Source organism: Tamandua tetradactyla, chromosome 11 (genome assembly GCF_023851605.1).
Source record: "Tamandua tetradactyla isolate mTamTet1 chromosome 11, mTamTet1.pri, whole genome shotgun sequence".
NCBI lineage: Eukaryota > Metazoa > Chordata > Mammalia > Pilosa > Myrmecophagidae > Tamandua > Tamandua tetradactyla.
In genome coordinates, this window is record NC_135337.1 from 97,277,051 (window position 1) to 97,349,139 (window position 72,089).

The 72,089-nt window shown below is 36.0% G+C and overlaps 1 protein-coding gene, 1 long non-coding RNA gene and 1 pseudogene across 2 annotated transcripts; 2 read left to right on the forward strand and 1 right to left on the reverse strand.

Moving 5' to 3' along the window:
- Positions 1-8,891: 8,891 nt before the first annotated feature.
- LOC143649289 (olfactory receptor 2B8-like) lies at positions 8,892-9,841 on the reverse strand (annotated as a pseudogene).
- A 7,698-nt stretch (positions 9,842-17,539) lies between these two features.
- Positions 17,540-46,781, forward strand: LOC143649724 (uncharacterized). Its single transcript, XR_013159149.1, has 3 exons — positions 17,540-17,791; positions 18,957-19,032; positions 46,442-46,781. It is a non-coding gene; the product is annotated as an uncharacterized LOC143649724 (long non-coding RNA).
- LOC143650985 (olfactory receptor 9G19-like) lies at positions 27,259-28,176 on the forward strand. The gene has a single exon (XM_077122214.1). It carries the CDS (start codon positions 27,259-27,261, stop codon positions 28,174-28,176), a length of 918 nt encoding a protein of 305 aa, XP_076978329.1.
- Positions 46,782-72,089: the final 25,308 nt, after the last annotated feature.

The window sequence follows — 72,089 nt, forward strand, 5'->3', positions numbered from 1 at the left end:
AAATCACAGAAGACCTAAATAGATGGAAGGGCATACCATGTTCATGGATTGGAAGACTAAATATAGTTAAGATGTCAATTCTACCTAAATTGTTGGGAATTCAAAATCCCAACAACTTATTTTTCAGAAATAGAAAAACCAATAAGCAAATTTATCTAGAAGGGCAGGGTGCCCCAAATTGCTAAAAGTATCTTGAGGAAAAAAAACGAAGCTGGAGGTCTCACGCTGCCTGACTTTAAGGCATATTATGAAGCCACAGTGGTCAAAACAGCATGGTACTGGCATAAAGATAGATATATTGACCAATGGAATCGAATGGAGTGCTCAGATATAGACCCTCTCATCTATGGACATTTGATCTTTGATAAGGCAGTCAAGTCAACTCACCTGGGACAGAACAGTCTCTTCAATAAATGGTGCCTAGAGAACTGGATATCCATATGCAAAAGAATGAAAGAGGACCCATATCTCACACCCTATACAAAAGTTAACTCAAAATGGATCAAAGATCTAAACATTAGGTCTAAGACCATGAAACAGAGGAAAATGTAGGGAGATATCTTATGAATCTTATAATTGGAGGTGGTTTTATGGACCTTACACCTAAAGCAAGAGCACTGAAGAAAGAAAGAAATAAATGGGAGCTCCTCAGAATTAAACACTTTTGTGCATCAAAGAACTTCATCAAGAAAGTAAAAAGACAGAATACACAATGGGAGACAATATTTGGAAACGACATATCAGATAAAGGTCTGGTATCCAGAATTTATAAAGAAATTGTTCACCTCAACAACAAAAAGACAGCCAATCCAATTACAAAATGGGAAAAAGACTTGAACAGACACCTCTAAGAAGAGGAAATACAAATGGCCAAAAGGCACATGAAGAGATGCTCAATGTCCCTGGCCATTAGAGAAATGCAAATCTAAACCACAATGAGATATCATCTCACACCCACCAGAATGGCCATTATCAACAAAACAGAAAATGACAAGTGCTGGAGAGGATGTGGAGAAAGCGGCACACTTATCCACTGTTGGTGGGAATGTCAAATGGTGCAACCACTGTGGAAGGCAGTTTGGCGATTCCTCAAAAAGCTGAATATAGAATTGCCATATGACCCAGCAATACCATTGCTAGGTATCTACTCAGAGGACTTAAGGGCAAAGACACTAATGGACATTTGCACACCAATGTTTATAGCAGCATTATTTACAATTGCAAAGAGATGGAAACAGCCAAAATGTCCATCAACAGACGAGTGGCTAAACAAGCTGTGGTATATACATACGATGGAATATTATGCAGCTCTAAGACAGAATAAACTTATGAAGTATGTAACAACATGGATGGACCTAGAGAACATTATGGTGAGTGAGACTAGCCAAAAACTAAAGGACAAATACTGTATGGTCTCACTGATATGAACTGACATTAGTGAAGAAACTTGGAATATGTCATTGGTAACAGAGACCATCAGGAGATAGAAATAGGGTAAGATAGTGGGTAATTAGAGCTGAAGGGATACGGACTGTGCAACAGGACTGGATTAAAAAACTCAGAAATGGACAGCACAATACTACCTAATTGTAATGTAATTATGTTAAAACATTGAATAAAGCTGCATGTGAGAATGATAGAAGGAGGGGGGCTGGGGACATAAATGAAATCAGAAAGAAAGATAGATGTTAAAGACCGAGATGGTATAATCTAGGAATGCCTAGAGTGTATAATAATAGTGAAATGTACAATATACAAATTTTTTAAATGTTTTTGCATGAGAAAGAACGAAGGATTGTAATTATTGCAGGGTGCTGAAAATAGATGATATATAATACTTTAAAATGTCACATTATGTGTGAGACTAAAGCAAGAAATGTTTATTTGTTACAAAATTTATATTTTGACTAGAGCATTTCCTAATATAACTCATGTAGATAGTTTGATTGAATGTCGTAAGAACTTGGAATCTGAGGTAGGACATGAGATTTTGTTGGTTTGTCCAGAGTGATCCCACAATGAATCCCAGAATGATTTGATCAGTGACTGGAAAAGTATTTGCAAGCTCCCTTCGGGGAATGGTGAGAGTGGGGAGAAATTCAACCTCCCCAATTTGAATTCTTGATATTCTCACAAGCAGTGTGGACAACCAAAGCTATAGGCTGAGTCCCCAGTCTTGGGGTTTGTTCATATGAAATTAACCCCACAAAAGATAGGTCAAGTCTACTTAAAATTTAGGCCTAAGAGTCACCCCCAAGAGAGCCTCTTTTGTTGCTCAGATGTGGCCCCTCTCTCCAGAAAACACAACGAGCAGTCTCACCACCCTACCCCTCTCTGCGTGGGACATGACTCCCAGGGGTGTGGACCTTCCTGGCAATGTGGGACAAAGATCTTGGAATGAGCTGAGACTCAGGACCAAAGGACTGAGAAAGACCCTAGAATGAGCTGAGAGTTAACATCAAGAGACTGAGAGAAACTTCTCGACCAAAAAGGGGAAGAGTAAAATGAGGCAAAGTGTCAATGGCTGAGAGATTCCAAACAGAGTCGAGAGGTTATCCTGGAGGTTATTCTTATGCATTAAGTAGATATCACCTTGTTGTTCAAGATGTAGTGGAGAAGCTGGAGGGAATTGCCTGAAAATGTAGTGCTGTGTTCCAGTAGCCATGTTTCCTGATGATGATTGAACAATGATATAGCTTTCACAATGAGACTCTGTGAATGTGAAAACCTTATGTCTGATGCTCCTTTTAGCTACTATATCAACAGAAGAGTAGAACATATGGAATAAAAATAAATAACAGGGGGAACAGCTGTTAAAATAAATTCAGTTTGAAATAGTGGTACGTGAAGGCGAGGGGTAAGGGGTACAGTACATATAGTTTTTTTTCCTCTCTATTATCGTTTTATTTCTTTTTCCATTGTCTTTTTATTTCTTTTTCTAAATCGATGCAAATGTACTAAGAAATGATGAATATGTAACTATGTGATGATATTAAGAATTACTGATTGTATATGTAGAATGGAATGATTTCTAAATGTTTTGTGAGTTATTTTTTTTAATTAATAAAAAAAGTCAAAAAAATCAAGAGGTAATATATCCCTGTTGCTTAAGCCAACTTATTATATGTTATTTGTTCTCACAGCCAAGAAAGTAAACCAATTTTTGGTACCAAGAGAAGGGTAAAGCTTTTACAAATTTCTAAAACCATGGAAAGTGCTTTAGAATTGAGTAATGGGTAGAGGCTAGGAGAATTATTAAAGGTGTGAAGGAAAACGCTTAGTTTGCTTTGAAGAGACTGTTGGTAAAAATATGGACAGTAATGCTGCTTACAAGGTGGACACAGAAGAAAATGATGAATGAGTGATCAAAAATTGGAAAAAAGGAGATTGTTTTTATAAGGTGGCAGAAAACTTGGCAAAATTGAGCTCTGATGTCAGATTGAAAGTGGAAATGTTAAACATTAAACTTGGAAATTTAGTTGAGGAGATTTCTAAACTAAGTGCAGAAGTTGCAGCCTGGCTTCTCCTGGAAGCTTACAGTAAAATGCAAGAGGAAAGGGATAAGCTGAGAAGTGAACTCCTAAGCACAAAGAAACCAGAGATTGATGGTTTGAAAAATTCTGAGCGTAACCAGATAGCATGCACTGAGTCTAGGACAGAAGTAGCTCTGTCAGAGAACTCCCTAAATTTTTAGGAAGTGGGTCCCCAGAGGACAAGGTTCCATTTAGCATTTAACTGAACAATATTTTGCTAAAGAAAGCATGGCTGAACACAGGTCCAGTCAGCCATTTCAGTGTGAGTCAAGATTGGAAATACAGTTATTCCAATAATTTTAACAATCTGTATTGTTTATTTTAACATCTTTGTACTTCAGTATCTTCATCCATAAAATTCATTTATACTGAATTTATCCTATTAGTTTGCTCAAATAATAAATCAATAGATGTCTGTTGTTTGAAAAGTCCAGATTTTTCTTTCATACATTAAAAATTTAGCCTAGTACTAAAATTATAGCAAAGATAAACACATCAATCATGTTTAGTATTATATTCTGCAAAAATCATGTGCGTTAGTGTTTTCTTTAATCAACAAGTAATTGGGGCTTGTTGATTAAAAAAACTAGGGGCTGTGGGAGGTAAAAATAGATGCAGAATGTTTAAAAGAGGAGCTGTGAGGTTAAACTGAAGTTCCAGTTTTCTTCCTCCACTCTCAAGCTATGTGGTCTCAGGTGAGAATTTTAAAGCAATCTTTGCTTAAACCTCATGAAGTTTACTTTTGTAGGGAGATACGATGAAGTCAAAATTTGTGTCATAGTAAGTAAGAATTCTAAAACAGAAAACCATAAAAAACACTGTGAGAGCTCACAGTAGAAAGACAGTGCTTCTTCTTAGGAGGGCATTCAGGACCTGAAACCAGGGAGGTCTTTATGAAAGAGAAGACATCTGATTTGTTTTTGAAGCATGAATCAGAAATTATAGTGGGAAGGAGATGAGGTAGGTATTGTCATATAAAGATGGGCAAGGTATTGTTACCATTACCAGTAGCCCCTCTTTTCAGGGAAGTTCTGTTTTTTTTGCCCATTTTTATGGAGTAATTATGAATAGTGCTATCTTTCATTCTCAAAAGTGCCCTGACTCATATGATAAAATCCTTGAACAACTTAAGTGATGTACTGAAGTACCTTGGGGGTTTGATAAATAGAAGTTCTCATCTGTACTGGAGAAGTACTATACACATAATTCTGCTCTAACATTATTATGGACTGAATCATAACACCCCTACCCCCCAAAATTGTTAAAGTCCTAACCCCAAGTCCTGTTGATGTGAACCCATTTGTAAATAGGATCTTCAAAGATGTTTTTACTTAAGGTGAGGTCAAACTGAATCACCATGGGCCTTTATCTAATATGACTGGAGTCCTTACAAACAAAAGAAATTTGGACAAAGTAGGAGAAGGGAAGACAGACAACCATATGACAGAGGCAGAAATTGAGTTATGGATTGCTGGTCAGCCACCATAAGAATGCTACAAATAGACTTTAGAGAAAGCATGATCCTATGGATGACTTAATGTTTGATTTCTAGCCTCCAAAGACTGAGACTGTAAATTCCTGTTGTTTAAGCCAATTAGTGTGTGGTATTTTTGTACAGCAATCATGGCAAACTAAGACAAATGCTAAATCATATAAACCTTAATGTCATCACTACCTCAGTAGACTATGAGACTTTGAGATAAATTCAATTTTTATGACCAAGTCCTGGGTTATAATAAGGGATCAACATATATTCATTGAACAAATGAATGACCATGCTGTGTTCTATTAGAGAACTACCAAAAACTAGTCTCAATTCTGGATTTCAGGGACCCTATTGAGCATAGGTGTGCCTTACCTGAGATTAATAGGGAAGTATTGTGAGTTCAGTGTTCTTACGATGATAAAACTGGAGATATGTATGACTAAAGGGGATGCCTGTGTTCTCTTAGTTGATAACTATTAGCAGAAGGATTAAAATTAATTGCTATTTCATAGTACAGTACTTCACAGAATAGTGAAATGTGCAGCATTTTAGAAAGTGAGATCAGAATTAAGGAAGAGATTTGGGGATCTTTTTTTTTTAAGGGAATTTATTAAGTTACAGTTTATAGTTCTAAGGCCATAAAAATGTCCAAACTAAGGCATCCAGATAAAGAATCTTGGCTCAAAAAGAGCAGATGTCAATCACATGGGAAGGCATGTGGCTAATGTCTGCTGGTCCTTGTTCCCATGTCCATTGCTTCCAGCTTCTGATGCCAGCAGTTTCCTCTCTAAGTGTCTGTGGGCCTTCACTTAGCTCCTCTGGAACATAGCTCTGGGTTCTGGCTTGCTTAGCATCTCATGAAAAGGCATATGGTGATGTCTGCTGGGCTCTGCATCTCCAGATGTCTGTTTCTAGGCGTCTTGCTCTCTCTGTCAGCATTCCAAGCATCTTCAACTATCTGCATCTCTGAAGCAACTGTTCTCCAAGCATCTGGGCTTCTTCCAAAATACTTCCCCTCTTAAAGGACTCCAGTAAACTAATCAAGACCCACCTTGAATGGGCAGAGTCACATTTCCATCTAATCAAAAAGTCACACTCACAATTGAATGAATTATATATCCTTGGAAATCTAATCAAAGAGTCTCACTCTACAATGTTGAATCAGGATTAAAAGATCAAGGCTTTTCTTTGGTAAATAACAATTTAAAACCAGCACACTTGTCCACCAGTGCTAATAACAGCATTATTCACAGTTGTCACAAAGTAGAAGTAACCCAAATGTCAATTAACATATGAATGGATAAACAGAGTGGTATATGCATTCAATGGAATATTACTCAGCTTTAAAGATAAATGAAGGGCAGGCTCTGGTGGCTCAGCAGGCAGAGCTCTCGCCTGCCATGTCAGAGACCCAGGCTCGACTCCTGGTGCCCGCCCATGCAGAAAAAAAAATTTTTTTGATAATTAAATGAAGTTCTTCACCTATTGCATGAGACCAAAAGAGAGGAGGTTTATATTGTCCAAAACCTAAATTTTCTGTAGCACACAATTTATCTTAACCTGTCTGGTCAGTTCAGTTAAACAATCTAAACATAGGGAACCTAGAATTGGGAGCGAGGTCTTGTAATTCTAAATAGCTTAATGTAATACCCAGATACATTCCAGAGTATGTCAGGCATAAAATAATTTTAAAGTACTGGCAAAGTCTCTTGAGGAACTGGAGATAAAATAGGGAACTATTAAACTTTCCCATCTGAGAAACCCCTGATACTCTCTCAAACTAGGGACTCCCAAGTCAATAGGCCAAACCCTTGACCTTGAGACTTGTTCCTTTTTTTTTCACATGGGCAGGCACCAGGAATCGAACCCGGGGCTCTAGCACGGGAGGTGAGAACCCTGCCCGCCGAGCCACCGTGGCCCACCTGAGACTTGTTTTTATGAAACTTATTTCTGTAACAGAGAAGCTAAGCCTACCTATAATTATTCATAAGAATTACTCCAAGAGACTTTATGTGCCCAGATGTGGCTTCTCTCTCTCTCTCAGCCCATTTCTACAAACAAATACAATTACCCTCCCTCCTACATGGGACATGATGTCCAGGGGTGTAAGTCTACCTTGCACTGAGGGACATGACTCCCATGGATGATCCTAGTCCTGGCACCATGGGATCAACAAAGCCTACCTGACCAAAAGGGAGAAAATAAATTTAAAAAAATATGATACCAGTGGCTAAGAGATTTCAAATACAGTCAAGAGGCTATTCTGGAGGTTACTCTTACACAAGCTTCAGCTAGATTTTGCTAACTGACATGGTATGCCAAGCTCCAACCAACAGTATACCTGCAAACCCTAAAAAAATATCCAGGGTTCTATCTGAGTCTCCATAAAAGTTTCACCAAGTTTATATCTTAGAAACCTAAAACCTCCAGATGGTTCCTAGACCAGATAAACCCTGAAACCCAGAGTTACAAGTCTTTCCATGAGCATCAACCAGTTGCATCCCCCACCCCATAACATCGACACCCCTTTTCAACATGAAGAAGTCAGAATGGTCATTGCCCAAATATCCCTAAAGACTGAGAGAAGGATGAAAGGAGAAGGAGGAGTTGTAACAGAGAAGATGGGATCCAACAACCGAGTAGGACCACTGGATTATTATATTGGCGTTTCTTTTTAGTTTCCTCTGTCTTGGAGCAGCCAGAAGGAAATACCTGAAATTGTGGAACTGCAACCCATACCAAACCCTGAAATCCTTCTAAAAGTACTTGCTAAAATGTACCTTGAAATTTTTTGTTTTATATATATGTTATACTTCACGAGATTTGGGGATCTTTTATAATGAACTGGATTTATGACTACCTTCAGTCTGGTGATTGGATTAGATTCATTAGTCAGGATTTAAACAGAATTATCCATAAAGCACGTGTTGAAAAATACACACACTTGCTGGTGAGTGCTGTGAGCTGAATTTCTGCAAGTTCAAGTGGGCTAGAAGAATCATCATAAAGTCAATGAATACAGGAGGAGAGGGTACTTAGGATATGATATCAAAGAAGCAGTTCCAATTTCAGATGTTGCTGAAATGGTGGAACCAATAACGTGTAATTATTTTCACTATGAGTTTCTTCCCCTTGAACACTTTATAATCTTTATAATTACTAACTGAGATACTAGATATGTTGTTTTCACTTCAAGGGAAAAGATAACCATTAGGAAAGCTGGCAGTATGATGTATAATGGTGACATCTAATAGACCTTTTATTGAGTTTTTTATTTTGTTTGGTTTCTCCTATCTTGTACCCCTACAGTGATGATATTAAAACCGTTCAACATTGTATTATTGCGCTTACAATTAACTAACCAAATCCAAACTGAAAATAAAGAGTAATTCCAGAAGACACATTCCATGGCATTTGCAGGAGCAGCCTTGGAAAGTAAAACACTTAAAAACTACAAAATTAAGATGGAGAATGTTGAGTTCTACAACCTTTCATTTGAAGCACTGCACCTGGGTTGGAAATTGATCTTGTTTCTTTGTATCAGAGTGAATTAGACCCCCTATGCAGGAGTGAAATGTTTTCTCTTTATTGATACAATTTTGTGCGACTAATTTAAGATGGTCTATGATTTTAGAGAACCGCATTTTCTCACTGAGCAAAAATATTGTAACTACTTAATGAAGGGGGTTGTTTTGTCACTTTATGGCTGCTGTGTGTCCACAACAGGAACATTTTCCTTGATGAATTTTCAGGTGGAATTTTCTCTTTTATTGCAGTATAACTAATATGGCACAGATTTCGACAGTCTAGAATTTTTTTTCTTTTCTCCATTCATACACAGAATAGAATTATCTTATATTGTCACTTAGCCTTCATGTCCAGTTTACAGTTCTCATGTCCTGTTTTGCAGTAGCTCTCCTTATAGCTCCTTTCACATCTTATTCCTCAGGCTGTAGATCAAGGGATTGAGTATGGATGTGATCACAGTGTAAAAAACTGCAATTATCTTGCTCCCAGCTGGGGAAGACTTTGACTGTGGTCTCATGTACGTGATGATGGCAGTTTCATAGAATAAAACCACCACAGTCAGATGGGAGACACAGGTGGACAGTGCCTTGTGTCTCCCAGAGACTGACCATATCCTGAGGATAGACAGAAGGATTCGGGCATAAGAAGCAGGAATGAGGAGGAAGGGAGTGAAGACAATGATGATACTGAAGGCAAAAACAACCATCTCAGTAAATGAAGTTTCTGTGCAAGCCAGTCTCAGGACAGAAGGTACCTCACAGAAAAAGTGATTCAGGACACTGGGTCCACAGTACAGCAAACTTAGAGGGCATTGATCTCTATGGAACCAAGGAAGCTGATGAACCAAGAAATAGCATCCAGTTGGACACAAGTGCTTTGGTCCATAAATGACAGTGTGCTGAAGAGGATGACAAATGGCTACATATCAGTCATAAACCATAACACCAAGGAGGACACATTCGATCATTCCAAAGGAGAGGGAGAAGTACATCTGAGTAGCACAGTCAGAGAATGAAACAGCCTTCTGTTTCCCTACCATGTTGGACAGCATTTGTGGGACGTTGGTGGATGTGTAGCAGATGTCTGTAAAGGATAAATTAGTGAGAAAGAAGTACATTGGGATATGAAGATGAGGCTCTATCTCGATAGTAGTAATGATGATAATATTTACTAGCTACAGTCAATAAATAAAATAACAAGAACATAATAAAAAGAGTGACCTGGATTTTGGTTGGGGGGAGAGGCTGAGGAACACAAATTCAGTCACAGAGAAATTAGTTTTTATCACATCCATTTTTCAAGCCACTTTGCTCTCAAAGGACCATCCTCTTGGAAACAAAATTAAATGTCCTATAGATCACAGTGTTGGAAACACAGAGCACAAGATAATATATGATATATATATATATATGTGTATATATATATATATATATATATATAACATGAATTTTTATTATATGAGAAGTTTTTACTAGTTATTTTACCACAAACAAATTGCATTCTCAGGATTACTAAATATATTTATATAATTTTAAATAGGAGGAAATTGAAGATCAGAGAAACTATACAAATTTCTTAAAGTCAGAGTATTTTTGAGAGTCACAATTGCCTAACTACAGGCAAGAATTATAAAAAGAAGAACAAATTAAAACTAAACAAGCAGAAGAAAGGAAATAAAGACTTAAGTGGTGATAAATGAAATAAAAAAGAAAAAAAACAGTAGTGATAAAAAATGCAAACATTAATTCTTTGAAAGGATCAATAAGATTGATCAACATTTGTGAAACTGACAAAAAAGTGAGAGGATATAAGTAAAGAATCAGAAATGGAAAAGGAGGCATTACTACTAACCATACTGAGATAAAAAGTATTCTCAGAGGATACCATGAACAACTGTATAGCAATAAATTAGATATCCTAAACTAAATGGATAAATTCTTAGAATCACACAAACTACCCACGCTGAGCAAGAATAAATAGAAAATCTTAGCAAACTAATTACTAGTGAAGATATTGAATCAGTAGTCAAAGACCTCTCAACAAACAAAAGCCTAGGACAAGATGAATTGCAAGGGAATTCTGTCAAATGTTCCAAGAAGACTTAACTCCAATTCTGCTCAAACTCTTCCAAAAATTGAATAGTGTAGAACAATCCTAACTCATTCCATTAGGGCAAAATTACTCTCAACCAAAGCCAGATAAAGATACCACAAGAAAATAAAACTGCAGACTAATATCTCTTATGAGTATAGATGCAGGAATCTTCAAGAAAATATTAGAAATCTGAGTCCAACAGCATGTTAAAGCATTTATACACCACAATCAAGTGGAATTTGTTCCTTGCATGCCAGGTTGATTTAATATAAGAGAATCAATTAATATAATATATCACATTGCCAGAATGAATAGAAAAAATAACGTGAATAGCTCAATTGATGTAGAAAAAGGCATTTGACAAATTACAGCATCCTTTCCTGATAAAAACACTTAGAACACTGGAAATAAAAGGACATTTCATCAACATGATAAAGGACATATATGAAAAGTCTATAGCTAACATCCTACTTAGTGGTGATAGACTGGAATATTTCCCTCTGGACCAAGAACAAAAGAAGGATGTCCTCTGTCACCACTGATTTTCAACATTATAGTGAAAGTACCTTCCAGAACAATTAGGCAAGAAAAAAAATTAAAATCCAAATTAGAAAAGAAGAAGTAAAATCTCCCTTATTTAGAGATGATATGATCTTATACACAGAAAATCCTAAAAAGTCCATAAGAAAACTACTAGAACTAATAAATAAATTCAGCAAAGTGAGAAGGTACAAAATCAATAACCCCCAATTAGTAGTGTTTCTATACACAAGTAATGACCAATCAGAAAAATAAATCAAGAAAAAAATTCATTCACAATAGCAACTAAAGAATCAAGTATCTAGGACTAAATCTAACCAAGCATGTATTGGACTTATACATAGCAAACAACAAAACATTGCTAAAATAAATTAATGAAGACATAACTAAATGGAAGGATATTCCATGTTCCTGCTGTGAAAGACTAAATATATTTAGGTTCTCAATACTACCCAAAGCAGTTTATATATTCAAAAAATCCAAATAAAAATTCTAACAACCTTCTTCGCATAAATGGGAAATCCAATCGTCAAATTTATATGGAAAGGCAAGGGGCTCAAAATAGCTCATTATACTAAAAGGAAAAGTGAAGTTGAAGGACTCGTTTTCTGATCTTAGAACTTATTACAAAGCCACAGTAATAAAAAACAGCATGGTACTGACACAAGGAAGACACAGACCAATACAATAAAATTGAGAGATCAGAAATTGACCCTTATATTTAAGGCCAACTGACATTTGAGAGAGTGGCAAAGGACACTGAATTGAGAAATAATAATCTCTTCAACAAATGGTGCTCAGAAAGCTGGATTTCCATTTGGAATAAAAAGGAAGGAGGATGCCTACCTCATGACATTTACAAAAATCAATACAAAATGAACAAAACACTCTAATATAAGAGTGAAAATGCTCAAACTTTTAGAAGAAAACATAGGAAGGCACCTTCAGAACCTTGTCTTAGGCAATGATTTCTAACACTTTATACCCAAATTATAAACATCAGAGGAAGAAATAGTAAATGAGACTTCATCAAAATTGAAAACTTTTGTTCCTTGTAGGAATTTATCATGAAAGTTAAATTACAACCTATACAATAGGAGAAAATATTTGGGAACAATTTATTCAATAAAGGTTTAATGTCCAGAATATATAAAGAAATCTTTCAACTTCACAATAAAAAGACAAACAATTCAATCAAGAAATGGGCAAAAGACTTGAACAGATATATCTCCAAAGGAGACATACAAGTAGCCAGAAGGCACATGAGAAGATTCTAATTATCATTAGCCATCAGGAAAATGTAAACGAAAACCACGATGAGATATCACTGCACACAAATTAGAATTTTAGAATGTTTGTTGATAGAAAAAAATGGAAAATGAGAATTTTTGAGAGGATGTGGAGAAATAGGAACACTCATTCAGTGCTGGTGGAAATGTAAACTGGTGCAAACTCTCTGAAAGTCTGGCAGTTCCTCAAGAAGCTAAGCATAGAATTACCACATGTTCTGGTAATCTCAATACAGGTATTTCCATTTGGAATAAAAAGGAAGGAGGATGCCTACCTCATGACATTTACAAAAATCAATACAAAATGAACAAAAGACTCTAATAAAAGAGTGAAAATGCTCAAACTTTTAGAAGAAAACATAGGAAGGCACCTTCAGAACCTTGTCTTAGGCAATGATTTCTAACACTTTATACCCAAATTATAAGCATCAGAGGAAGAAATAGTAAATGTGATAGTAAGTATACCTAGAATTCCAATTCTAGGTATATACCCAGAAGAGCTGAAAGCAAGGACTCAAGCAGATATTTGCACACCAATACTCACAGTGATATTATTCACTGTTGCCAAAAAGTGGAAGCAACCCATGTGTTCATCAACCAATGAACAGATAACCAAAATGTGATAAATACATATGATGGAATATTACTCAGCATTAAAAAAGAATCAAGTTCTGAAAAATGGGACAACATGGATGAACCTTGAATATGTCATGTTGAGTGAAATAAGACAGGAGCAAAAGGACAAATATTCTGTGATTTCACTGACATGAAATAATTAGAATAAGCAAAGTCATAAAGCCAGGGTCTATAATATGGTTTACTAGGGCCTGGGTTGGGGGTAGGGAATGGGAGTTAATGCTTGAATTGTACAGAATTTCTATTTGGATGATGGAAAAGTATTGGTAATGGATGCTGGTGATGGTAGCAAGATTGTGAATGTAATGAACAATTCTGAGTTATGTGTGTGAATGCAGTTAAAACGGAAAATTTTAGTTTGTATGTATAATTACTAGAATAAAAATTAAAAGTTAAAACATAAGACTGTGCAACACAATGAACCCTGTTGTAAATAATGGACTATAGTTAATAGTACAATTATAAAGATGTTCTTTCATAAATTATAGCAAATGCACCTCACTATGCAAGGGGTTAATAATGTGGTTGTATATGAGAGTTCTGTGATTTTTATATTTATGCATGACTATAGTATGCATGATAATGGAAGGTGGTAATGATAGTGCTACAGTTTGAAGTTAGTTAAAAGTAATCATATATATATATATATATATATATGAATGTTATAAATGGAGAAATGTTAGATTGTATATGTTGCAACAGAATAAAAATTTAAAAGAAACTCTATGGAACTCCATTACACAATGAACCCTGAGTTAAACTACAGACTTTAATTAATGGTATAATTATAAGAATGTGCTATCATCAGTTATAACAAATGTTCCACACCAATGCAAAGTTTTGGTGTGGAATGATATTCTGTACTTTATGCATGGTTGCTTTGTACACCCACAACTTTCATTAAAGAAAGCAAGAAATAGTACATGTGATATGATTTTCTTTATATAAATTTTTAAAACATAAAATTAACCTTTGGTATTAAAAGTCAAGATAGTGATTACCTTAGGTGAGGAGTGGGAAGTGACTGGAAGAGGGAATGAAAATGGTGTCTGGCATGCTTGTATTTTTTAAAAATCTATTTGTAGTTTACAAGAATATGTTAACTTTCAAAATTCATAGAAATATGAACTTTGCATTGTATACTTTTATGCATGTAATATGTGAGATATGTGGGGATAATAAAAAAAGAAAAATTGTTCATGACTAAGTTACATAGAGTATTCTAGATCATTGCCTCCAAAACTTTAATATGCAAAGGAATCACATAGGTTTCCTGTTTAAATGTCACACTATTTTGTAGATAATGGACCAGATCTTAAGAGTGTTCATTTGGAAAAAGATATACAAGGCATTCATTTTACTGGCTTTTGAACTGCATACTTTATAACAAGGTTTTAAGTGATGGTAGGGAGTTAGGATTTTACTCTGATTATAATATTGGAATATTTTAGACAGAAATGTGCTATGATCTGATAAATTATTTAAAATCACTTTGGATGCCAGAAGGAATGGGGCACCAGAAAACAAAAGACAGATGGTATAACAGTTAAGTGAAAAGAGATGGCAGTAACTCTGGTTAGTGTTGTCAGAATGAAGAGGTTTAAAAAGAAAGAAAGAAATTGAAATTAATCAAGGTAGAACAGAGAGGACTTACTGCTGATTTCATTGTGAAATATGATGAAAAGTATAAAATGGCATAATTTTTTTGGTTGTTTGCCTTAAGTGTAAAAGTTTATTCTAGTTCCATTTAGGGAGAAAGGAAAGACTTTTTTTTTTTTTTTTAAACAGAGAGAAGGAAGGAAGGATAGAAGGAAGGAAGAAAGGGAAACATCTTTAAACATTTTCTTGTTTTATTGTATTCTGTTTCTCCGTTTTTGTTACATGGGCTGGGGCCGGGAATCGAACCGAGGTCCTCCGGCATAGCAGGCAAGCACTTTGCCCGCTGAGCCACCGCGGCCCGCCGAAAGGAAAGACTTTGAAGCAGCCATAGCCCGAGGTGTGTGGGAGTCAATAATTCTGCTTAGCTCTGTAAAATTCTAGCATATCTGGAACAAATATAAATGTTAATTAGGCCATTTGATATAAGTAACCCAAGGAAGTAGGCCTGAATTGAGATAGACACTGATGATTCTCAAATTTATTGGTTTCTGGAATATCTACCAGGTCTATGATTAAGGCATTCTGGAAATCCATGCATGTAAGTCTCAAATGGATGGGGTGCTGGCAAAATCCTTACATGTAAAGAAGGAAACAACCTATCTTGAAGTGAAGAAAAGTGTGATTGACCTGACCACATGTGGCTCTTTCATCTTATTAGGAAATAGTGTCATTTCCGTAGCTCATTTATGGCCTCTGTTGTTAGGAACTTAGACACACTAAAGTGACAACAGCCATTTTATCTTTAGTGGGAGAAGATTCAATAATCGAATCCAAATATACCCTCCATTCTTGCTACCACGGCTAATTTTTAAGGAGTCCACTATGAATATAGGGGTCTTAGGAGAAAGTCTTACCAATATCCTCAGCATGGGTCATCTTGTCCTCTTGATTATTCTCTTTGCAATTCATACCTGATAGTGGGCGTTTAAAATGAACATGAATAACTTATACCCGGTTCTTTCCCAAAGATATACCTTTTATCTCTTCCAGACCTGCTTGCCACTTATTTTCCAATCTTATTCTTTCCAATGCATGATCACCCAGTCAACACAATAGTCATTGAATTAGTAGAGAAATACTTGAGACCACCATTCCTCCTATGCTAAAAGAAGACAATTTGATATCAACTCTGATATGCATGCGCACAGTATGGATCTAAAATTTTAGCCCCAGTACAGTTGCTCATTTAAAAGAATGAGGAATTCTTAGGTGGTAGCTGGAACTATGTCTTAGAGTAAGAGAATAAATACTACATGCCTGAAACATCCTGTTGTATCTAAAAAGCATGGGTGATTCTGTCAGTGATGGGGCAGGAACAAAAGAAAGGAGCCAACCTAAAGAATCTCTTGCTGAAAAGTTTGTGAGATTCTGAGCATGAAAAAAGTAAAAAATACCTATTTTTAATGAAAATATATTGAAACAATAAAAACTAAAAAAACCATGATCCTCAAAATATGTATATGGTGAGTATAAGAAACAAGTAAAAAAAAGAAGGGTAAGTATAGTAGATTATTTCATATTTATTGGGTTTTAAAACTAAGGTACTTTATTTAATATGGCTAAAAACATATATAGTGTATATAAATATATAGAAATGCAAATACATATACATGCACCCATGCTTTATTGATATAAGCAACAAATGAAAATGTAAAGTATGGAATTTTCTGCATAGTCTCAGCAGAATTATAAACTCACAAGCAACAGAAAGGAATAATCAGCACTGATGCAGACACATAATAATTACCATCAATGAAAAATAACCAAGTAGAAAGAGGATAATTCCAATATTCTAAATTAGATATCAGTTCGTACATTTAAAATTAATTATGCTGGCTCAATTTCTGATCTTATAGATGGAGGTTCAAGATAACCGCATGAATTAGAATATACTTATTACAGAATTAAATTAGTCTCGGGTAATTCTCATGTATTAAGTAATAATAATAATAACAACGTTAAGATATTTTGCTTTATCTGGCTAAGTGAGAATTGATAGTGCATTTTTTTAGAGGAAGATAGGTGGCAAAAAGACAAAAATTATGTTTAAAATATCAGATGTTAAAGTCACATTGACATTTAAAGCTTAACTATGAAAAGGGGAAGCAATCCTTTGACACATTGTTCCTATTTTATTTACTTCAAGAGAAGAACTATTCCATTCTTCTTTGAGAGTGTAGATCTTGTAACTTGGCTAGAATGAGAAAGCATTCTTATTTATTCTTCCCTTGAAAGGTTACTTTACTTCCAGGAAAGTGACTAAAATATAGGAAGATTATAAATATGTATGACAATAATAAGAAAAAATTACAATGCAAAAATAGACATAATGAGGAAATTAATTATACCTAAATATTTGATGTTTTTATTTAGGCTTTAGTGAACATTTGCAATATGAACTGTCATCATTATATTGAGAATACTTTGATTTGAATAAGTATATGAACCCCTTAAAAGACTTATCTGTATTTAATGTTTAATTAAAGGATAAATATCTAAGGAAATTTAATTAATCACTAGAAAATATATGTAGGATTTAAGAGGATTTAAGTTTTGGTTAAACATTTAATAACTGGAGCATTAAAAATACTAGAATTAAATCCATCCCTTTCCATGTAATGATGCCTCCTAGACATTAATCAATCGAAAACATAGATATCTTTGATTGGTTTGTCAGTTTATAATAGGGATGGCCTTTAGAAGACCACAGAACCCTCTTAACATTCCATGAGTCATACTGTAAAAGTTCTTGTCCTCCCAATGGTCATGATGTCTGTAAACATAGAACATACATTCCCTTAGTGCAGGTTGGATTACTTCACCTTGTCTGGTGAGATATTTGACTTCCACTGCACAGGCAGTGTGCACATTGATATTAGGAATAGCCTTAGAATGAAACCCTCAAATGGAATTTCTGGATTAATTTGATCACATATTTAATTAGTTGTTTGGCACTAGAAATTTTAGTTCCCCACCTTCACCCAGATCAAAGAAGGATAACGACAAGTTTTTAATGCACCTTCGTGGTAAGCAGACATAAGATTTATATGAAAATATTTTGCTAATGTAACTAAACAAATATAAGGTAAAATATGTTAGGTTTTAACTTATTAGATTTTTTTGGTAAAATTTGGATTTTATGATTTAACCAAAATAAAGATTACATACTTTTAGGACTATAAAATTCAGGAGTTATACATGGTGAATTCAAATAGCAAAGCTAGTTATAATAATAAATTCATCTCATTTAATTACATTAAGAAATGATAAATATAAAAATAGGTGAAATTTCATGGACATATTCCTATTTATTCTAGTTTATGAATTCTTATCCATATTACTGGACTGTGGCACAGGCCACTGTGTCCGGTACTTGAACAGTGCTGTTGTCCATAGACTTTGTTGAACAGAATTGTCAGCCCACGTGATGAGCCTGTTAGTCCGAAGGCCGGATGAAGCATGCCATCAGTTAAAGTGACTGTGTGCAACTTTTCAAATATGTGCCTTCAATGGTGAGAGGACAGGTAGGGCAAGCTAAGATTCCCTCACATGCACCATCAATACCTACATTATTTTCAACCACAACATCTAGTGTAGAGTCACCATCTTTTACTTTGTTAATATGTGAACACCGTGGTTTGCAGAGTGGGCCATTGTCTTATCTTCTGAGCTGCTGTGCGCCAGCATCTACATGCTCAGTGGTTGGCTCAGCCCCCGCCCTCCTGTCCCACCCTGGGTCCACAGGAGCCCAAAGTCTCCCTTGCGAGCTCCATGGAAGAAGAAGCTACAAGAGAAGCTACAAGCAGTGGAGGTGACATGCAGGAGCCAGGCACCTCCAGTGGTGGCTGTGCCCACGTATTTTACACACACACATATACATATATATACACACTTACATAAACATATATGTACATACACATATATTCATAGTTTTTTCAATGCTTAAGGCAAAAATAAATTATCCAGAGTAGAACTGGTTCCCTCAGGCAAGGGGAGAATAGGGACTGCCTCTTCAGGAGGGATGTTTGTTATTAGACTTATCCTTGACTGCCCAATAACCCTATTGCATATTTTATGGTCCTCGCTCTTCCTTCCACAAATTTGATCAGTCTGCCATACAGCCCCTGGTAACATTTAGCATTCAATTGGTATTACAATTTGAAAAATTTGAAAAATTTTCTATCTTTACAGTCAGGTCCTGCCTTGGGAGTCAAATACATTTTTCTTAATGGACTGCAAGCAAACAGAAATGTCTTCAAAGTTTCAGGTAAAGTATTCCAATTGCCCTTTGAACCTTACAATTGTATATTAATATTTCAATTCAAAAGATCCCTCATTTTTATAATCAGAATTATCATGGTAGTCATTGTGTACCATAATCAATAGATTTTTCACTGCCCTACTTTCTGCCTACATCCCATAAAATGATATCACTGATAATAAATTATCATGATGACCCCTCATGGCAAAGATTACCAGCATCCCATTTCCCCAGCTGGAAATTTATCTGAAAATTCTTAAATATGTGATCAAATTAATCCAGAAAGCCCATTTCAGAGTTTGATTCTAGGGCTATTCTTAATATCAATTACTGTAAAGTTCAGGGTCTATCTTTTAACACTGGCCATATAAATGGGACAATTTAAGAATTAGTAAAGGGACCATCTTTACAAAGAAATACGGTACACAAAACCTGCAGAAGATACAGTAGTCCTGTGCTACAGATGCTGCTATAGCTGGGCCTGAAGGGGCAGGAGGAAAGAGCAGTTACCAGAATCTTGAGAGAAAGAGGTTTTGTGCTGCCAGCACAGGACAAGCACTGTGGCTTTGCTCAAGGCAGGAGTGTGGTCCTCACTGATATCACAGGGAAAGAAGTTAGGTTAAGAACTTACTCTGATTTGATCTTTTCTTACCTTTCAATTCAATTCCTCCCTACCTTGCCCAAGAGTCATCAATATAGCCCCAACGAGTTGGTCTCCTGGGTCAGAAAGTAGGATGGAAAAATGGAAGATATCAGCACATTAAAGAAATATTAGTGTCTGTATGTTTATTAATATTAAGATGTATATATTGAATACATGTGTGTAATATCCATGTGCATTTATTTTATTTTCATTTGGATTCATTAAAACAATATATAATGTGAAGGACAGTTATGACCGAATGCATCTATCGGGGGGGATTGCAGTCTCTAAACAAAACCTTTTGAGTCTTATTAAATAAGATTGATCTGACTTTCTCAATGAATGGTTTCATTTAATTGCCTTGTTAGACATTTCCCCAAGCCATAAATCTATGAGGTATTCCATGAATCTAATACACTTGGGACCCATTAATTGTTATAAATGTTTCTGGAACTAGCTGATTTGACTATGAGAATGTTAGAATGATGGTTTTGCTGTGAATTCTAGGTAAGTTTATGTGATTCAGATATTACTGCTGGCATACAAATTTTGTTTTATTCCCATAATGATTCTATAGCCATTTGGTATGGTTATATGAGAGGAGGTACAAAACCTCCTTCATTCTATTGCAGTCTCCAAAACTACTGAGAGTAAAAACAGTGTCATAATTCTCTATTCTAAGTGGTTAGGAAATCTACCTTGCATTTTAAAGAAAGCTGAAGAACTGCATAATTGACACAGAAATTAAAAGACTAGCCATTGAAAAATGTTTACCAAAGGAGTAAGCTTTTATGAATATCTAAAAAACCCAAGAGGATGGAGATTATAGAAAGAGAAATTTCTATACTCATGCCCAAAATAAATAATGAAAGTTTATGTTTCTTTCAGTTTGCTTTTTTCTTTCAAAAATCAGGAAGGCATACAGTACATTTAAAGTTAAAGCAAGGCAAAAACTTACTGTGACTTTCAGGTTGGGAAGGGCTCTGGGTCCTCCTCAGTAAAGCACTCCTCATTTAAAGCAAAATTTTAACTTGTGACCTGGGGCCTCTGTTTGAACCTCAAGACAAACTGAAAACCAGTGAACTATTTCATTGTTTGCTGTGGATTTGAGTATTTTCTTGTAAGACAAATCATAGAATTAAGTTCCCAAATTTATATGCGACCTTATAAAAGTCCAAAAATATTTTTAAAGTAATGGGGTATAAGTCAGAGTAGTAAAGTAATCAAGAGGAGATAGGGTGGGGCTCCATGCTGGATAATTTGAGGGTCATCAAGAAAGCTCTGCACCCTGAGGGGTTAGGTTTGACTATCTCAGAAGAATACCAGAGGGAAAAAAGGGGCAATATCTGCCACTAATTTTACAATATGCACTCTTTTGCACAATAATATCAAAATCCAATGTATTATAATTATGTAACATTAACACCCAATGTAAAATAAAATGGCCAATGCGTAATATCTGTGATTATATGTCAGACAGTCTATTAAGGCCTTTAAATAAACTATCTCTTTTAAATCCTACCCCAATTTTATAAGGGATATTATAGATACAGAAATGCCTAACTTACATAGGAGTAACATGAGTCTCTGGAAGATCAAATAAATTATCGATGGTGATCAAACTAGGAAAGATTAGAATCTGAATTGAGGCCAAGTCTACCTTACTCCACATCTCATGTTGACAAGCTCATATTGCCTACCAAAATTGCACACTCTTCTGCAAAAACCTTTTTTATGTAATAATTCTCTTCATCTTCCCACCCCTGTAAAGTAGAGCTGCTGTCATTCTAATATTGGCAAATATTTCAGAAAAGAGATTCCTTGGACCAAATATAATCTGCAAATTTACTATTAGTTTTGATGCTCATGTAACTCAAACTTTAGCAATTTTTCAACAGTACTTAATATATCGGAATTAGGGAGCCCCTGATATCTGGAACAATTTCCATGGGCCAAGCCCCCCACTAATTATTTTTAAAACACCATCATTCTTAATATTTACAACTGTCCCATCTAGTAATTACCATTATATTCCTTGTTTTTCATGGAGGCAACTGGGGCTTACAAGCTTAAATCATTTCTATAAGATCTCATGGTGGATAAGCAGTGAGACAGACCTTGAATCTATGCCATCTGCCTCACACATACACTTACAGCAGAACTATCTCTGGTTTGACTCCCCTCAAATCATGCACACCTCATATTTGTAAGACATGGTTTCCTTTTGTTCTTCAGCATGAAAGACAATCTGCTGCTCAGATGGAAACCTCACCCCTCACGAGCACATTCTATCATGAAACAAATTTGCCTGTGTATTTCACTAGTCAGACTGTGTATTGTGTGCTTAGTTACCCTTGCTTTATTCTTGTACTTGCCTGTGAAGAGTACAGGATGGCTAGAGATTTCTAGCTCCAGCAGCTATGTGGGATAATAAACAAATCCTCTAAAAGTTAAACATCATCACTAGAACACAGCAGAATGGGGATTTTATGGTATGCTTCTCTAGAATTAAGGAAGTCTCTCCATTCATCCATTCATCAAATATCATCTGTACTAATTCTTATTCTGTGCTAGATGATGTTTTAACCATTGGCAACAAATTCTGGTCTCTTGAGTTCTCCTCCTAGTAGATGGAAATGCAGAACAAATAAAATAAGCCCATTGTATGGTGAGCTATATTGTAAATGTTCCGTAAAAGTGTAAAGCAGGGAAAGAGGATAAGGAGTGTTAGCGGAAAAGGAGAAAGGATATTTTGAACTGTGTGATTAGGGAACACCAAGCTAAGAAGGGGAGAAATTTTGATCAAAACACTGAACGGAGAGAATGAATAGCAAGCACAAAGCTGCTGAATATGACAGTCCTTTGGGTTACAAATGATGACAAGGGAAGAAATCAGAATGGTGGCTATGACCAAATCAAATTTTTGTGCACGTATATGTGTGTGGAGTTCATTCAGAGAAATCAGACGTTTCCATCCAAAAGGCTCCCTGAGATATAAATATTCACTTTACTGCAAAGCTGTGTCATTTTTACTTATGCTGTCCTCACAGTAGATTATCAAACATTGTTCTGAATGGTTAAGGTTTAAAGTCAGGAGATCAGAAGTTATTTTCCCCTTCTTTTCAAGATACAACTAGCAGCAAAACATAAAAGGTGAGTCTTTATGTCACAGCAGGAGGAATCTTAGAGGTGTTTCCTGCAGTAGTAAAAGCACAGAACAGAGTCTGAGGAACAAACACTTTGCCCAATGATTTACAGAAATCATGTTGTTTCTCTGGAAGGACCTATCTTTCTCATCTATAAAATAGAATTACCTCATGGGGTAGTGATAAGAAACGAATTTATGCCAACTTCTTTAGTCCTTAACTTTTAATTTTTTTTCTAAAACACTAGTTTAAATAAATCATACAGTAAACTTATTCTTCCAATATTTACCTTACGTGGCATTTTATTTTATTAGTAATGACATCGAAAACAGCTTACACTTCTATTTTAACTTTAACAAAAAGCCTCTGTAACGGTAGCACACATCTCAAAGGGCTCTGAAAATGAACTCACATCAAACACCTAAATGCAGTACCTGGCACATAGTAAAAGGGCAACTATGCTTGCTGTTAAGAATAATTAAGAAACTCTTAATGAAAAATATTTCCAGGTCAGTTGGCATGAACCCATTGATCATTATCCCCATTTTACCATGATGGGAATGGAGGTTTCAGGAAAAATAAAATACAAAATATTTTCTGAACCAGAAAAACTCTCCACAAAAGTAAAGATAAAATGGGGATAATGATAGTGATATCTACATCATAATTTTTATTAGAATAGGAAATAATGCATGTAAGTATCAGATAGAGTTCCTGGATTAGACCCACCATTGTTTCTTCTTCTTCCTTCCTTGCTCTTTCCATTTCATTGTCACTAACTTTATTATTATGAACAAAGCCTAATCTGATCCAGTCAATATATTTGTGGCCAAATTGGGTTTCTCAGTGTTGATCTAGGCCATGACATCTCCAGGTGCTTCAGAAATTGCACATACAGAATGAGCCCACTGATGATGGGCACTTAATATATTTTCTTATTTATCATGGGAACTGCAAGACATACATCATAGAGTCATTTAACAAATAAAATTTCTAGGAAGCTCTGTTCTAAAGAGTATGTTTTCAATATATATTAATTATCATCACTTTTCCCCCCATCTTTTGCACTGAGCAATATTTTCCTAATGAGTCAGCACATGGTTTATTGATTTTGCAGTGACTTCCAAAGCTATGAACCCCTAAGGTACTTTACAGATCAAATAAACTGGGGAGACTGAGCAGGTGCCAGTTTCCTGGATCCACAGTGCATGCCTGCATTGGTTGTGACAGTGAAAATTACAAGTAAAGGTCCTGATTCCAGGTGGGGGTAAAGTGGAATATTTCCATGTTGAATCAAGATTGGCTGCAAAAGTGAGAGATGTAGGAAGCTCCCAAATGATGATATGGACATTGTTTGGAAACATTTCTGTGAACCTGTATATAAAAGGTGGCCCATCTGCAGACAGCACCTGAATCTCTCTGTATTACCATATTGTTTTTTAATTAAGGAGTCAATACCAAAAAGAGAAGGAAACACAGAACCCACCAGCAGCTACTAATTTGATATCACATAAGAAAGAAGTGGTTTAGTAGTTCAGTTCTGGGTCTCTGAAGAAAACATCACCACTTATTAACTGTGTAACTACTAACACCTTATTAAATCTCAAATCAATCATGTAATCATTGATATTAACCCATAAACATACTTATGTTGAGTATTTATGGAGAAAATGAGGTAATTCACATGGAATATGAAGCCAGGAATAGACTCAGAAGAAAGCATTGAAAATCCTTTGCTATGATTTTTAAAAATGCTGAAATACTGAGATCATTATGAGGACCAGAGAATATTAGAATCAGAGAGGGTTAAGACTGAGATTGAGTCCAGATTGTTTACAACTTTTTCACAAAGGTAGCCCCTTTTAGTTCTCAAAGATTCCATGTTTGCAAAGATTCTGCCTATGTATAAAATACTTCTCATTCATGCTAAGTGATTCATCTAAAATAAACAGCCCAAATAATCTCATAATAAATCTACTAATGAATGTGAGATTAGCAGTAAACTGATGTGTTTCCCATCAAAATCACATGGGGAAAAGCATATTATAATGAAAGTGAAAGAAAACAGGTTAAATACAGAAGGATGTATAAAATATTACATAGTGAGAAGCAGTGGGAAAAATAAAAAAAACAGGAAAATGGCAAAAGAAATGTCAGAGAAGTGGCTGATATTGTGGTAGACTGGGAAGACCCTAAAAAGAGGTGAAATTATGCACATTTGAAACCTGATAATGTCAGGCAGCTAGTCATGAGCATGCCTCTAGGACAAGCTTTACAGAAATATGGAGAACTGCAAACTCCATCAACCTGCTCTTCTTACTCAAGGAGCAGAAAGGATGGGACCATTGCCAGAGTGTAGCAAGCAGAGAAGGAGAGAACAGTGGGATTAGAGAGTTGAAGTCCAGAGTTTATAGAGCTTGGACACTCTTGTGCTAATTTTGGCTTTTACTCTATGTTGAGAAGTCACTGGAGGGTTCAGGGTGCTGGAAGAACAGGATATAAATGGCATGTAACAGGACTGCTCTGGCTTCCCATTGAAAACTGACTCGAGTGGGTTGAAGACAGAAATGAGAGTCCTTTCAGAAGTTACTATAAAAATTAAAGTGGAAATGATAGTGGCTTAGTCTAAGATAGAAACCCTAGAGCTGGGGGAAAATGTTCAGGTTCTGATATATTTTAAAGGTAGAACCAAGAGTATTGGCTGATTAATCAGACATGGTGTAAAATATAGAAAGGCTTGATATTAAATACTTTTAAATTATGTTCTCTAAACTGGATAAATGCCATTTATTGTGTAGGGAAGCTGGAGAAACAGGTCTGGAAAGGTTTGTCAGGAACTCAATTTTGAATGAAATATCCAGTAGATAGCTAATAAAAAATGTTAAACGGGCATATGGACACATGGGTCTGGAGTTCAAGGGAGAAAAGTGGTTAGCAGGTGCACAAATTAGACTCGTTCACAAATAGAGAACATTTAAAACCATCAGACCTAATAGTATCACCAAGGAGTGGATATAGATGGGATAGAAAAGAAAGCTAAAGGTTGATTTGGGGACACTTCAAATTTCAAAGATAGGGTCATTAATGCTGAGAACAAGTAGCAAGTGAAGTAGAAGGAAAACCAAGCAAGCATGATGACCTGCAAAAAAAGTGAGAGAGTGTTTCCAGCAGGAGGAAGTGATAAGGTGTTAAATGCTGCAGATAGGTCAAATCAGATGAGAACTGAAATTTGATTATTGCATTTATCTACCTGGAGATCATCAGACCTTGTCAAAGCTATCTTTAGGGGGTTGTAGGAACAATTGCTTAATTGGAACAATCTTCCATTGCTGTATATTTTGCTAAGAAAGAAGTCAACTTAATACTAGTATAAGAGTCTGGTATAAACAGAGCATATTTCTAGGTCCCAAGAGGTTGGGCCTCCAGAGGATGATCATATTCACTGATATTTTATACTTATTTAGTTACAAAATGACTGGTGGGCAGTTAGTGGGACTGGAATTGTCCTTTAAGTAGATTGCAAGTATCTAGTTGTTGTGTAGACAGTATACTAGAATGTTATAGTTTCATTTAAAGAGAATCCTGAAAAGCATGGGCAGGTTTCTTTGTACATTGAATACTGAGTCACATAATCATATTGCAATGTGTATATTTTGCTTAATTTTTATTAAATAAAATCCTTAAAAATAAAACATAAAGATCATAAAAAAATAATAGATAACATTCTAGTACTAAACAAAAATTTACTTAAATTAAAAATTGGTTCTTGAAAAATTTTTTTGTCTTATGTTTATTGTTGAATATGTATAAAATGGACTTTATCCCACATACTTTATAATCACATCATTGTATCTCATCCTTCCCTCTATATATTTAAAATTTTTTTATTATGTACTGTTTTGTAACCTATGTTTTTCCTTGTAATATCCTGTTGCATTTTTTATAACTATAGATAGTATTCTGAAATATGATTCCACAATGGCTGTATACTGTACCAAGCTATGGATGCACCACAAGAAAAATACAGTTCTTAAATGTATTACAATTGATCTATAGTCCAGTCTTTCAGAGGAAAAAACTCACACTTCAAGTTAGAAATCATACATTTAGACAAAAAGCAAGTCAACATGAGGAACAAAACCACAACACAATATAAATTATAATTCTCTTTCATTTAGTTGAACAGTCACTTCTAGAAGAAAAAAAATAATGAATGTACATTTGAACATATAACTGTCAAATCTGATCGATTATTGAAAATGTAAAAATCTAAAATATATATATATATATATATATATATATATATATATTGATTGGCTTATTCTAAACTTCTAGAAGTGCCAGTGGTCTGATGCCATTTAATTAGCATATTTTCAGTTTATTCAGCACAGTGATTCATTATGAACACTCAATTCCCCCCCTTAGGTGAGATCCCTTGTAGTCATGGAGAGGGGCAATCACTCCTTGTCTCAGTTCATCCTGGTGGGTTTCACAACAGATCCTGTAATGCAGTTGGTTCTGTTTGGGATATTCCTTGGAGTTTACTCTGTGACCATGGTGGGAAATGCCACTCTCATTGTGTTGATCTGCAATGACTCCAGGCTTCACACACCCATGTATTTTTTCATTGGAAATCTGGCTTTTCTGGATCTCTGGTACTCCTCTGTCTACACCCCGAAGATTATAGTGACCTGTATCTCTGAAGACAAGAGCATCTCCTTTGCTGGCTGTGTAGCACAGTTCCTCTTCTCCGCTGGGCTGGCCTATAGTGAGTGTTTCCTGTTGGCTGCCATGGCTTATGACCGCTATGTGGCCATCTCAAAGCCACTGCTTTATTCTCAGACAATGTCGATAAAGTTATGTGCAGTTTTGGTGGCTGCCTCATATCTTGGTGGCTTTACTAACTCAACCTTAATTACCAAAACTACTTTTTCTTTGAAATTCTGTGGGGACAACATCGTTGATGACTTTTTCTGTGATTTGCCTCCCTTGGTGAAGCTCGCTTGTGGGGAGAAGGATGGCTACCAGGCTGCACTGTTCTTCATCCTGTCCTCCAATGTCTTCGCCCCCACTCTGTTCATCCTGGCCACCTACCTCTTCATCATCATCATCATCTCGAAGATCCGCTCCACCCAGGGCCGCCTCAAAGCCTTCTCCACCTGCTCCTCCCACCTGACCTCTGTCACCTTATACTATGGCTCTATTCTCTACATATATGCTCGTCCCCGGTCTAGCTATTCTCTGGATAGGGACAAAATAATTTCTATATTTTACACTGTGGTGTTCCCCATGTTGAACCCCATGATCTACAGTCTGAGGAATAAGGATGTGAAAGAGGCTCTGTATAAGCTTTTCAATTAAGTCCAGATTCTCTACCTTTAAGAAAAATGTTCTAAACATGATCGTGATCATGAACACACAACTTTGTGATGATATTGTGAGCCATTAATAGTATACTTTAGGTGAACTGTATGGTGCATAAAGCTATCTCAATAAAAATAGTAAAAAACAAAAAGAAGAAGATGCAAGCAAACATCTTATGGTCAGGATTTTTGTATCTCAGGAACAGCTTCTGTAGAGATCCATCATGATCAAGGATTGTTACAGTTACAGAACTTCCCACCTTGACACTGACAATTCACAAAACCTAACATAAGAAATTAAAGGCAACTGATGATATAGGAGTCTAATATACAATATAGAAATTTGGATAAAATTTTATATTACTTTCTATTAAAAGCAAAACTAAAACCTAAAAGAACTCTCTTTTTAAAAAAAAACCATATTTGATTTTATTAAACTGATATACATTGTAAATATCTGGGTGGTAAGTAATTTCATAAAAATAAGAGCAAATGTGATGAATTAATTTCTAATATTTTCCTATTATTGAAAAATGTAAGATAATTATTTTCTCTTCTTCTCACAGAATTTTGAAACATTTTTATGTTTGCTCTTTCCCCTAGAGCTTTAGCACAGTGATACAGTAGCACTCAAGGATTGCTTAGTGCAAAATAGTCTCAGAACACATGATCTTATCAATGTCTTTATCTCCTATGTTTGTTCTTTCTATTAAGGAAATATTAGCCAAGATGCCATAGTTTGATTTTTGTTACATATTCTAGGGTCTTAAAGTTTATTTTGTTTTGCCATTCAAATTGTGCTGTTCTGAATACCAAAACGCAATTATTATAATAATTCAGATAATAACTATGGAAAAATGTAACAAGGTAAGATATGAAGGTCTATGTGTATAAGTTATTAAAAAGAGTAATGTTTGTAGAGAGAATATAAACAGGTAATTATGAAAAGGAGGGAGATATGAGAGGTTCCATGTAATTTTTATTGATTTTTCAAAGTAAAGCTATGTTAATGTAAATTATGATAATAAAGTATAAATATATATTGGTGTCTATGAGTGTGAACAGTTAAAAAAAGTGCAAGGAACTATTACTTAACCATGTAGTTCCAAATTTAAAAGCAGTAGCGACACATGGAACCATTAGTGACCAGTCGGCACTGATACACATGCACGTTAACCTGGACAGTAAGTCACAGGGATACATTTCATGTCAGTTTTCACACACAATAACCCAAAAGAAACACAACAGAAGCAGTGGAATTCTAAACTTCTTGATTTAGATAAATGTTCTGAAAAGGAAAGCTATTTATGCTGACTCAGGCCATTTCTAAAACACAACACTCAATAATTCCTATTACTGACATTACAGTTCTGATGAAACACACACTTTTTAAGTGCAAGTAGATAAAATCTATATGTTTCAATGACAGAAAATCAGTTATTTAATATCAGCCAAATGAAACTGGAAAATGCTAAATCAGAGACAATTACTGATTACAAAACTCAAACTTACGTGAAAAAGTTTTGATTAAAATGTGTAAAGATTGTAAGTCTTGAAATTTAACTGCAATAAAGAACCTAAAACTAATGGCCAATTCCATTTTAATCCTCTTAGGAGAAGCATCCAAGTTCCATTGTCCAAACAAAAATCAATATATACCCAGATTTAAGAGTATAAATATATGCCCATCTCTAAGTGCATACCCAAGTGTATATTCATATTATTTTGTATCTCAGAAAGACTATATAAACTATTTAATCATGTCTGGATAATAACAGTAGAACTCTAATAAGAAGATAAATCAAGGCTAATAATAACCTTAGGAATAATAAAAATAAATGTGTATTAATTAAAATAAGGCATTGAGGTTTTAGAATATGTATAAGTTTAGCAATAAGTTTTTATCATTGTGTTGGAAATACACCATCTATAGATTAAGTTTCAAACATTAAAAATGTTCTTCCATATTAATTGGAAATTATATAACATATAATTATTGTATTAAATATTATAATTATATATATTTATATATAAATTCATAAATAAATTTAATTTCTCTAATTATACATAAAAATTAACATCTGAAGAGGACTTGGTTCATAAGATATGCTTTTGAGATATGAGTTTAATACATTAAATATTATGTAAAGTAAAACTGTTTATGTGTGTTCATACAAAAAATCTCTTGAAATTAAATGTTTCATAAAGAAAATGTAAAATTCTTGATGGTCTTTCACACAACAGATCATCAGAAGGAGCATTTCTGGATTACAGCCTTTTTGTAATGTCTAATGGTTCTTGCATTTATAGTCAGCTTTGTGTCTAAACAAGAGACAGAAGAAAGTGAAGTAACAAATATCTGTGTGACTGAGACGTGCAAAATTATAACTACTAAATAATTATATAATTACCTATACAATGGAATCATTAAATGCTTGCCTATAAAAATCATTGTCTACAGGCTTTCTTCATGGTTCTGGTATATTAATTCTTTCCCAGTCTCTCATATGACTGGGAATGTTACCTGGTTAAGTTTCCCAAATTTTCCTTCTTGTGAGACTCAAGTGTTTGATCATCTTGTTTTTATTGTGCAGTAGTATGTTCCCTTTTAAATGGTATTCTAAGACATTACTAAGAGGTATACCTCTAAATACCTGAATTTTCAAACAGTTTTCCTTGCAGCAAATTCCTATTTCCCACTGGTGATTGGGATCATTCACACTGCTCAGTAGAGTGATCCCTGTTGTTCAAGGCCAGTAGAGTCATAGATGGCCAGGGGCAGTTCAGATTCCAATTGATGAGAACACTGATGCTGTTCCTTTGGGGAAGCACTCGTCCCTTGGGAGCATGATTTCCTAATCCAGTGAGCTTAAGGTAATAGTGACAGAAAATAAGATTCTAGTAGCACTTCCAGGTACTTTTAAAGAGACAGTGCAAATCATGGTCCTCTGAAAAGGAGATGCAGAGACGTAATTAAATGTACAAGGATTTTATTAGGGAAAAATCTGTGTCATTGACTGGCAAAGTGAGGAGGGAAGCAGAAAAATCTAGGTGTGAGAGCAGAACAAGATGCATTGTGGCACACTGTCAGTTTTGAAAGGAGAGAAGGAAATATGAATATTTCACAGCTTAGTTTGTTATTTCTGGGCTCCCATAACATGGTGTCAGAAATGGTTATCTGAAAAGCCACAATCTGATTCGAGAGCCACTTTTGGATTTGAGCACAGGTACTAGCATTACCTCTTTGTACTCTTTCAACTTCTCGATGTTCCAGGCTCTTGTCATGAGTCCTCTTGATTGTAAACACCCCTTTTTCTGTTGAGAATCTGGCCTTGCTTTTGGTGTCTTCCGGTAATGGGTATCTGAACTTTAAGTTCTTTTGATTTGAGTTGGTGGCAGCAGCCCTTTGGTGTTTGCCTTTTTTGGGATACAAGGGGGTGAACTTATCTGATTATTTCTATCTTTGGAGGGGGTGAAAGGTGAGGCAAGATCAAGGCCACAGAAGGAAGGCTGGGAGATTTTCTCTAATTGCAATAAATAGCTTTGGTGAAGGACCAGGGCAAAGGAATAAGCATAATTGAAGCTGAGCTATGGTCAGAAGAGGAGAATGGAGGAATAAGTGGAATAATGGAATTGAGCATGTTTATGTGAGTGATTACATGATAGACTGTGAAAATCTCAGCTGAGTAGTAAATGAAATGTGGGCCTTGAGGATTCCACTTGAACAATCAGATAATAATGGTTATCCTCTGTGCTGGTTTGAAAGGAAGTATACCCCCTAGAAAAGCCATGTTTTAATCAAAACCCCATTTCATAAAGGTAGAATAATCCCTATTCAATACTGTATGCTTGAAACAGTAATCAGATCATTTCCCCAGATGATGTGATTTAGTTGAGAGCGATTGTTAAACTGGATTAGGTGATGACATGTCTCTACCCATTTGGGTGGGCCTTGATTGGTTTATTGGAATCCTTTTAAAGAGGAACCATTTTGGACAATGGGAGATTCAGAGAGAGCAGAACAGAATGGCATAGCCATGAGAAGCAGAGTCCACCAGTCAGAAAAGACCAGGAAAGAACACAGTAGCCTTGGCTCATGCCCATCAGACATAAGAAGTTTCCACAAATCCTTCCTTGATAACTCCATGTCCAGTCCTGACTTTCTCTGAAATGGCTGGCTGGTTCCACATTTGGTTAAATCCTCATGTGGTATTTATCTGGGTGCAGTCCCAATGCTTGGAGAGGGTGGAGCTGAGAAAAAGTTGATCTCCCCAATATCCCCAAAGGTTGCATTCAGAGAGAGGAAAGCCAGAGACCTTTGCATATGAAGAAGGAAAATGCCTCCCAGGGAGCTTCATGAAACAGGAAGCCAGGAGAAGAAGCTAGCAGATGACACCATGTTTGCCACGTGCCTTTCCAGATGAGAGAGAAACTCTGACTATGTTTACCATGTGCCCTTCCACCTGAAAGAGAAGCCATGAACTTCATCAGTCTTCTTGAACCAAGCTAGGAAACTAGAACCTCCTCATTCTGGGGATCATGTAAAAATATCTAATATGAACATTCTGTTTTATTCCATCCATATTCACCCAAAACACTTTCTGAGTCTGGGCAAATAACAACAGCCTGTGTACCTGGTCTCTGTGGGTCCACTGATAGATGCACTCAGCCCACATCAGGAGTGTGGACCTCAGTGGTGTTTTCAGTCTCTGGAAATTAGTGACAGTTAAGAGTCAGTAACAATAACTTCAAGAATGACTGTATTCCTTGGAAGGTACCTGCAAGCTAACCAAGTGAATTATTGGAGGAATATATACAGTATCTATCTTGGCTTACAGTCTTTCCTCAAAGGTTGCTCACTTTCCTCTTAGTCAAAGGATTCTGACTTATAAATGGACTTATGCCAGAGAATTGTAAAGAGGTTATGATTCCATACTATTATAACATGAGCTGGTTTTTATATAAAACATAAAAATAGAATGTTTCTTCATCACAAAAAAACATGGTTTCACATCTAACCAATTCCATAGGAATAATGAATTCCTTTAATGCATTGGTGAAATCGGCATCTTTTGAGTCTTGGAAGAACAAGCCTTGGAGGAACTGGTAAGTGATAGTTATGCAATCACAGAGTACATAAAGATAATTAGATATCTTTATCAGTTTTCCTGCACCTTAGACTTCTTCAAAGTATGTCAGTTTGACCTAACATTTCAACATCACTAATGATAGCCATTTTGAATTTAAAGTTCAGTTAACCAGCTTAGCACATCATTAACATTCTTTCATGAATTTGTAATCATGTATTAATTCTACAAAAAAAAAAAAACAAAATGGAGGTTCTATGGCTAAGAGATTTAAAACGGAATTGGAAATTCATTCTTATGCAAATCTTAACCAAATATAAATTGCCAAAGCATACAAAGCCTCAAGCAGCAATATTCCTCAAAACCCTGAGGACATCTGGACATAAGACACAAAATAGAAGATAAAGAACTCAGTAGACTATCTGTTTTAGTTTGTCAATGCTGCTGGAAAAGCAATATACCAGAAATGGGTTGGCTTTTATAAAAGGAATTTATTAAAGTTACAAGTTTATCATTCTAAGGCCTTAAAAATATCTGAAATAAGGCGTCCAGAAAAAGATACCTTAACTCAAGAAAGTGTGGATGACTTTGGGAGTTTCACTGTAAGATTGAAAGGCTCACTGGCTTCTCATTTCAAACAGCTTCCCCAAAGATATTTCTTTCTGCATCCCCAAACATCTCTGTCTGTGTCAGCTCTGAAGCTTTTTTCAAAGTTGTTGCCTCTCCAATGACTCCAGTAAACAGCCTACCTTGAATGGGGGTAGATGTGTCTTCATGGAAACCACCTAATCAAAAGGTCTCACCCACAATTGTCTGGGTCACATGGAAATAAAAAAATACCATTCTACAATATTAAATCAGGATTACAGAACATGGCTTTTCTTGGGTACACAATCATTTTAAACTGGCACACCTTCTAAGCTGAAAGACATTTGAATCACTTTGAATATCCACCAACCACAAACAGTTAATGCAATCTTTTCCTTTTCCTTTAAAAAATCCATGCCTTGAATAGCCAATAGAGGACACAATTTGAGTCTGTTATCCCTGAACTACAATCGTAACATCCCAGGCAAATGCATTTGTTGACTCACAGCTTAGTTTGTTATTTTTTGGCACCCATAACATAGTGTCAGAAATGGTTATCTGAAAAGTCACAATCTGATTCCAGAAACACTTTTGGATTTGAGCATAGGTACTACCAATAGCTCTTTGTACTCTGTCAACTTCACGATGGCCCAGGTTCTTGTCATGAATCCTCTTGGCTGTGAACACCCCTTTTTTTGTTGAGGATCTGACATTTCTTTTGGTGTCTTCTGGTAATGGGCATTTGCACTTTGGTTCTTTTGATTTGAATTGATGGCAGCAGCCCTTTGGTGTTTTGCCTTTTTTGTTATAAAAGGAAAATCCCCTTGTCTGGTGGGTACTCAAATGGGACATTAAAAATACCCACTTTGGTACTGAGCTCTTTTCAGTGGAGGGACACTGTCCTAATAATCAATTGACCTTTATTCAGACTGCAGATGATCAAATAATTATTTTGATGGGCATGAATGCAGACTTACATCTTATTAGGGTTCACAGCAGCTTTTGATGATACACCTCTACTTTGAAAGACCAAGACCCCTGCAAAAGGATAAGGTGGTCACAGACATGTCAGACTGACACAAGCTTGCCCATTCCAATCAAGACAGTTTCCATGCAAATAAGGACACTTGGCCGTGGGTTGAACAGCTAGAGCACAGGCTGTCTGTAATTATCCTATAAAAGGTAAAATAAAACATCACACTTGCCTAAAACCCAGACATTTCCTCTCAGGTTTAGGAATTATGATTGATCACAGTCAGAAATAATGAAGAGAATGGTTTCCAATGCATCTGAGCACTTTAATGGTGCACTGCCATCTATCAAACCACTCAGTTTCTAATAGAAAAATTATAGTCCTGCCTTATGTAAAATCTTATCCTTCTGCATATGACTTGTTAGAAAAAAATCTTGAATTATAATGACCACAGCTGGAATTGTTTTTATTATTAAGATTTTTCTGAAGTAAGTTTTAGATTTACAGAAATTCATGCATAAAATATATAAAAATACAGAGTTATAATATACGATCTTATTACTAATATCTTGTATAAAGAGTACAATTGCTATAATTTATGAAAGGACATTTTCATAATTTTACTATTGACTATAGTTCATTGTTTACAACAGGTTCATTGTGTTGTAGATCCCAGTGTTGTTTTTTCTAGTTTTATTCTGCAATATATGCACCAATTAAAATTTTCCTTTTAATCACATTTACATATATAATTCTGAACTATTAATTATATTCAAAATGTTGTGCTACCATCACCATCATCCATTAGCAAAATTTTACAATCCACCTTATAGAAATTCCATATATTTTCAACTTTAACTCCCTGTTCCCTACCCACACCCATCCCTTGGTAACCTGTATTCTAGATTCTAATTCTCTGAGTTTGTTTATTCTAATTATTTCATGTCAGTGAGATAATACAATATTTGTACTTTTGTGCCTGTCTTTTCACTCAACATGTCGTCTTCAACATTCATCCATATTGTCCCATGAATCAGAACTTGATTCCTTTTTAATACTGAATAATATGCCATTGTGTGGATATACAGAATTTTGTTTATCCACTGATGAGTTGATGGACACTTAGGCTGCTTCCATCTTTTGAGAGTAATAAATAATGTCACTATGAACATTGGTGTGCATATATCTGTTCAAATCCTTGTTTTCAATTCTTTTGGGAATATACCTTGTAGTGTGATTGCCAGGTCATATAGTAATTCTATACTTCATTTTGTGAGGAACAGCAAAAGTATCTTCCACATTCTATGGCAGCTGCATACTTTTAAATTCCCACTAGCAATGAATTAGTGTTCATTTTCTCCACATCCTCTCCAACTGTTGTAAATTTTCTGTACTTTTTTTTTAACAATAGTCATTCTATTCAATGTGAAATGGTATTTCACTGTGGTTTTCATTTACATTCCCTTCATAGCTAATAATGTTGTGCATCTTTTCATGTGCTTTTTGGCCATTTGTATATCCTATTTGGAGAAATATCTACTCAAGTCCTTTGCCCATGTTTAATTATATTATTTCTATTTTTATTGTTGAGCTGTAGGCCTTTCCATTGGCTTGCTGAACAATTCTTGGACTGCAAAATGGTGTAGGATGCTTTTATCCATCATTCCTTTTCTCTTTCTTTCATTTGAGTGTCACAGTTTCATCTTGCTCTGATGTCACTCCTGAACATTTCCACCTCCCTGCCCACTTTGCCCTACACAAACAGGAGTTTACCCTGACAAAATCACATTTATTCTATCTTGGTGTTTGCTTCTAAGAGGTTCCAGGTTTGCATAGCCTTCTTTGCTATTACTTTAAATAGTTACAGAATTTCAGGAAAATATCATTAATCAAAAGCTTCCAACAAGTTAAAGTTAACTGGACTATTTTCTGAGAGTCCCTAGCCCTTGTGCCTCTTCACTCTTAGTTTTTGAACAGCATTAATATCTATGGCTAATTCCTTCTAGTCTTTAGAGATTAAAAGCAACAGTTTAGAAAGATATGGAGCAATGAGGAAACCTGAAGGCAGGACTAGCTACAATAGCAGGTAGAAGCTGCCAAACATTCATGCATTTTTTCATTCTCTTTTACCTCCTTTTTTACTTCTTCATATCTTCACTTCAAAATATCTTTGATAAACTAGTACAAACCAGAGCTAGATATACATTAGTAAACATAATCAATATTCCCTATACTCAGAGAACTTACATACCAGTGGAAATTTGCAATAAATGAAACAAACTGGTTCCAGAGATCATGGAGAATCTTAGGAAGACAGTTCAGAAATGAAAACTTTCAGGTCATGAAAAGGCTAACTTGAAGCATCAATTTGCCTCCTTTCAAATAATAGTGAATATAATGTAATAGGATTTAGAAGGATTTTTAATGTTTTTAATTGAAATTTGGTTTTTCAAATAAAATAATTCTGTGAACTTGTAAACTAAATTTTCCAAAATAAATCCAGGGATAAGGGAAGAATAGAACAAGAATAAGGACTGAGGAACTAAGTCACAGTCCTGTTTCATCAAGAATGGCAGGAAAGGATGTCACCAAGTTTCTTCCCAAGTTTTCCAGGTAGCCCTTAAGAAGTTTTTCTGTAAATAAATATTTCAGTTGTCTTAGAAGTGATGAAAGTGACAACAAATAATATTAACAGTGAGTTTCAAAGTTGGCAAACATCATGACACACTATCACGGACCATAGCTAGGGGTGAAGTAGACAAGGTTATATGCTCACTCCACCACCCACTAGCAGAGGACTCATGCAATTCACCTCATCAATCTGTTCCTTATTTTCTTCATCTGCAGAATGAGACAAGAGTAGCACCTACTTCACAGGTCTAATGAATAAGTTAAATGAGATAATACATATAAAGCACCTAAACCAGAGTTAGGCAGGTGCTCAATACACATTCACTCTTATGTTATGCATTTGGTTCTCACTGGAACCTTGTAAAATGGGCAGAACAGGAATTACAGCACCCCTATGAATTACACAGAGTCTAGGGCTTCAAGTCATTGAGCAACTTGACTGAGATGACTTCAGGAATTGCTGAATAAATGTGTAAATATCTACAACACTGATGTATATAATATATCTATAAATAATAAAACCATACCAAAAATAAAAGACATTTCCATAGGCATACATTTATTCATAGAATTTGTATGCATCAAAGAACATAAATAAGTTAGGACAATATATAAACACTGTATTTATTTTCAATATTCAACCATCTCTGTGGCTTTTTCTGAATGCACAGTGACCTTAAAGAGTATTTTCAACACTTTATGCCAGAAATTACTAAAAAAAGGTAGAAACCATTAAATTGCATAATTTTTTCAGGATTTAAATGTTTCTATTTCTATCAGAATGTGGAGAGTCTCTAATTCTTCATAAGGATAAGAAGAACAGCTTCCTTTTTGGAAAAAAAAATCTGTACCTTAAACCCATGAATTTGACATCCTCAACATGAAGCAAATTCACAGGTTTCAAAAACTCTGAATGTTTTATAATTACATGTGGACTCTTTAAAGGCAACTCAATCAATGTAGCTATTACCTCAAATCTACCTCACAAGGCAAAAACTACTGTTTCCCAATGCCTTCTTCCAAGTTTCCTTTCATAGAAATTCCTATACAATCCTTTAAATTTTAGCCATACATGGCATCCTCTTTAAATTTCTTTGACTTTAATATTTATTCAGAGTCCTCTCAGGTAAACCACTCTATCATTAGAATATATTCTATTTTTATGATCATATATGTGTTTGTAAGCACAAACAATTTTTTTCATTAGTCTGTCTTTTTTTTAAATCAATATTTGACTTTTATATATGTCCTTCCATGCTTTGCTCCTTTGATTGTTTCTCCAGCCCCAAGGACATAACAAGCATTCTGAAATGTTGACAAAACAAACATGAATCCTTCTCATTTCTTAGTTTTTCTTGATTAGAAATGAATTTTCTCATATTAGCCATGATTTTATGGTAAAGCAAAGACATTTACTCCTTAAATGTATCTTTTTTTTGAAAAAACACTATCCCATGCTAAGTGAGAATTGAAGGTAAATTATGTTTGACAGAAATATGTGGCAAAAGAGTAAAATTTATATTTAAAAATGTACAGAAACATTTATAGTGGCATTTAAAGATTAACTATAAAAAACAAAAATATCCATTTGAAAATTATTCTTATTGTATTTACTTTAGGTGAAGGGCTATTTCCTTCTTCAAATAAGAAACAAAAATCTGCATGTTCAAGTCTTTAATCTCAGGTGGTGGTAAAGAATATTCTTTGCTTTTTGCTTGAAAAATTAGCTCCATTTCAATAAAATGTCTGAATATTATTACTAAAGCATGGGAAGATCACAAATGATCTTGCCAATGATCATAGGAACTTACAGTACAAAGTATACATAATAAAATCATTAATTAAGCCTACAGAACTGATGTTATTAATTAGGCTTAAGTAAAAATTTAGTCACATAGCTTGTCATCATTGTATTGAAAATGCTTTGTCTTCTGAAAGTTCTTGAACCATTCAAAAGAATCATCTTCATTTTCTCTCTACCTTAGCTTCATTAATTGGTATCACTGATGATGATTTATATTATCATGATGCCACCCTGTGCAATGGGTTAGTAGTGTTATATTTACCCAAGAGGAGACTCTTCTGCATACTCTTTAAATATGTAAGCAAATGAATCACAAAAATCCCTCTTGAGGAATTGATTCTAGGGCTATTCCAAATATCAATTACTATATATGTCAGAGTTCTGTCAGGAAATACACGCCACTCAAATTGACTAAATTAAGGAAAATTAATAAAGGAGTTATTTACAAAGAAGTTAAGAGAATAAGGAAAAATGACAAAAGAGACAAAATAGTGGACAATGTGGCAGATAGGAGCTTCCCTGGACAAACTTGATCAACTGGATTCTAACTGTAAGAGAGAGGTCCTGGACCTGAGATTTTAGCAATCTGTTAGGTGGTGCTTGATATTTCTTAATTAGAAGACCACTGATTTATTGAAATTATTCCAGCTTCAAGATTTCTGCTACGTAGCTTTAAAACACCATTACTTCTAGTGGGTGCAAGTGTAGTTTGGTGATAGAATTCTCACCTGTCATGCAGGAGACCTGGGTTCGATTCCCAGTCCATGCACTTCCCAAAAAGACAAACAAGCAAACAGAAATTCAAGAAATTGTGCTGCAATAACTGCATACTCACATGGAAAAAGAATGAAATGTGACCCCTGCATACAAAAAAAAAACCATCATTTTTAATATATACAAAAGCCACAACTAGTAATCGCAGTTATTAATCTTCTTTTACATGGAGGCAACTGTGGTTTAAGGAGATTAAATGACTGCTATAAGGTCTTACAGCTGGCGAGCAGTAAGACAAACCTTGAACCCATGTCATCTGCCTGACCTGGGCTGTCTCTACCACAACACTGATGAATCAGGTTTGACTACCCTTGAAGCACACAGGCCTATGATTTCTAACTCATGTTCCCTAAAAGCTTTTGCACACAAAGTATAATCTGCTGCTCAATTGGAAACTACCTCCCACATATGCCCATTCTTTTAGGAAATACAAATTGCCTGTATATTTCAGTCATCAGACTTTGTATCATGTGACTATTTATCCCTGGTTTTCTGGCACTTGCCTGTGAAGGGTCCTGGAGACCTAGAGATTTCTAGTTCCATCAAGATCAGGGAGTAATAAGCAATTCTGAGTGTGGCATAAAGAGTCCTGTGATCTCACCTAACTTCATCTCTACTCCTTCAACAAATACACCATGTATTTCTGGACATATCTGCTAAATTTCCACAAGTTCCTCTGCTCTCCTACATTACCTGCTTTGAGCTTGATTATCATGGCCTCTTTTGTCAGCGATGTCTTTTGACCACATGGTCAGTGTCCACTCATTGCTTAAGGACAGACACATGCTTCTCCTCCCACATCAAACCTCTCAGAGCACATAAGTACTTCCTCACTGCCCCTACCTGGCAGGGTCTCCTTTTTGGCCTGTCTCCCATGGTTGAGTATGATAATTTTATTGTGACCTGTTGAATATAACAATTTGATCATGACCTGTTGCACTAACTTGTTAGCAAGATTTGTTTTCATTCTACAAAATTTGCCCTTGTCTTAGATCAACCCTATGTCCTTGGTGCCTGGCAAAGATTCTATGGCACAGTTAATGTTAGACAGAGTCATGGTTTGGAGACAGGTGAAAAATATTAGAAGAAATTATTTTGAGCCTTGGCTTTGTCAGCCTACAGATTTGCTACATTGTCTATTGTATATACAACACTTTCTGTGTCTAAGAAAACTCATCTTTAGATGGGAATAATAATTTTACTTCATAAGATTATTGTGAATAACAAAATGAGATGAAAATTCTGAACCAGTTAAAAGAGTGTCTGGCCCATGCTAAGTGTTCAGTAAGTATCATGTTCTCATATGATGGAGAAACTAACAAGCTATTAATGGTATTAATCAATATGAAGCCATTCTTTTCACTTTTTAATCAGGTAATGATTCTATGAGGAGTGAGGGCACATGTTTCTATAAAATCTACCTGTATAGAGATTGAGGATAAGTCACAACCATATCTAAAGCAATATAGTCATAACTGGATAGATAGTCAAAGATTATGCATCTCTAAATTTTGCAAGGTAAACAGGATATACCTTGAATTTTGCAATTTGGTTATCTCAGTTTGCAATCCTAATGGTGATGAAGTTTGGAGTTAACCTTGGACAAGGTCATTGACTGCACTTGAAAATTTTTTGTCTATATGGGAACTGCAAGATATATTGCATAGAGCTATTTGATAATGAAATGTTCTAGTAAGATATTTTCTAAAGAGTAGATTATCAATATATCATAATCATTTTTTTAAATTCCCTTCTTTTGCTTTGAACACGATTCTCAGAAATGAGTCAACACAGATTTAATTGCCTTTGTAGAATCTTTCCATGGTATGAATCTCTGAAGTTAGCAACTTTAAATCTACTTATGATAAATTTGAGGAAATAAATTAAATGTTGCATGGGAAACACTAAGCCAGTTCTTGAATCAAAAAGTTGAAAATTCTTTGCCATGATTGCAACAAATGATGAAATTCTGGGGTCGTTAAGAGAATCAGAGAATATTAGAATCAGATAGGATTAAGATTGTGATTGAATCCGGGTGTTTGTAACTCTTTTCCAAAGGTAACTGCTATAGTTTATCTTGGATTTCATGTTTTCAAAGATCTTGCCCATCCATAAAATATTCCTCATTTTATACTTATTCATTTAAAACAGGGAGCCTAAATGACTTCATAATAAATCTACAGATGAACATGCAATAAAAAATGAACTGATATATCCCCCTCAAAATCACACGAGGAAGAGCCCATGCTAGTGAAGGTGAAATAAAAAAGTTATTTACAGAAATGAGATGTTTGTAATATAACAAAATCAGTTGTACTGGAGAAAATGATAAAATAGGAAAAGGTCATAAAAAATGAAAAGAAGTTAATTACAATTCAGTAGACAGGGCAGAAGATAAAAGAGGTAAAATTATGCATATCTAAAACCTAACAAAAAAGGAGCTAATTTAAAAAAAAATTTAAATATTCTTATTGACAAATCTTCACAAACATATGGTCCATACATGGTATACAATCAGTGGCTCACAGTTTAATGCATAGTTGTGTATTCTTCACCATAATCATTTTTTCGTGAAACATAACCACATATAAACACAAACATTCTTACCATATGATCATTCCATTCTTGTACATAGTCAGTAACCACAAAATCATCACATAGTTGTATATTCATCATCATGATCATTACTCAGAACATTTGCATCAATTCAGAAAAAGGAATAAAAAGAAATTATTTTTGTAAGGTAGCTAATTATGAGGATGCCTTGGGTGGAAATTCCTGAAATATAGAGGAACAACTGTAAAAGCCACCAAGCTTTATTTTGTACTTGAAAAGTAGAATGGAGGAAAGCTATGGCTGGAGCATATCAATCAGTGAGGGGGAGAATAGTGGGGATCAGGAGCAGAGTGAAGAAGGCCAGGCTTGTGGAGCTTAGACAACTTTGTGATAACTTTGGCTTTGACTAACTTGAGAAGTCATTGGAGGGTTGAGAGCAGCGCAATAACAGGACTTAAATGACATTTTAACAGAGCTGTTTTGGCTCTCTGTTGAAACTGAGTCAACTGGGCTGATGACAGAAATGGGAATACAATCAAAATCTTCTGCAGAAATATAAATGGGAGATGATAGTGGCTTAGCCTGGGGTGGAAATCCTGGAGTTGAGAAAAAAATAATCAGGTTCTTATATATTTAAAAAATAGAACTAAGAGAATTTTGCTAATTAATTGGATGTGGTGTGAAGGATAGAGAAGATAGATATTGAATGATATTACATGATTTTCTCTACACTGGATTAGTGTCATTTGCTGGAAAGAGATGTTGGTGTGAAAAGCAGGACTGGGAAAGTTTTTCAGGAATTCAGTTTTGCTTGAGATGCCCAGTAGATATCCAGTAAGAGGTGTTACATAGACATAAGGATGCATGGGTCTGAAGTTTGGGGGAGAAAAGTGGTTAGCAGATACAAAATTAAGAGTCATTCAGAAATACAGAACAGTTAAAGCCATCAGACCTGACAGGATCACCTGGGAGTGCATATAGATGGAGAAGGAAAGTTGTTAAATAGTTGATTTGGGGGCACTTCAAAATTCAGAGATGGTGGTAGTAATGCTGAGAACAAGCAGCAAGAGAAGTAGAAGGAAAGCAAACAAGCATGATGATCTGAAAATGAAGTGTATGGCATATTTCCAGCAAGAGAGAGTGATACACTGTGTCAAATGCGGCAGATGGAAAAAATCTGATGAGGACTGAAATTTGCTTATTGGATTAATCTACATGGAGTTCACTGGACATTGATAAGGCCATCTTTAGGAGGGTTTAGGAGAAAAAGCTTAATTAAAGCAGTGTCCCATTATTCTAGATTTTGCTCAGAAAAAATGAACTAAATACTAGCAATGAGAATTTAATATAAACAGCATTTTCCTAGGTCCCAGGTGAATGGGCCTATAAAGGTTAATAAGCATATTCACTGGGATTTATGTTTATTTAGCTACAAAATGACAGGTGGGTGAGTGGGTAGTATGACTGTAATTGTCATTTAAGTTGATTGTAATTGTGCATTTTCTGGGTGTATTACTGTGTACATTATATATTTTAGTTACACAGTAAATTAGAATATTGTACTTACATTTGCAGAGAATAAACAGCTCATTAGAATATTTTACTTGTGTTTGCAGTGCATTCTGAATAAGATGGGCACATTTCTGTTTTAGATGAAATACTGAGTCATGTAGTCATTTTCTAATGCATTTATTTTTGCTTAATTTTTCTTATGTAAAAACCCTTAATAATAATATGTAAAAATCATTCAAAGAAAAATAACATATTATATTCTAGAGCTAAATCCAAATTTACTTATATACAGAAGTATTTTTATGTATTATGTGTTTATTATTAAATATGGGTGAAAGACATTTTATCAGATGTGCTCTATAAGCACATCATTGAATATCATACATCTGTATGTATATTTTTAAAGACTTTGTATCAGCTACTGTCTTGTAACCTTTTTTTTCTAATAATATCCTGAGTAGTTTCTATATCTGTAGATATTATTATGAAATATAATTCCAATGGGTGTATAGTTTTCCATGATAGGTGTGCATCACAAGAAAATATCTCTTTTTATAAAATATATTAAATATATGCATGTAGCCCACTATTTTAGGAGAAAACATGTCACATTTAAGGTAGAAATCATCTATTTAGCCAAAAAGCAAATCAAAATGAGGAAGAAAACCACAATACAAGAAAATAAGAATGATAAGCCTCTCTTTCATTTAGTTAGCCATTCCTTATATAAAAAAGTAATTAACAATCTTAGAAACTTGATATTTGAATATGAAATTTGTAAAGTCTTATTGATTTTGCAAATTAAAAAAAAATCTAAAAAGTATATATGTATCAATTGGTTCATTCTAAACTTCTAGAGTTACCAGTAGTGAGATGTCATTTATTTAGTATATTTTCAGTATATGCAGCACCATTATTCATTATGAGAACTCATTTTCCCCCTCTTAGGTGAGATCCCTTGTAGCCATCAAGACAGTCAATCACACTGCAACTCCATTCATCCTGGTGGGCTTCACCACAGATCCTGTGATGCAGTTGGTTCTGTTTGGGGTGTTCCTTGGACTTTACTCTGTGACTATGGTGGGAAACACCACTCTCATTGTGTTGATATTCAGTGACTCTTGGATCCACACACCCTTGTGTTTTTCATTGGGAATCTGTCCTTTGTGGATCTCTGGTATTCCTCTGTGTACACCCCAAAGACTCTAGCGACCTGCATCTTTGAAGACAAGAGTATCTCCTTTGTTGGCTGTGTAGCATAGTTCCTCTTCTCTGCTGGGCTGGCCTATAGCAAATGTTTCTTGTTGGCTGCCATGGCTTATGACTGCTATGTGGCCATCTCAAAGCCACTGCTTCATTCTCAGGCAGTGTCCATAAAGCTATGTGCATTTTTGGTAGTTGCCTCACATCTCGGAGGCTTTACTAACTTGCTATCATCACAAAAAGAACTTTTGCTTTGGAATGTGGGGACAACATCATTGATGACTTTTTCTGTGATTTGCTCCTCTTGGGGAAGCTCACTTTGCAGGAAGGATGGTTACCAGGTTGTGTTGTTCTTCCTCTTGGTCTCCAATGTCATTGTCCCCATTGTGTTCATCCTTGCCCCCTACTTCTTCATCATCATCATCGCAATGATCCACTCCACCCAGGGCCACCTCAAAGCCTTCTCCACCTGCTTTTCCTACCTGACCTCTGTCACCTTATTCCATGGGTCTATTCTCTACACATATGCTTGCCCCAGTCTAGCTATTCTCTGGATAGGAACAAAATAATTTCTATATGTTACATTGTGGTGTTTCCCATGTTGAACCCAGTGATCTTCAGTCTGAGGAATAAGGATGTGGAAGAGGCTCTCTATACACTCTCCAAATAAATCCTGTTTCTCTATTTTTAAGAACATGCAGCACAATTTTGATCAGGGTTTTTGTATCTCAAGCATTGCTGCCACTGAGTCCCATCATGATCAAGGATGGTTATAGAGTTACAGAATTTCCCACATTAATATATGATTTTGCAGAAGGTCTAAGATAGGAAATTAAGAGCAATCTATGTGAGAATAGTCTTATATGAAACATAAATTATATTCAATTCCATATTTGTGTTCATAAAAAACAAGTAAACAACAGAAAAACTAAAACATAAAACAACTCTCCTCTTAAAGAAAAGTAAAAGAACAGTGACTTCTCTTTAGTGTAAGTATATTTAGCCAGACTGAAACATAAAGTATTTATCTATGCAATAATTTCTCAAAAATAGGGGAAATATGCTGCATTAATTTCTGATATTTTCCTATGATTACAAACTAGACAACAGACATTTTCTTCTTTTCCTTTCACAGAATTATAAAACATTTGTATGCACACTATGTCCCCCAGAGCATTAGCAAGAGCTAGAGGAAGAGCAAGAAGCTAATAATCCAGAAATGCCACTGGATCGTGATCTATGCTGTGAAAGACCATCAAGAGTTTTATATTTTCTATTAGAACATTTAATTTGAGAAAATTGTTGTATGAGCACCCATAAAAAATTTAGTTTGTTGGATATTTAATTAATTAAAGTCATATCTAAAAGACATTTTTGTCTTCAGAAAAAAACATGGTTTTATGAGAACTATAATATCAAAGGTGGGAATTATCAAGAGCTTATGTTTAAGAAAACGTCTGAGTCAGCATCGCTAGTTTTTTTTTAAGGATACTTGTCTAAATAAAAAATTTTAGAATTCCACTGTTTCCATATTGTGTTTCTTTTAGTTTGCAGTGTGTGAAAACTGACACTGTATACATCTCTGGGATTCACTTTCCAGGTAAAGTGTATGAATATCTGTGCTGACTGTTCCTCCCTGATTCTGTGTGGCAAACCTGATATTTTATGTGACTATATGGCTAGCTAATAGTTCTTTACATTTTTGTTATTGTTACAGTGATAGACACCAGGATATATTACTATAAACATAAATTATATAAACCTTGTTTTACTTATAAAAATCAATCAAAATTACATGGACCTTCTCAAATCTGTCCCTTTTTTATTGCTACCTGTTTGCATTCTTTATATAAACATTTTTCTTTTGAATATGTACACATAGACTACATTTCTTACTTTGTTTATTTTTGCCATAGTTATTTTCTGTTTTATTAGAATAATTGGGTTTTGATGCTCAGAATATCACAATTTGAATGACAAATCCCCCCAAACCGTACTCTAATGGTTCTTGCATTCAGTTGGATTTGTGTCTAAGTGAAAGCCAATAAATATGAAATAACAAATATCTATATAATTGAGACATAGAAAGTTATAACCACCTATTACATAATTGCAAATAAAAATCATTGTCTACCTACCTTTTCATGGTCATGGCCTATTCATTTTTGCAGTTGAATGAGACTATTTACCTGATAAAGTTTCTCAAACTTGTGAGAGAGATGCCACCATTTTATTGGGTTGTCATATATTTCCTTTCAAATAATATTCAAAGACAGTACTAAGAGGTACACTACTAAGTACATGGATTACAAACACAGACTTCCTTGACCCATTTTTAGCACATATTAATTCCCCTCTGATGATTGGGATCAATTACACTGCCCAGTGGAGTGACCCTGTTGGTTCAGGGCCAATAAACACCTAGATGGCCAAGGGCATCTCAGATTCCATTTCATCGGAATATTGATGACATCACTTTGGGAAAGCACTCTTCCCTTGGGTGCATAGACTTCTTAATCCACGTCTGATGTTAATGTGACAGGAAATAATATTCTAGTAAACTATTTCATTTAATAAAGAAACAGTGCAAATCATGATCATCTGAGAGTTATGAAGATGTAATTATGTATGCAAGAATTTTATTAGGGAAAACATCTGTTTCTGTGCAGGGCAAAGTGGAGAGGGAGACAGAAAGTATCCTAGACCATTGTGCATTCTAAGAAACGTTCAGTAAAATCAGCCAGGAGGCCAAGAGCTAAAGTCAGTTAATTGAAGAATTCAGAATCAAAAAAGAAAGAGGTCTGCCTTTGCATCCTGGTCATGCTCACATCGACTGGCAGTCATCTTTGGGAAGCATGACTTTGGTGGAAATGTGGAAATGGATTTTATAGCTCAGCATATAGACCCTTTAGTCAAATATACTCTCTGAACCTGTAGGCCTGCAAGATTCTTGTCACTAACCACTACAGTGTCATCTTCATACCCTCAATTTCTGGGGATGTATATTCTTGATAAAGAAAGATGATTTCATATATTGGAAGCCATTTTAAAACTTACAGCACATCTTGTTGAACACCTCAACAATCATGATTGAGGTTCCCTCTAACTATTTCACAATTCTTCAAAATTGATTTCTTTTGGATGGTGGGCTAATAGTAAAACCAATATTTTCTGTGAGCAGGAGGCCTTGTTGCTATTCCTTTGTCATCTAATCTATCCCCATTCCCAATTAATATTTTGCAATATACCATGCTGGTGAATTAAGCATTATAACTCTATATTGAAAAATATTGGCAGGAAAATGTCAACTATAAAATTCATTCATATGACAAACATATTCAATAAATGTTCCCGTTCCTGATAGAAAAATTACTGCCTCTGCTGTTCTCGATTAGTAGGAAGTAGTCTAATTGTATCAAGCTATTAGTCCAGTGTGTTACCAATCTTCCAGAAAAATGATGATATTTCAGAGGCACAGTGGTTGCCTCTGCTGTAGGAGTTTTGGACACTGTGAAAGTATGTGACAAAACCAACCTTGATGAGTAAAATCCATGTGATTCACTCTATGCCAACAGATGTAGTCATTTTGTGTAAGGCCATTTGAACATGAACTGTTGTATCTGGAAAAGGGGAAAAGAGTATGTCCTTACATTTAACCTGATTAGTGAGAACCTCTCTACATATGCACGTGTGGATGGATGTATATTCATATGTGTGGACATAATGTGTTCAGGACACCTTCTAAACACACATAGATTTTGAAGAGTGACTACAATGTGTCAGTCTCTCATTTTACATAGCAAAGCTGGTAATATCAAAGAGCATTGCTTATCCCTCAAAGACCTTAACTGCTTAACACTACATTGATTCCATTCAATTGAATAGGTTTTTGAGGATTTATATTTCTTTTTACTCCTTTCAGACTACACAGAGCTACAAACACTACATAAAACATGACCATTAAGGACATTCTCCATGTCAGTTAACCAGTGTACTTTAATACCATCAACATCCTTAGCAGGAAAGCAGTTCACTAAATTAAAGGGGATGACACAAACACATGTGAAGTTACTACTGTTGATTCTGTACAGATCTTTCACTCAATCAAGGTTTGGAGAAATCATTAACCTCTTTACTTTCTCAAAAGAGGCAATATTCAATTTATGCATCATTATGGCAAAGAGTTTCTAAAGGGAGGATTTTTTGAGACTTACACTTGAACAAGCATATAATAATAGTTATCATCCTTCTAGGGATCAAGTAAAGATATCTAATATGAACATTCTGTTTTATTCAATCCCTATGCACCCAAAATGCTTTCTGAATCTGTGTAAATAATGATACCCATGGATAGACTCACTCAGGCCACATCAGGATTGGGGACTTCAGCAGTGTTTTTCAAACTCTGAAAATTAGTGATACTTCAGAAGTAAACAGTAACTTCAAGAAGGACTGTGTATACTTGTAATAATGTACTTCAAAATTTTATTGATTTTTGTATACATGTCATATTTTACAATAAAAAACACCTGGGGGTGAGTGGCACAAGTCTCTTCAAGAACATCAACTAGTTGCATCCTCTTACCCCATAATGTTGTTAGCCCTTTCAAAATAAAGAAGTTAGACCAGTCATTTCCCAAATATTCTTGAATATTGGGAGAAGGGTCAAGTGAGATGGAGGAGTTTAACAGAGATGATAGGATTTAAAAAAAGAATGTGACTACTGAATCATTATATGGAAATTTCTTTCTAATATCTACTAGATTGGTACAGCCAGAAGGAAATAGCTGAATTTGTGGAAATATAGCCCAAACTATACTTTGATACTTGCTCACCTACTTAAGCTGAAATTTGAAATTCATCACTTTTGTACATCTTATATTTCACAATAAAAATGTTTAAAACAAGAAAGATTGTGTATTTCCTTGGAAAATAATTGAAGCTATCCAAGCAAATTCTTGCAAGCAGATATACAATATGTATCTTTGCTTAGAGTCTTTCCTCAATAGTTGTTGACTTCCTTCTCAGTCAAAAGGTTCTGAATTCCCTGTCAGTTAAGGGTTCTGGGGATGTAAAGGGCTTAGGTTATAGAATTATACAGTAGCTATGATTCCCTCCTAGGACATGAGCTAGTTTCCATATAAAACATAAATCATAAAAATATAATATTTCTTCATCACAAGAAAATTAACATATGGTTTGGTTTCCACACATGGATTAGTTTTCTATCTATAAAACTCCATTGATACCACTTGCTTCATGAGCTATTACAAAAAATGTCTGCAGAAGAAAGCACATTAATTATCAACTTGCATTTGTGGTTTATCTTTTTAATTTTCCCTGTTAGTCTCTGAAAGTTACACATTACTGAATGGTTTCTATCATTGTGAGAATCCAATTCTACTGAAGCTTCCAGTCATCTCTGGAGTGGCAGCCACTATAAAGCTATACACATGCTGATGACCCACTCAACAATGGATTTCTTAATGCCTTGATGAAATCAGCATCACCTTGGAAGAACAAGTTGAGAAGTGGTAGATGATGGTTATGCAGTTGCAGAGTACATTCCAATAATGAATCATTCGAATATTTCAAATTTTCCTCCACTGTAGACTTTTTCTTTAATGTATGTCAGGATGAGCTATGATTTTGACATCACTAATGGCAGCTCTTTGATTCAAGATTCAGTGAACCATCAAAACACATTAGTAATATTCTTTCATGGATTCATACTCTCACATTAATTATGTAAACAATTAACAAAATAGAGTTTCTATGGCTAATAGGTGTAAATATAGTCAGGAATTCATTCTGGAGGTTACTCTTATTCAAATCTCAGCCAGCTATCACAAACTGCCAAAGCATGCAAAGCAACAATGTTCCTCTAAACCCTATGGACATCTAGACATCAAAAACATAATAGAAGATAAGGAACTCAGTAAACTGTCTAACCTCAAAGATCTGGATCACCCTGAATATCCACCAACCACAAACAATTAATATAATATTTTCAATTTTCTTTTAAAATCCTTGCCTCAAAATACCAAGACAGGATACAATTTGTGTTGCTACCATAATCTGTGTTCTCTGAGTTGCAATTCTAAGATCCCCAATAAATGTCTTGTTGTCTTACTGCTTAGGTTGTTATTTCTTGATTAATATTACATGGTGTCAGAAGTGGGATCTAAAGAGCCCACCAAATTGACTCTAGAGCCATTGATGGATTTAAGGAAACATACTGCTAATTGCCCTTTGTGCTCTGCCTAATACTTGATGGCCCAGGCCCAAGTTTGTGAGCCTTCTCATTAACATATCTCTGTCTTTTTGTTTGAGGATCTGGCCATGTTTTGGAGGTCTTCCAGTAAACACTACTGAAATTTGGTTATTTTTATTTGCTCTGGCAGTGGCAGTCTTTTTCCATATTTAGACATTTGCTCTTTTGGTGTGGGCTTGGAGCAGGAGTCCTTTTTTTACCTTTTTGGTACACATGGAAAATTTCCTTGCCTGGTGAGTATGTGAATGGAACTTTTAAAAATGCATAATTTGCTGCTGTTGTTTTTTTTTTTTTTTGGAACTCTTTTTATTTCAATGGAAGGATGCCATCCGAACCATCAATTTTATGTATTCTGATTGTAGGTAATCAAATAATTATTTCAATGGACAGTGATGGGCATGAAAAGGCTAAAAGAGTGCCTGCCACATTTAATTTTTTTAAATTGAGAAATATCCACACACACATAGAGTTCATTTGTATTATGCAATCAATGGCTCACAATATCATCACATAGTTCTGTGTTCTTCACCATGATCATTTTTAGAAAATTAGTATCACTCCAGAAAAAGAAATAAAAAGAAAGGAAATGACTCATATACCCCATACCTTTCCCCCCCTTTCATTGACACACACTATTTCAATCTACTCAATTTTTAATCTTTATGCTCCTTATTAGCTATTTTTTTACCCTTATTATGTTTACTCATATCCATAACCTTGTATAAAAGGAGCATTAAACACAAACCTTTCACAGTCACACAGTCATTTATAAAATCTACATACTTATACAGGCTTTTTCAAGAATCAAGGTAGCTGGAAGACAATTCAGCAGTTTCAGATACTTCCATCTAGCCACTTCAATACACCATAAACCAAAAAGGAAGATCTATATAATGCAAAAGAATAACTTCCAAGATTACCTCTAGACTCATTTTGAAATCTTTCAGTCACTGCAACTTTATTTTGTCTCATTTCTCTCAGTGATTTCACCTGTCTAAGTGGCTTAGAAGTGCCACAACTAAGAAACAAATGAAGTTCTCTGTAGGTGACTCTTAGGCATAGTTATAAGTAGGCTTAGCTTGTCTCTTGTAAGGAGACTATTCATGAATAATTAATATTGAGGGCTCAGCCTGTTGAATCAGTTTTGCCTACTGCTTGTGAGAATATCAGGAATTCCCCAGATGGGGAAGTTTAATATTTCCTTCTTTTTCCCCAGTCCTCCAAGGGAATTTTACAAATGTGTTTTAATTCTCTGCCCAAATTACTCTGGAATATATTGGGGTATCACACTAACCTTTAAAAAACAAGAAATCACACCCTATACAAGATTCCATGCAATCATGATGCTCAAGTAAGCTGACTGTACCAGTAAAATGATATAATGTGATACCTAATGTTTATTCTGCACAAATAAACATCTCTTCCTTTGGTCTGGCACAGAGGTTGCAGTTTGCAAATATGGGCCATATCAGCCTTTACCCAGTATTTTGATTTACCTTAGTCCTATCTGGATCAGTTTCATTCATATCTCTAGATGAAGTCTGGTCACTTTTCAGTTTTAAAAATAGTTCCTGAAGGGGTAATGCCGACCTTCCTAGCTTCAGTGTTCTAAATCTGAGTATCACATATCACATAAATGCCTGAGGTTTCAGAGAAAAATGAGGTTATATATAAGGAGCTAATTATTTCAGAATTTAGAAATAAAACTTGCAACTCCTAAATATATGTGAGTGTTATAGGAACATTTATAATAGGCCCAAACCTGATAACCCATTCGCTTGATTTCAATTCTCTGAGTTCATATATTGTAGTTAGTCCATTTGAGTGAGGCATGATAATATTTTTTTTGTTTCTGACATTTTATTCTACATACTATCCTTAAAGTTCATGACCAAGTTGCATGCCTCACAACTTAATTCATTTTTACAGCACTCAGTAGTCCATTGTATGTAAACACCAGAGTTCTCCCTTCCATTCCTCAGTCATTGTACCCTTAGATCACCTCCATCCATTGTGAATCATTAACACTGCTGCCATAAACACCAGTGTGCAATTGTCCATTCATGTCCCTACTCTCAGTTCCTCCAGGTATATATCTATACAGGATTACAAGGTTATATGGCAACCCCATTCCTAGTCTCCTGTAAAGACACTGAAGTAGGGAAAAACTTCAAACACAACAGAAGAAAGTGCCAGAGCCTTTGAAAAGTGGACAAGCTTTCTATTGCCAGCAGGCTCAGAGAACTTCTATCCAAAGTCAGAGTCCCAGATATCCTTTGTCTCCAGATTATATAGGAAAGCAAGCAGGGCAGGAGTTAGTATGGGAACAGACAGGGATGGTGTTATAAGCTCTGGCTCGTAGCTGATTTCTTCTGTTTGGAAAGCAGGCAGGCCTGGGCATGACTGGCAGATGCAGGAGATGTTTGGTTCCACTATCTTTTTTCAGAAAGCATGATTTTATACATTCTTGAGAGTACACAGATTCATAAAGCCATTTTAGTAAGGAGCTTCAGCAATAATACTGGGGTCAGTCTTATGAACTACCTCATTCCCCCCTTTTGATGATATTATTCATCACATTTTATTTCATGGATGTAGCACCGTTTTTGCCTGTGGGGGCTAATTTCTATTTATGATGATTGAGGGGTGCAGACCACTGAAGTGAAGCAGGTGAAAGGGAGTTTCTCTGTCTACTAAGGCTTCTATAGTTTGACTTACACTTTTTAGTAAATAAGGAGGAAGCAAGGGAGTATAATACATATAGTAAGTAGCACTAAAACACGGCCAATCAGAGTTTTGAACCCTCCAATGGTTGAGAACCATCCCCTGAACAGATTCTTGGGGTCCCAGCCATTCCAGGTTTGAACTGGGACCAGGGTTAGGGTTCTTATGAAATTGGTGATTTACTCTATTACATTTCCTTGGTTACTTAACTGCAGGCAACAGTTGGAAAGGTTGAGTTTTTCCACATACTCTTCCTTTGTATACTAACAGGTCAACTTATATAGGGCAAGAGGAATTACTTGGATATTTATAATACCACTAAATTAGAGTAAAATTAGTTTCTGGAAAAATTGTAGGTTGCCTCCTTCTAGGAGAGCTAACACTACCAAATGAAAACTAACACAGAGATAAAGATAAGGAAAGTCAGGCTACTGATCTGGCAGGCTGGGGTGCCCCTGTGGTGATTCCTCAGTCTTCAGCCATGCATGGATCAGTCAGCCCTGGAGTGACTGAAGCAAGGCTTGAAGTCTGACAATTTCCTCAAGCTTCAGCTGCGCATAGACCAGTCAGATCTGGAGTTGCTGGGGAAGGGCAGGTGGGTTTTTTATGCAGGATCAAATACAGTGAATTTTCTGGATTAGTCTTGCACTTCCAAGATGGTGTAGTGCCATTTCCAGGTTTCAGCTGGGAGTGGTGAATCCAGGGGACAATCTTGGCAACTTTAACAGCTGTAAGAGTAGAAAGGAGGACATATAAGGCCCTAACCAGTTGGGCGTTAATGTTTGATTTTTTCACTCTTTTACTCAGACTTGGGTAAAGGAGTGCACAGGGTGTGTTGATTGTAGTGGAAAACTTTCATTTACTCAGCTGTGTAGTTGAGACAGGGTGGAGCTTAGGCACTGGAGTTGCTTTTTTAAAGTTAGTTCTCTGAATTGTGTAATATTTCCTTGGAGTTTTTTGTCAGTGTTGGAGGTCATCTGAACAAAACTTCAAAAAGGGAGATCCAATATGTTTTGTGGGACTGCATCTTACTCTTTTTTTTTTTTTTTTTGGTCTCCTATTTTTTTTATTAATTAAAAAAAGAATTAGCAAAACAATTAGAAATCATTCCATTCTACATGTACAATCAGTAATTCTTAATAACATCGCATAGTTGCATATTCATCATTTCTTAGTACATTTGCATCGATTTAGAAAAAGAAATAAAAAGACAACAGAATAAGAATTAAAACAATAAAAGAAAGAAAAAAAAAACCTATACCTCACATGCACCTTCATTCAGTGTTTTAACATAATTGCATTACAATTGGGTAGTATTGTGCTGTCCATTTCTGAGTTTTTATATCCAGTCCCGTTGTACAGTCTGTATCCCTTCAGCTCCAATTACCCCTTCTCTTTTTTTTTTAATTAATGGAAAAAAAGAAATTAACCCAACATTTAGAAATCATACCATTCTACATATGCAATCAGTAATTCTTAACATCCTCACATAGATGCATTATCATCATTTCTTAGTACATTTGCATCAGTTTAGAAGAACTAGCAACATAACTGAAAAAGATATAGAATGTTAATATAGAGAAAAAAATAAAAGTAATAATAGTAAAATCAAAACAAAACAAAACAAAACAAAAACCTATAGCTCAGATGCAGCTTCATTCAGTTTTTTAACATGATTACTTTACAATTAGGTATTAATGTGCTGTCCATTTTTGAGTTTTTGTATCTAATCCCTTCAACTCCAATTGCCCATTATCTTACCCTGTTTCTACCTCCTGCTGGACTGTTACCAATGACATATTCCAAATTTATTCTCGAATGTCTGTTCACATCAGTGGGACCATACAGTATTTGTCCTTTAGTTTTTGGCTAGACTCACTCAGAATAATGTTCTCTAGGTCTATCCATGTTATTACATGCTTCATAAGTTTATCCTGTCTTAAAGCTGCATAGTATTCCATCGTATGTATATACCACAGTTTGTTTAGCCACTTTTCTGTTGATGGAGATTTCGGCTGTTTCCATCTCTTTGTAATTGTAAATAATGCTGCTATAAACATTGGTGTGCAAATGTCCGTTTGTGTCTTTGCCCTTAAGTCCTTTGAGTATATTCCCAGCAATGGTATTGCTGGGTCGTATGGCAATTCTATATTCAGCTTTTTGAGGAACCGCCAAACTGCCTTCCACAGTGGTTGCACCATTTGACATTCCCACCAACAGTGGATAAGTGTGCCTCTTTCTCCGCATCCTCTCCAGCACTTGTCATTTTCTGTTTTGTTGATAATGGCCATTCTGGTGGGTGTGAGATGATATCTCATTGTGGTTTTGATTTGCATTTCTCTAATGGCCAGGGACATTGAGCATCTCTTCACGTGCCTTTTGGCCATTTGTATTTCCTCTTCTGATAGGTGTCTATTCAAGTCTTTTTCCCATTTTGTAATTGGGTTGGCTGTCTTTTTGTTGTTGAGATGAACAATCTCGTTATAAATTCTGGGTACTAGACCTTTATCTGATATATCATTTCCAAATATTGTCTCCCATTGTGTAGGCTGTCTTTCTACTTTCTTGATGAAGTTCTTTGATGCACAAAAGTGTTTAATTTTGAGGAGCTCCCATTTATTTATTTCCTTCTTCAGTGTTCTTGCTTTAGGTTTAAGGTCCATAAAACCGCCTCCAGTTGTAAGATCCATAAGATATCTCCCATCATTTTCCTCTAACTATTTTATGGTCTTAGACCTAATGTTTAGATCTTTGATCCATTTTGAGTTAACTTTTGTATAGGGTGTGAGAGATGGGTCTTCTTTCATTCTTTTGCATATGGATATCCAGTTCTCTAGGCACCATTTATTGAAGAGACTGTTCTGTCCCAGGTGAGTTGGCTTGACTGCCTTATCAAAGATCAAATGTCCGTAGATGAGAGGGTCTATATCTGAGCACTCTATTCGATTCCATTGGTCGATATATCTGTCTTTATGCCAATACCATGCTGTTTTGACCACTGTGGCTTCATAATATGCCTTAAAGTCAGGCAGCGTGAGACCTCCAGCTTCGTTTTTTTTCCTCAAGATGTTTTTAGCAATTCGGGGCACCCTTTCCTTCCAAATAAATTTGCTTATTGGTTTTTCTATATCTGAAAAATAAGTTGTTGGGATTTTGATTGGTATTGCATTGAATCTGTAAATCAATTTAGGTAGGATTGACATCTTAACTATCTTTAGTCTTCCAATCCATGAACACGGTATGCCCTTCCATCTATTTAGGTCTTCTGTGATTTCTTTTAACAGTTTTTTGTAGTTTTCTTTATATAAGTTTTTTGTCTCTTTAGTTAAATTTATTCCTAGGTATTTTATTCTTTTAGTTGCAATTGTAAATGGGGTTCGTTTCTTGATTTCCCCCTCAGCTTGTTCATTACTAGTGTATAGAAATGCTACAGATTTTTGAATGTTGATCTTGTAACCTGCTACTTTGCTGTACTCATTTATTTGCTCTAGTAGTTTTGTTGTGGATTTTTCCAGGTTTTCGACGTATAGTATCATATCGTCTGCAAACGGTGATAGTTTTACTTCTTCCTTTCCTATTTTGATGCCTTGTATTTCTTTTTCTTGTCTAATTGCTCTGGCTAGAACCTCCAACACAATGTTGAATAATAGTGGTGATAGTGGACATCCTTGTCTTGTTCCTGATCTTAGGGGGAAGTTTTCAATTTTTCGCCATTAAGGATGATATTAGCTGTGGGTTTTTCATATATTCCCTCTATCATTTTAAGGAAGTTCCCTTGTATTCCTATCTTTTGAAGTGTTTTCAACAGGAAAGGATGTTGAATCTTGTCAAATGCCTTCTCTGCATCAATTGAGATGATCATGTGATTTTTCTGCTTTGATTTGTTGATATGGTGTATTACATTAATTGATTTTCTTATGTTGAACCATCCTTGCATACCTGGGATGAATCCTACTTGGTCATGATGTATAATTCTTTTAATGTGTTGTTGGATACGATTTGCTAGAATTTTATTGAGGATTTTTGCATCTATATTCATTGGAGAGATTGGTCTGTAGTTTTCTTTTTTTGTAATATCTTTGCCTGCTTTTGGTATGAGGGTGATGTTGGCTTCATAGAATGAATTAGGTAGTTTTCCCTCCAATTCGATTTTTTTGAAGAGTTTGAGGAGAATTGATACTAATTCTTTCTGGAACGTTTGGTAGAATTCACATGTGAAGCCATCTGGTCCTGGACTTTTCTTTTTAGGAAGCTTTTGAATGACTAATTCAATTTTTTACTTGTGATTGGTTTGTTGAGGTCATCTATGTCTTCTTGAGTCAAAGTTGGTTGTTCATGTCTTTCCAGGAACCCGTCCATTTCATCTAAATTGTTGTATTTATTAGCGTAAAGTTGTTCATAGTATCCTGTTATTACCTCCTTTATTTCTGTGAGGTCAGTAGTTATGTCTCCTCTTCCATATCTGATCTTATTTATTTGCATCCTCTCTCTTCTTCTTTTTGTCAATGTTGATAAGGGCCCATCAATCTTATTTATTTTCTCATAGAACCAACTTCTGGTCTTATTGATTTTCTCTATTGTTTTCATGTTTTCAATTTCATTTATTTCTGCTCTGATCTTTGTTATTTCTTTCCCTTTGCTTGCTTTGGGATTAGTTTGCTCTTCTTTCTCCAGTTCTTCCAAGTGAACAGTTAATTCCTGCATTTTTGCCTTTTCTTCTTTTCTGATATAGGCATTTAGGGCAATAAATTTCCCTCTTAGCACTGCCTTTGCTGCATCCCATAAGTTTTGATATGTTGTGTTTTCATTTTCATTTGCCTCGAGGTATTTAGTAATTTCTCTTGCAATTTCTTCTTTGACTCACTCGTTGTTTAAGAGTGTGTTGTTGAGGCTCCAGGTATTTGTGAATTTTCTGGCATTCCGCCTATTATTGATTTCCAACTTCATTCCTTTATGATCCAAGAAAGTGTTGTGTATGATTTCAGTCTTTTTAAATTTGTTAAGACTTGCTTTGTGACCCAGCATATGGTCTATCTTTGAGAATGATCCATGAGCACTTGAGAAAAAGGTGTATCCTGCTGTTGTGGGATTTAATGTCCTATAAATGTCTGTTAAGTCTAGCTCATTTATAGTAATATTCAGATTCTCTATTTCTTTATTGATCCTCTGTCTAGATGTTCTGTCCATTGATGAGAGTGGGGAATTGAAGTCTCTAACTATTATGGTATATGTGTCTATTCCTCTTTTCAGTGTTTGCAGTGTATTCCTCACGTATTTTGGGGCATTCTGGTTTGGTGCGTAAATATTTATGATTGCTATGTCTTCTTGTTTAATTGTTCCTTTTATTAGTATATAGTGTTGTTCTTTGTCTCTTTTAACTGTTTTACATTTGAAGTCTAACTTGTTGGATATTAGTATAGCCACTCCTGCTATTTTCTGGTTGTTATTTGCGTGAAATATCTTTCCCCAACCTTTCACTTTCAACCTATGTTTATCTTTGGGTCTAAGATGTGTTTCCTGTAGACAGCATATAGAAGGATCCTGTTTTTTAATCCATTCTGCCATTCTATGTCTTTTGATTGGGGAATTCAGTCCATTAACATTTAGTGTTATTACTGTTTGGATAATATTTTCCTCTACCATTTTGCCTTTTGTATTATATATATCATATCTGACTTTCCTTCTTTCTACACTCTTCTCCATACCTCTCTCTTCTGTCTTTTCGGTTCTGACTCTAGTGCTCCCTTTAGTATTTCTTGCAGAGCTGGCCTCTTGGTCACAAATTCTCTCAGTGACTTTTTGTCTGAGAATGTTTTAATTTCTCCCTCATTTTTGAAGGACAATTTTGCTGGATATAGGAGTCTTGGTTGGCAGTTTTTCTCTTTTAGTAATTTAAATATATCATCCCACTGTCTTCTAGCCTCCATGGTTTCTGCTGAGAAATCTACACATAGTCTTGTTGGGTTTCCCTTGTATGTGATGGATTGTTTTTCTCTTGCTGCTTTCAAGATCCTCTCTTTCTCTTTGACCTCTGACATTCTAACTAGTAAGTGTCTTGGAGAACGCCTATTTGGGTCTAATCTCTTTGGGGTGCGCTGCACTTCTTGGATCTGTAATTTTAGTTCTTTCATAAGAGTTAGGAAATTTTCAGTGAAAATTTCTTCCATTAGTTTTTCTCCTCCTTTTCCCTTCTCTTCTCCTTCTGGGACACCCACAACACGTATATTTGTGCGCTTCATATTGTCCTTGAGTTCCCTGATACCCTGTTCAAATTTTTCCATTCTTTTCCCGATAGTTTCTGTTTGTTTTTGGAATTCAGATGTTCCATCCTCCAAATCACTAATTCTATCTTCTGTCTCTTTGAATCTATCATTGTAGGTGTCCATTGTTTTTTCTATCTTTTCTACTTTGTCCTTCTCTTCCATAAGTTCTGTGATTTGGTTTTTCAGTTTTTCTATTTCTTCTTTATGTTCAGCCCATGTCTTCTTCATGTCCTCCCTCAATTTATCGATTTCATTTTTGAAGAGGTTTTCCATTTCTGTTTATATATTTAGCATTAGTTGTCTCAGCTCCTGTATCTCATTTGAGCTATTGGTTTGTTCCTTTGACTGGGCCATGTTTTCAATTATTTGAGCATGATCTGTTATCTTCTGTTGGCGTCTGTGCATTTAGACAGATTTCCCTGGGTATTGGATCCAAAAGTTTGGAAGATTTTTCTGTGAAATCTCTGGGTTCTGTTTTTCTTTTCCTTCCCAGTAGGTGACGCTCGTTGCACACGTTTGTCTGCGGGTCCCACCAGTAAAAGGTGCTGTGGGACCTTTAACTTTGGAAAACTCTCGCTGTCTGGGAGGTTCGCTAGCTGAAGCAGCTTGGAAGAGTGCCAGCCGGCCCGGGGTCCGAATGCGGGGAGGGTTGCTGACCGACACAGCCCAGGAAAGCGCCCCTCCGAATTTCCTAGTCGGCCTGGAGCGACAAGCGTGGCGGGAAGGCGCCAGCGGCAGCGGCCCGCCCAGGAGAGTGCACGTTCCCGGGGAGTCATGGGTTTGGAAGGGGCCTCCCCCACCCGTCACTGTTCTCCGCAGCCTGGGGATTTCCGATCCAATTCTCTCAGTTGGTCCGGGGGGCTGCGCGTGGTGTGGGCGCCACTGCCGCGGTTTCAGGGGACCGCCTCTCCAATTCTCCCATCTGGCCCGGGAAGGGGGAAGGGAGTGACTCTGGCCGCTTGCTGCCCCGCCCGGTGAAGCCCACGCGCCTCGGCGATCTCACCCGAGCGGCTTCTCTCAGCCAGCCAGCCGTTCCAGGATGGGGTACGCTGTCTTTTTTTTTTCTCTGTTGTGGCTTTGGGAGCTGTTCTGTATCATTTCTACTCCCCTAGTAGCTGTCCTGGAGAAGAAACTAAGATCCGCGCATCTTACTAAGCCGCCATCTTCTCCGGAAGTCTGCATCTTACTCTTAACAAGGCTATGGAGGAGAATATTAATTCATTTAAGATTGGTTTTTCTGAAAGTTTCTTTAGATGTGATTTCAGGGTGTGGTTTATTTGCTTCACTTTTCCTGAACTCTGTGATCTATATGCTGTGCAGGGAATACACTTTATGCAGAGGGTTTTGCTGAGATTTTGTGTAATTTGGGCCACAAATGCTGGCCCAGTGTCAGAGTCTGGGGAGCTCAGCAGGCTATACCATGGGATGATTTTTTTGTGCAAGAACTGGCCTACTTCTTGGGCCTTTTCTGAGTGAGTCAAAATGGCTTTCACCCATCCTGAGAAAGTACAGACTTTTGCTAGTAGGTAGTGGTATTCCCTTGCCTGGGGAAGCTCTGTGAAGCTTACCTGGATGTTTTTGAATGGCATTTGTCCTATGACTTGAATTCCTGGGATGGGGGAGGGTTTGGCACTTGTCTGGGGTTGTTTTGAGCACAAGTTACACATTTAATACAAACTGCTTGGATGAGTTGATGCAGCTGAGGAATGCAAAAATACTGTTGAAACTGCTCCAGGGCTGTTTTACCATAGTGACTATCTTCATGAACTTGCAAGACCATCACTGGGCTAAGTGCTTTTGGGACTGCTAATCAACTATTCTTAAATTTTCCTTATCCATTCAGTAGGAGGGTGCTGTCTTTTTTAGAGTTTCAAAGGCACTTTGTTGTTCAGCTCCCCAGGGCAGGGATGAATTTTCAACTCCTCATAGCCTCATACAAGGGCTTAGAGACTGTGGCAAACTTAAGGATCCAGATGCAGCAGAATTTTGTGGCCCCTAGGAACTGACAGATGCGTAGCTGAGATATGAGTGTAGGTATTTGATAAACAGCTTGTTTTTTTGAACTCTCAGGTGCTGGGTGCCTTGGGTAATGTGAAATCTGAGGAATTTTTTTTACTCATGTTTTGCAAATTTGGGTATTTTTTCTAGAGCCTTTGTAGCTTCTTGATTTAGATGGGTCAGAAATGCTGTTGTACCTTTTAAACAGTTTTGTGAGGTTGTGCTGGCTAAGAGTAAATTATTCATATATTGGAGCAAAACACTATTATACTTTTTGTTGTGGAATTCATGCAAGTTTTTCCCTAGGATTTGGCTAAATATAGTGAGGCAATTTTTGAATCCTTGAGTCAGGCACATCTACATGAATTTTTTTTCCAGTGCACAGATGTTCCCATTCAAAGGCAAAGATGGATTGCTGGACCATTGCCAGAGAAATGTAGAAGATTTCAGGTCAAGGCAGGATAAAAATGATTCTGTTGCAGGAATTAAGCTCAAGAGGGAATATAGGTTTTGCACTATAGGATGTAAAGTAACAATCACTTTGTTGATGGCCCGCAAGTGTTGAATGGGGTGGTAATCATTGGTGCTGGCTTTTCATACTGGCAGCAAAGGAGTGTTCCATGGGGACTGGCATTCTGTAGTATATCATGAACAAATAAGTAGTGATGTGTGCCTGGAATTTCACCTGGTTTCCTTGGGGGACTGGATATTGTTTAAGACACATTGGGGCAACTCCTGGGTGGAGTACCACAAGGACTGGAGGGACATTTGTTGCTAACCTCATTAGGCTGCTTTCTGCCCAAACAGAAGTATCAACTCCTGGCACCTCTGGATGGTTGGATCAGTTTCAGTTTTTTTTGGCAACAAAAAGGTGCCACTTTTTCTTGAGGGGCTGTCAGGGTCATCTTGATTTTTGGAGGGGTCCTTTAGTGTCAGGACACATTTCCCTTCTGCATTGAATTTTATTTGAGCATGGAGCTTTGTCAGGATATCTCAGACCAGTAGAGGTACTAGGCAGTCAAGAAGGTAAGGAAATTGATGGGAAACTTCATGGAATACCAGTAGACACTTATAGGCTGTTAAGAATGGATGTTGAGCCAAGACACCAGTGGCTCCAATAATGGTGGTTTGCCTTTTAGTTTTTGGCCCAATTTGTTGCCTGACAACAGAATATTCTGCACCTATGTCTACCATATGTCCATCTTTTTGACCCCCTACTGTCATCATGAACATGGGCTCCTTGGGGCCTAGTATGAAGAGGCCCAGTCTGTCTCAGTCTGAGTTGTCTTCAAGGGCTGCTAGACTACAAAATCAATAGCCCTGAGTTCTGCATGATTGGAGGGGTCTTGGTACCTTTTTTCCATCTTTTGGGGGGACATTCTTCTTTCCAGTGTCCCTCTTCCTTACAGTAAGCACACTGGTTTCTTCCCAGTGGAGCTGCTGTCCTGCATTCTCCAGATGGCCCTCAATAAGTGGGCATTTTATCTCCTGATCCTGGCCATTTGAAGGTTCTGAGTTTTGAGAATCAGCGCTTTCTGGTGCCCTGGGTGAGTGCTGCAAAATGTAGGTCTGCTTTTTCATTTAGTTAGTGGTCAGCTTCTCTCCATGCCTCCTGATCTCTGTTTATGTAGACTTTGGTAGGTACCTCAAGGAGCTGGAATATATTCATTCCAGAAAACCCTTCTAATTTGTGCAGCTTTTTCCAGATGTCAGGTTGGACTTGCCAAAAAAATGCAAAATTAACAAGTCTTTGGTTTTCTGGTGCCTCAGGGTCAAAAGTGTACACAGAGGTGCTCAAGCAACTGGCAAAGGGCTTCATCTGACTTTTGTAGGACTTCAGTGGTTTTTGACATATTAATTGTTTTTCTGGCATGCTTTATCATGCCTTGAATGAGTGCATCTTGGTAGAGATTTAAACTGTTTCTGCCAGCTTCAGTGTTTGAGTCCCACTGTGGTTCAGCATCTGGGAAGGAATTTTGAGCATCTTGGGATGTGTTCATCATCCCTGCAGGAACATTTTCTTCCAACTACTTCAGGGAAGCTTGTGAAATTTGTCTCTGTTCTTCTGTGTTGAAGAGGGTAATGCAAATCTGGTGGCAATCTTGCAATGTTGGCTGATGGGTCTGTGTGATTGACTGGAGTAAGTTGGTGGTCTGATGGTGGAAAAGGCTTTTCTTTGTCAGTGGTGGGGAGTTCTCCAGGGTCGGAAAATTAGTGGTGGCTCGGGCTAACTGCTTTGTGGAAACTCCTCTGGGTAGTGGAATGTCCAGGTCAGCATGGGCTACCAGGACTTTCAATGCAATATTTTAGCCATGGTGGTGAATTCTGAATAAGTTGGAGCCATAAGTCAATGTACAGAAACTGGTCAGGGTGGCTAGGCTGTCCTGTGACAACTTGCCAGATAGCTAGGTTCAGTTGGGGGATGAATGACACCTTGGATGGCCACATCCAACTCCAAAAGTCAGCCAGTTCAATTGACAAAATTTGTAAAACTCTTGGGCCTTAAGCCTTACTCCATACTATCCAGTAAATCTTTTTTAAAAAACTCTGAAGAATGCAGGCTAAGGGAGTTTTGCTTTTGGTACTTCCTATAGTGATCCTTCCAGGACACCAAACAGCAAAAGAATAGAATAAACAAAAGACGATCACTTTGTTCATCTCTGACCACTTCCCTCACTGGAATTTAGTGTCCTCTTAGCATGACATGGGCTGGTATAACCCCCCAAATTGGACTTTCCTTCTTTTAATTGAGAGGGTCCCCTTATGAGCTGTATGAAGACCCACAGAACTGCAGATCAGGGCACTCGATTCACTTCATGGGTGACACAGCACTAAAGCCTCGGGACAGAGTCATGTCTCATTCACACACTTTTACACACCAGGCACACAACACAACAAATTACATTGTGTCCCAAAACCAGAGTGTATCTAACTACTGGGGGTTTCTCCTTTGGTTTTTGCTCTATCTGAAGGATACTTAGCTTGGTTCAGGAGGTAATCAGTCTCCTCTTATCCCTGAAAGGCAGGACCTGTCAGTTCCTATACCTGATCAAATGGTTGTTCTTACTACCCCAAAGGGCAGGACTTCAGTCCAATTTTCAGGGCTGCTGTTTTCAGAACTTCCCTCCCCAGTCAGGGAAGCCAGTGTCCCATTCCAACTAGATGATCCCAAACTAGAGGTAGAGGTTCCGGGGCATGCCAGTGATGATTGAGATTGGTCCACAGCTTAGGCCTCCCCAGAGATGGGGAGGGGACACAAGGGTGTTTTCTCCTTGGAGTGTGGCACTTCCCACCTAATGTACAATAAATGAAGTAGGGAAAAATTCTGAACACCACACAAGAAAGCACCAGACCCTCTGAGAAGTGGAAAAGCTTTCTATTACTGGCAGGCTCAGAGCACTTCTGTCTCAAAGTCTGAGCCCTGAATATCCTTTGTCTCCAGATTATATAGAAAAGCAAGCAGGGTGGGAGTTACTATGGGAATAAACAGGGATGGTGCTATAACCTCTGGCTTATAGATGATTTCTTCTGTCTGGAATGCAGGCAGACCTATACATGCCAGCAGACACAGCACATGTTTTGTTTCATCTTTCAAAAACCATGTTTTTATACATCCTTGTAAGTACACAGACTCATAAAGCCATTTTAATAAAGAAACACAGCAATAAGACTGAGGCCACTTTTATGAACTATCTCAACACCACAGTGCCCTCTGAGGGGCAGGAGACTGCACCTCTCAGTATTCGCTACCAACAGTGAATAGGTATATCTCTTTCTCCACATTTTCTCCATCTCTTGTTTCTCTCTGTTTATTTTAAATCAAATTTATTCACACACCACACAATCCAACCAAAGCAAATATACATGTCTTTACCACCATAATGTATATGAAGACATTTCCTTTTCTTCTGCACATAATCCACACCCACCCACATGTCCCCTGTCTGTTGATATTTAATTTTGGCATAATGCCTTTGTCACATTCAGTGGAAGCATACTACAATGTTACCACTGACTAGAGACCTAGGCTTACTTTGATTATACCTGTTCCTGTATACAGTCCATTTTCAACCCCTTCCAATGTTAACATTAATTTGTTCTCCCTCATGAAATAATCTTTTTATATTTGTACATTTAATCACCATCATTGTCCAATCTAGGCATTATTAAGTTACTCTTTCTCAGCCTTTATCCTCTACCTTGCCTTCTGGTTTCATCTGTGCCGCCAGTCCTTCTCCCTCAGTCATACTCATACACAGCTTCATTCAGTATACTTATATTATTGTGCTACCATCAGGTAGTATTTTGCTATCCACTTTGAAATTTCACAATCAGTCCTGTTGCACAATCTATGTTCCTTTAGCACCAAATGCCCAGTTTCAACCTTCTTTCTTTGTCCACATAACCTGTGTTTAACTCCCAATGTTCACTCATTAATACATTAATATTACATCATATTACTGAGACTTACAGTATTTGTCCTTTTGTTTCTGTTTAATTTCACTAAATAAAATGTCCTGAAGATTCATTCACATCTTAAATATTTCATGACTTTATTCTGTCTTACAGCTGGGTAGTATTCCATATATATGTATGGAATATATATGTATATATATCCACAGCTTGTTCAGCCACTCTTCTGTTGATAGATGTTTAAACTATTTCCATCTCTTGGCAATCATAAATAATGCTGTTATAAACATCAGTTTTCAAATGTCCGTTTGTGTCCTTACTGTTAGGCAAAGGATCTTTAAGGATAAGGGGCCATCTTTCTCCACATCCTCTCCAGCACTTGTTTGCTGTTTTTTTTTCCAGTAATGGTCATTCTAGTGGGTATGGGATGATGTTGCACCATAGCTTTGATTTGCATTTACCTATTAGTCAATAAAGTTGACCATATTTGCATGTGTTTTTTAGCCATTGATATTTCCTCTTCTGAAAAGTGTCTGTTCATGTCTTTTGCCCATTTTTTATTGGGTTGTTTATATTTTTGTTGTTCAATTGAAGAATCTCTTTATATATTCTAGATACTAAACACTTATCTTATATATAATTTCCAAATACTGCCTCCTATTGCATTGGCTGCCTTTTTACATTCCTGACAAACTTCTTTGATGCACAAAAGTGTTTAATTAGGAAGAGATTCCATTGATCTATTTCTTTTTCCAATGCTCATGCTCTGGGTGTAAGGTCTAGGAAACCACTTCTTATTACAAGATTTATAAGACATTTCCCTACACTTTCTTCTAACAGTTCTGTTGTCTTATCTTTAATGTTTAAATATTTGATCTATTTGAGTTAATTTTTGTATAACATGTGAGATATGGATCCCCTTTCATTCCTTTGTTCATGGATATCCAGTTCTCCCAGCATTAATTATTAAAGAGGCTGCTCTCTCCAAGGTGGGTTGACTTGACTGCTTTATCAATTTATGATTTATGGATCAATTGATAAATGGATCAATTGTACATAGATAAGAAGGTCTAGTTCTTAACATGAAATTCAATTCCATTGGTCAGTATATCTATCTTTATGCCAGTACCATGCTGTTTTGACCACTGTATTTTTAAAATACACTTTAAAGTCAGAGAGAGTGAGATCACCCATTTCATTTTTCTTTCTCAATTTATTTTTAGCTATTGAGGGCACCCTGCCTTTCAAAATAAATTTGGTTATTAGCTTTTCTCTTTCTGCAAAGTAAGTTATCATGCTTATAATTGTTATGCATTGAATCTATAAATCAATTCAAGTAGAACTGACATCTTAACTGTATGCAGTCTTCCAATCCATGAACATTGTACATGCTTCCATTTATTTAGGTCTTTCATGTTTTTAAAATTTTTTTAGCAATTTCTTGTAGTTTTCTGTGTATAGGTCTTTTGTATTCTTAGTTAAATTTATTCCTAAATATTTGATTCTTGTGTTGCTATTGTAAATGGAATGTTTTTCTTGATTTTCTCCTCAGATTGCTCACTACTAGTGTATGGAACACTACTGTTTTTGGGGTGTTGACCTTGTCCCCTGCCATTTTGCTGTACTCATTTATGAGCTTTAGCAGCTTTGGTGTAGATTTGCCAGGATTTTCAGTGTATAGTATCATGTCACCTGCAAACAGTGAAATTTGTACTTTTCCCTTTCCAATTTGGTTGCTTTTGATTTCTTTTCCTTGTCTAATTTCTCTGGTTAGAACCTCTGGCACAATGCTGAATAACAATGGTGACAATGGGCATCTTTGTCTTGTTCCTGAACTTAGAGGGAATGCTATCAGTCTTTCCCTATTGGGGATGATGTCAGCTGTGGGTTTTTCATCTATTCTTTTTATCACATTTTGAAAGTTCCATTGTGTCCCTACTCTTTGAACTGTTTTCATCATGAAAGGATATTTTTCTGCCTTGACTTGCTGATCTATATATTATAATATTTGATTTTTTTGTGTGTTGAACCAGACTTGCACACCAAGAATAAATCCCACTTGAACATAATGTGTAATTCTTTTAATGTGATGCTGGATTCAATTTGCAAGCATTTTGTTCTGCATTTTGGCATCTATTTTAATTTAAAAGATTGGTCTGAATTTTCTTTTCTCATAGTATCTCTGTCTGGATTTGTTATTAGTGTGATGCTGTCTTCACAGAAAGAGTTAGATAGCTTAGCTTCTCTTCAGTTTTATTTTGGTAGCACATCATCTAATTGAACGTGCATGGTCAGTGGATTTGAAAATCATAATTGCATGGAATATTGAATAGGGTATGAGATTTTGTTGGTTAGTACAGGTTAGTGTGTTGTCCTGCAATATCCCAGAGTAATTTTGACAGAGAATAAAAAAAATTTGCAAAGTTTCCTTGCAGACCTTGATGGAAAGGAGGAAATATTAACCATACCTTTCTGGGGAATTTCAGATATTCTTGCAAACAGTGGGGACAGCCAATTCAATTGGCTTAGCCCTCAACCTTGGTGTTTCCACCTATGAAACTTATTTCTACAAAGAAGACGCTAAGCCTGCTTATAATTAGGCCTAAGAGTCACCCACAGAGAACCTCTTTTATTGTTCAGATGTGACTTCTCTCTCTCTTCAAGTCAGTGTGGCAGGTGAAATTACTGCCTTCCCCTCTACATGGGACATGAATACCAAAGATGTAAATCTTCTGGTAACATGGGACATGACTCCTGGAGAACAGTGAGCATCCAGCATCATTGGAATGGGAAAACATTCTTGACCAAAAAGTAGAAGAGAGAAAAGATACAAAATAAAGTCACAGTGGCTAAGAAATTTCAAACAGAGTTGAGAGTCTTTCCTGGGGGTTATTCTGATGCATTATATATATACCCCCTTTTAGTTTATAGTCCATTTGAATGGCTAGAGGGAAGTGCCTGAAGCCATTGACTATGTTCCAGTAGCCTTGATTTTTTATGAAAACTGTATAACTAAGTAGTTTTTAAAAGTTTCTGTGTGCTTGGGAAAACCTTGTGTCTTATGCTCCTTTTATCCAGCATATAGACAGATAAGTTTAAAAAAGTAAGTATAAAAATAAATAATAGCGAGATAAAGAGTGAAAATTGGGTGGATTGATGTACTGTGTATCAATGAGAGGGAGGGATATAATGTATGAATACATTCTTCTTTTTCCTTTTATTTCTTTTCCTGGAGTGATGCAAATGTTATAAAAATGATCATGTTGAAGAATACCCAACTATGTGATAGCAATATGAGCCACTGATTGTATAATATGGTTGGACTGTATGTGTGTGTGTATCTTTCTCAGTAAAAATACTTTAAAATTTTTTTGAAGAGTTTGAACAGGATTGGTACTAATTCTTTCTTGAATTCTGGGTAGAACTCAGAAGCCATCTGGTCCTGGCCTTTTCTTTTTTTGGAGTTTCTTCATGACTGATTCAATGTTTTTACTTGTGATTGGTTTGTGGAGGGCATCTATTGTTTTGTCAAATCAATAGGACAATTCATCAGGAAGATATAACAATCATAAATATTTATTTACCAACTCATAGTGCTGCAAAATAAATTCAGGTAAAAACTGACAACAATGATGGGAGGAGTAGACACCTCTACCTTAATAGTTGAAGACTTCAATTTCCTGTTTTTAATGGATTGAACATCTAGAGAGAAGATCAATAAGGAAGCAGAGATTCTGAATAACATGATAAATGAACTAGATTTTACAAACATTTACAGAACATTACACCTCACAACAGTAATATACATTTTTTTTTCAAATGCTCATGGACCATTCTCAAGGATAGACCATACGCTGTGTCACAAAGGAAGTGTCAATAAATTTAAAAAGGTTGAAATTATACAAAACTCTTTCCAAGACCATAGGGAAATGAAGTTGGGAATCAATAAAAGACAGAGGGCCAGAATATTCACAAATACATGAAAGCTAAACAACACACTCTTAAACAACTTATAGGTCAAGGAAGACATTGCAAGAGAAATCATTAGATATCTTGAGGCAAATGAACCTGAAAACACAACATATTAAAATTAATGGGATACAGCAAAGGCAGTACTGAGAGGGAAACTTATGGCATTAAGTACTTATGTTAAAGAAGAAGAAAGAGCAAAAACTGATGAATAAAACAACTTCCAGGCAAAGAGAGACACCTGTCCATGGGTGATACAACTGGAGTATAAGCTGTCCACCAGCTGAAACAAGCATCCTGTGAAAGGCACAATGTAAAATATCACACTTGCCTAAAACCAGAAAATTCCTCTTCATTTTAGCAATTAGAATTGCTCATATTTAGAAGTAATGAAGAGAAGGGGTTTCAATCCATCTTGGACCCTAATAGTGTACTGCCATCTACATGCCAAATGATTTCTTGTACAAAAATTACGGTCCTGCTTCATGTAAAATTTTATCCTCCTGAACCTGACACATCAGAAAAAATCTTGAAGTATAATGACCACAATTAGGATTTTTTTCAACTAGTAGTAATATTTTAGAGATTGATGTTGTAAGTTTACAGAAATATCAAGTAGAATGTATATAAAACACAGAGTTCCCATAGTCAACCCCATTATTTACATCTTGTATAGTGAGGTAGGTTTGTTATAATTCCTGAAAGAACATTTAGTAATGTTACTACTAACAATAGTTTAATGTAAACCACAGGGATGATTTTGTTGTACAGCCATGTTTTGTCATTTAATTTTAATTCTAATAACCTATATACAAACTACAATCTCCCCTTTTAACTAGACTCACACACGTAATTTAGAGCTGTTAATTATATTCAAATGTTGTACTACCAACACCACCATCATTACCAAACTTTACAATCACCTCGATAGAAATTCTGTATGATTTAAGCATTAACTCCCCATTCTCTACCCCAAAGCCAGCCCCTATTTACCTATGTCTAAATTCTTACTCTATGAATTTGTGCATTCTAATTATTTCATATCAGTGAGATCATACAATATTTGTCTTTTTGTGCCTTTTTGTGCCTGTCTTAAATTATTCAACATGATGTCTTCAAGGTTCACCCATATTGTCCCATGT

What these genes read in the sequence shown, in the direction of transcription:
- LOC143650985 (XM_077122214.1), top strand. Translation starts at nt 27,259, where the DNA reads ATGGAGAGGGGCAATCACTCCTTGTCTCAGTTCATCCTGGTGGGTTTC.